Here is a 60,948-nt window from a genome sequence, read left to right as displayed (position 1 = left end):
CTTTTGCAGGTAGGGGCGCACTGCTGGCTGCTTAATTCACCTGCGTTTCGACTTGCACTTTGGGGCGCACCGAGAAACTGCTGATTCTTGCTCTACTGAATAGGAGCGATGGCTAGCATCGGGGTATTCATTCTCAGACGGGGCTCAGACCTAGACAAAGTTCTGCGGAGCAGTGCGCCTATGACCACATCGATCAACAATGAAACATCACTTCTAGGCTTGATCGAGCTTCCTAGACCCTCAGATGCGATGGATATTGTCAATAGTTGATAAGGAGACGGGCAAATAAGATGTGCTATTCATCAATATGGTCCAGGCCCATGCCAACGCAATCCGGACTGTCAATGCAACATAAGTTCAAGTTCTGCCGAGACAGCCTGCTTTTCTATCGCGTCTTAAATGATAACTCAATTGCCTGGTCTCACCTCGCTATACCCTCACCGCTTGTCAAGAAAGACAAATTCTGACTACCAATTGACAACGGCTGCGTTGTCGCGTCGGGGTGCTCGTCGGACAATTGAAGGAATATATTGCGGCCGACACCTGAGACCATTAGCCACCCTCGCTCGTACTTCCACAAATGTATACGAACCAAGCCCAGCAGCTTTCCCACATTTCTGCCTTCCTCGCACACACGTAGAAGCCAAAGCCACGACAGCCTCCCATACTTCGTACCAGGACAGTCCCGTTGGTTGGCCCGTGATATCAATCTTCACCATGCATCTCCGATCCTCTATCCAAAGTAAGCAAGCTCTGTGTAACAAGAGGCGCAAGTTCTTACCAGCTTTATACGTGACTGGCAATCGGACTTGCACCCGTTGATCTGGCAAATGCCCAAAGGTCTGCCTGGTTTTGGCCGCATTCATATTGGAGAAGATGCTGACGCAAGAGTTCCATGATGGAGCAGAGAAAGTGTTGCAGCGCACATTCGGCTTGTAGGATGCAATCATCACGTCCAAGTTGTTGTCACCTCCTGTCGTTACTTTGTCAGCCGTCTCTCGGCTATGATGTCTATTTTGCAAACAACTTCTGATTCCATTACTTGAACCCCAAATGCCCTAATATTTCAACTGGATTTAACTGACCAATGTCTCCGGCTATTCCGCCCATACCACGTTTGACAACACACTCCTGGAAGAGAGTGTAGGCAGCGTTGCCTACTTCTCTCGGAGAAGCTCGGGCGGTCACTGCTCCTTCAGCAAGTATTGGCTGGACATAACACAACCCATCACCTGCGCACCAAGTTTAGCAAGCCAAAATCCATGTTCTGCCTTTCCGCTCTAGAACAGTCATGTGCAGCAAACCTGAGGTAATTGGGGACTCACTGCTAGTAGCCCTAAAAGGAAGATTTAAATCATGCGGCTGAACAGTACTGCGTTCTGCGAAAACGGTCTGTGTGTCATCCTGTGTTATGAAGTTGAAGACCTTCCTGCAACTTCCCACGTTCAGATTCCTCCCATAGCGTACTGGGTCGCATCTAAGCTTCAAGACTTCGTCGAAGGATGTGTCATTAGTTGCAAATGACAGGTTCTCAGGAAAATAGAGAGCAGGGGAGATGACAGGTCCTTGCAAAAGATCATAGGTGTCCGAGGGTTGCGGGACAACTGCACATAGTGCAAAGGCGGGAAGGATGAGGACTTCTAACAGCAGTATCCAGGGCATTTTGAAAACTAATTGAACTGCCTACAAGTGCTGCTAGAGAGGAAAACATTTGATCTTCAACCTCCGGAAGACAAGGGAGGCGGGTGGTCGGCAGTGAAGCCTGCCTTGCAATTTGAAGTGAGGGACTCGGGGAGATCATCAGATCTGGCGCATATATATCCGTGCATGACGGAGATTGCCGAACGCGATTGAGCGATTTGTGATTTGCGGTCTTAGTTGTGAAACTTGGAGCGCATAAAAGGTACCCCCACGGCGCCTTTCAATGCAAGGAGACGAACATCCATGGATAAAGAGGTCCAACAGGTCGGCCGAGGTCAGTCATTGGCGTCATTCCAAACAAGAATTTCGTCCGTCATGACACTAGGGGCAAGGAAAAAGCATCAGCTATCATCGTTGTGACTCCCTCAAGCCATGTGTCCCGACAACCGACATTGAGCCAGAAACCTGGAGCCGAGAGCAGATACTTCGTTTGAAGCAGACTCCACGACGGATATGTTACGATCATTCTCAGCCTAGAGCTCTGTCTATAGGGACAGTGTATCGTAGCGAGAGTGACAAATTTGCCAAGCCCCCAGATACAAGTACTATCTTTAAACCTGTCACGTGACGCCAAGACCTGGTGCCCGCGGAGTCTTGGAAATCTCCCTCCAGCTTTCCATCAACTCTGACCATCACATGTAAAAAGTAGTCTACATTGTTCACTCGCGAGTCGGTCGAGATATCACTAAGTGCCATCATCATCTCTGACAATGATCGCATCCGATGCTACCGTTGTGCGCTGTGCTTAAGCCTCTAAATCTGCTGCATGGTGTTGATGGGGGTATTTAGTTCGTATTAGGTTCGATTCCTAATGGCGCTGGTACGATGGTGTTGCGGTGCTTTTTATTTTCTCATGGCTGTGTAAAGCTGCCATGATCTTCGCAATAGATGACTTTCGCGTGTACATGCAAGTTGTGACCTATTTTCGTATTGGGTCTCAGAGCTGTTGCCCGGTCTAACTACGACAAGTCCTTGTATCAACCAACCTTGAGCGGCGCCAGGCGGGAGCCTGCAGTGACTTGATAGGCATACATAGTGCACACGAGCAGTGCATTCGGGCAGAAAGAATCATAGCTGAAACACATCAATGAGGTCAGCCACTTCATCTGTCGTGCTAGCAGCATTGTTCATTGGTCACTACGATATAGTGTTAATTCCAGGAGCATATTCTCGATCGACAATCCTTCACACCCGAATTCGTGGTTGAACGATAACACCGAATTCTTCGTCTCTAAGTAATTGCCAACGCAGCCTCCCGGCAACCCCATGAGTGAGACGCCCCCAATTCGCGCTGCTCCCCTACAATCCACGCAACCCACAACCCACAACCCGCCTAACCCTCCTCAATTCCCCTCAAAATTCTTAAAAACATACCCCGTCGCCACCCTCCCCACCACGCCCACAACCTCAACATCGAAGCTCAACCACACATTATCCCACCACTGCATGAACGCGCCCAAGCCCAAGACGGCAAAGCGCCACATCTCCCACTTCATCGCCGATTCCGGCAGGAGGACCACATCGACCGTGTTGACGTACTTCCGGCTGTACTGCAACTTTGTGGCCGCGATGTCGAGCTCGGGCGGGTGGGAGGCGGCGTCCTGGAAGGCGGCGTAGAGGACCTCCTGCGTGGCGATGGCGTCGCGGAGGGAGTCGCCGTAGTGGTAGAACTTGACGGAGACGGGGGTGGTGGGGACGCGATAGGTGTAGTCTTCTGGGGGAAGGGAGCTGGGCGGGAGAGATGTGATGATGAGCTGGGGTGTCTTTGTGCGTTGTGTTTTGGGGGAAGACATGAAGTGGGGACGTACTTTGGAGGTCCTGGGAGCCGAAGGGTGATGTTGAAGTGTGGTCTAAGGGTCGAGGGTTGATCGTTAGACAAAGACAGAGATTGCGAAGGTGGAAGCGCGGCGGAGAAGGCAAGGGCGCAAAGTAGCTGGAAAGGCAGAAGATGAGAATTTGCGGCGAAGATTGCCATGTTGGATGCAATTCTCACCTAGAGATGAACGCATGGATTGAAAATGGTTACCCCCACGGTATTTTTTTCGCTTGTGGCACTTTGGCGCATGAATTCGGAACCCCCATCTGTATGCATGCATGTCATTGGTTCCAGCTTATTATGTCCGCTTGCCGCAGTGTATCTCCTGTCGATTGGTATTAAATGGTAAGAGGTCCTCACTCTGAGGTTCGCTTCCATCAAGATCACCGGTCAGCTGAACATATCCGTGAGATCACTAGAGCACCTCTGCGACGACCCGTTCTCCTCTCTTTCCTTCCTCGTCCTTTTCTCCTTTTCATGGTGATCCATCCGAAGTAACTCAGGGCCTATTCAACCATAAGCTTAGCCTGCTGGTCCCTAATCTCTGGTTTCCCCCTCAGATGCAACGCCAGAACCGTCATCGCCATTCCGAACACCGAAGATACAATGCAGACAACGACGAGATAGAAGAACGGCGCTTTAGGGACCTTGGCGACGCGCACAGTCCAGCGAAAGCGTTGCTGAATGTTGTCATCGAAATCGAAGAGACACCCGACGCCAGCGCCATGCCAGTCTGGCTCAACGCCTTGCCCATAGACCTAGCCATGGAGTCGTTGATCGCCATGACTGCTAGTGAAGCGGCTTGATACAAGTAGTACTGGTCGGTGTAGTGGCGCTTGTACGATGGATGCTCTTTGTGGGAAGCTGATGCTGGTGTTGAAGTCCCAGAAAGAACCGTTGATTATGGAGAAAGTAACATCGTAGACTGTCGCTTCGCAGGTTTAAGCGAAGGCTGTGAATCCTTGTCCAGCGTCCACGAGCGAGCCATTGCCCGGGTACGGATCGGCATAGTGCGTTATATCGAATGGCTGTGAAGCAACATGGAGCCGATTGTCTATGATAATAATTAGCGCTGCTCCCGGCCGGAAGAAGTCTCCATTGGTATTCCCAAAAATGACCATGGCTTAATCATCGGGTCAGTTGGTCTAAAGTATAGTTTCATATCGAAGACCCTTACTCACGTTAGTAGCGTCGCTGTTGATAGCCCTACACTAGCGATATCGACAACGCACAGAACCGGCTCATTTCCAAGCGCGCGTTCAAGTCTCTTATAAGACTTCTGCGCAACCCAGTGCCATACTCACACACGAGCGCCACGAGCGCCTCTCATGATCTCGCGCAGCAACAGAGGCCGCGAGTCTGCTTCATGGTCACTCCTCGCGTGTGGAAGAAATTCTAGAGCAACAGCGTATTAGAATAGCACCATGAAAACCGCGACGACCATCTCGGCAATATTGCTTGCCCAGCTCCCAACCAGCAAGAAACACCCAGGGTCCTTGTTGGTGTGAAAGGCGTCGAGTGAAGGGTATTCGGTATACGGAAGCGCGGTGATTTCTGCATACGAGGCTGGCATTTCGCGGTCTGAGAGGGAAATGAAAGCCAACAAGAGTATTGATATGACCAGCAACGGAAGCGAAACGATGACAAATGCGAGCACGAGATCGCGCTTTCTGCTCAACCGGGGAGCCGAAGCCTGCTCTATGTGGTCATTCCGTTTCCCGGACCGCCGCACGAAAGCAAGGTTGGAGTCCATCGTCTCCGAGAGACCGCAGAAGTTGTAGGAACCCATAACCAGAGGAAGGCAGAAAGAGAATGAGACAACGCGAAAGAACTCTTATCTAATTTCAGAAGAAGAAGAAGAAGAAGAAGAAGAAGAGGAAGCAGAGGGAAAAAAACCAATTAGATGAGGCTGTAAATTTAGCCCTCTATTGCTCTGCATGGCAAATTCAAGGCCACCAACCCAATCTTCTTCAGCAGCATTTTAACTCATGTAGTCTCCTAGATCATGTACAATCAGCATACCATTTGCTGCAGCCCCAAATGTAGAAATAAGGCCGTCCACTCGCATCAGCCTCCTGTACAAGCTCACTTGCAGCATCTGCTTTCTAAGGGGAAGCCTCGAAGCCTTCCAATATGCGCGCCTAGGGGGTAAAGAGTCTTGGCAGAACATCAAAATGCCATACTTTCGCAACGCAATGTCTTTTACTTAACAACATTTACAATAACATTTTCAGGCTATAAACACTAAAATTGCTTGAGAAGAGTGATCGGGAAATTAGCAAGACTTTCGTAGATGTTCTCATTGTTGAGTCCCGGTGGATTGCAAGAAGAGGCTTTTTGATGTCCGGTCTGACCAGCCGATGGGATACCCCTGCGTTCCCTCAGGATCTGTTGGTAGCATGATCCCAAGTATGGCCGTTATACTGGAAGCGGTGAACATGTTTGAGAGGGCATTGGAAGGCTTTTTTGAGTCAACAGAGATGGTTGCACGTAGACTTAAGAAAGAGTAGAGGGCAGCATTTGAAGTACGACGAAGTCATTGGACCGATATCACGTGCATCTGCTAAAAATAGCATGTCAGCTGCAGGATCAAAACATCCTTCATCATCTCTCGAAAATCCCACATCAGCTCTTCTTCCAAGTTTGCAAGCAGTGTAACTCTAGGCTATACCATAAGAGTCGAATTTACTTTTTCTCTGTCTAGGCGGCTATGAGAAAGTCAATGATAATTCAATCTGTCAATCTCATATCTGCGTCAATGTGCTATCCGAGATAAACCAGGATTAAGCAACCACCACGCAAATTCCAAAATGCAAATATCCGAATTCTCTCGTTAGTCAGTCTCAAGTCATCCTCGCAAATCCTGTTCTACCATTCATACCTTCTGAGAAGCTACTCCCTGTTTCTCTTCTAGAGCCCTCATCTCCTTCTGCACAACCTCATCATTTGGCAAATACACCGCGGCTGCTTTCATCAAAGTCTTCACATCCGCCACCTTTCCCAAAGCTCTGCTCGCCAGTGCGGTCCGGTAAAAGATCTTCCCCATCGCATCATGACCTGGGAAGCTGACCGGCCAAGTCTGATTCAACCAGGCCTGGCCATCATCGCCAATTTCGTCACTCTCATCGCCGGTAAGGGAATGGCGGAAGAGGACTATGCTGCGCTTGCCCCAGAAATGCGCTTCGCTGTAATCTTCCAGCTTGAGGTACGCAAGAACAACATTGGCAACTAGTTGTACGCGTAAGATCATGCGTGCGTAGTCGGCACGTTGACCTTTGTAAGTGCCAGAGTTGAGGTCGCGGATGTAGAAGCCGTCGCAATGCACAGTGCGAACACGACCCGAGACGTAGATATGGATCGCGCCGAACGAATCGATGTATTTCTGGAGTGCTTGACGGTATAACCCGAGTTTAAGAAGCGCGTTACCGGCGTCTTTGAGCGCGAAGCCTTTCTCGAGACACTGCTCCGGCGTTGGGTCGGGAATAGCTCGTTCCTTCTTTAGAGCTTCGTCCACGGAGGGCAAGAGCTTCGAGCCGTGAACTGTGAAGGTGTCGAGGTCCTTGATCATGCCAAATGGCAGCAAGAGACGGGTCTGTAGCGCTTTGGGAAGTTTGCGGTCTCGGACATGGGGATCCTGGAGGGTGAGCTTGAGGCGCAGTTGCTGGTTTAGACCGTGGTGATTGAGGTTGGAGAAGTGCCAGAATCTATTGAAGGACTCGAGATCTTCGAGGGAGATAAGCATGCTGAATCTCCCATGGCGACTGGGATAAGGACTTCCGGGAGTATCGATGAAAACCCAGAGGTGGAAATCCCGGAAGAGCTCGGCTTTCTCTCCAGTCGTCACGCTTGGAACTTTACCCTCGCTCCTGATATGTTCAATAGACTCAGGCCATGGCGTAGTGATCTTAATGAAAACATTGTCTTGGAAGACTTTCTTGGCCTCACGATGAATTTGGTGGCAAGTCAGGAGAATGTCCAGCTGGAACTCATAGCGGGCAGGCTCGTCGGGCTTGTCAGATTCGACTTTGGAGACAGCAGTGGATAAAATGTCACTGTATATCTGCTCACGAATCTCGGGTGGATAATCGAGGAAGCTCGGAGCCATTGAGATGGTGTTGGAGAATGGTACGAGTTGATGAGTTGGAAGCTGACTTCGGGTGGAAGGCTGAATGCGGGGCAGTGCAACAGCTTAGTCATGAGTTGACAGCCAATCAGATGAAGATCGAGCTTGGCTAGAATTGCACCGAAAGAACACGAAGCTGATGGACACCCATGAATGAATTAATATCCGTTAGATAGAATCAATAGGAGAAACCGTGTATGATCTGATTTGATGCCACGGTAAGAGGCAACGAATGGACATTGTAACAAGTGAGCGCCCACTTCAGACCAAGATCTACGGGCAGCAGGGCTCTTCACTCACATGCCTTCCTTCGGGCAAAAATCTGTGCAAACAAGTAAGAATCACGGTATCTGCCTTGTGGTAGTGGACAATGATAATCCGCAAAGCAGCTTGGATCTACCACAGAATCGGCAACTCTAAAGTAGAAAATCTTTACTCTGCTTTTAACAGGCACTCACCCTTATCTGACGAGACGTTCTAGCCAGGACAATAACCCTGCTCCTATGGTTTTTGCAGGCCAAAACAAGGAAGGGGGTTCTAATGTCACAATAGGAGGCATTAGCTGCTACTTGAGGTTTCCCAAACGACCCATTCAAGATCTCAATTGGCCTGGGTGGTAAATCTCTCGTTCACAAAAGACCCTTGAGTCTTGGTCTTCGGGAAGAACATGGTATGTTAGTCAGGATCTCGCACAGTTTGTAGAGTGAATACGCGACAATCATCGATTGCATGATCGCTGAGTCCTAGTACATTCTGCCTGTCGTTATGGCCCTCATTTGAACAGATCATCGCAAAAGCATGCTCCTTCTCTGTAAAGACAACGTCTTTTTCCTAACCTCGCTGGACTTCTCGCACACACTGTCTACCTCGATCCTTACACGACAGACTCCTCATCACACGGCACACAGCCATCCTCATTGCAGATGTCAGGACATGGGTGGACGACTCTCTCTTCAAGTACGCTGCGCTTCTTGCTCTCCTCATCACAGGGCACACAGCCATGTTCATTGCAGATATCGGGACATGGTAGGATCGGCTCTGGCTGAGTACATGGCACACATCCTTCTCCCTCGCAGACACGAGGGCATACGATGTCCCCCTCCGCGCTCCGTTCAGAGAATAGGGGAGTGGCGAGGACAGCTGAGTCAGGTTAGTCAAGACGATCGATGCAACTAGAAGAAACCTGAGAACGTTAGATCACTGACCCGATGCTGTAGAGAGTAGCAAGGCATATCTGAAGATGTCGAAACGCATGGTGCTGATTTATTTGAGAGGCTTGGTAAGTCGAAGAGGTGCGTGTGTGTTGCAAGGCTTTCGGAAACTCTGGTCTGGAGAGGGAAAAAGTCAGACACTGGAGCCCCAAAGGTGGGCTTTATACGCCATGACCCCTTTTACATGTGACTAAAAAAGATTGTGTTGAATGATACATTACACATTACTTCATCGTATTGGCTTGCTGCCCTTACACTGGGGGTTGCAGTTGAGACCAGTCGGATGCCGTTGATTTCCAACTTAGGAAAGAAGTCCGAAGCACGGTGCCCTGTGGCAATTTGACAGAGAGTGCTTTCCGCGTCTCTCAGCCTGTGGCAAAGGCCTTTCGGTAATCTATAAGCACATGAAACCACCTTCACCCCTACGAGATACTTCCATCATGCATACAAGACTGGTCACCTGAGCCGGAAAGCTTCTGGAATGGCCTTGGTTCTGAGAATCGCCGGCTTATCATTGGCAGCAACCCCTCTTTCCAGCGCCTGGGGTGTAAGGTACACGCTCGGCTGCCTGCAGCACGTGGACCTCTTTAATCTCCGTGAAGATTCTCCACTGGGCGCGGAGACATGACCTTTTTCTTAGCTTAGCTAATGGATGACCTTACACGGACTTTGAGAATCTAGACCTTGTGGCCAAATTTTGCCTAGAAAGAGTATGTGTTCATGACGCTGGGATCCCTCTGCCCAGCGAAGCCAGGGTTGTGTTCTTACGTCAGCTTACAGCCCCGTAGTATTCCTCAGACAGTGTCTTACTCCTCGTCCAGGTCGCTCAAGATGGATTAAACCAATCCTGACGAGCCTGAAGGTCCTCAAGGATGACAAGGTGTGGACGGACGGACGAACGGACAAACAATAAGCACTCAAAAAACTTGAGCCATTTACTAATGGTCAGATCTCCGTCTTACCGTTACATAACTCGCAGCTGAGATCCTTCTTTCAAAAGACTATCCAAGAGTCTGTGCAATAGTCGAATTCTATTTCGAAATTGTAGGTTCTTTGGGTGATGCTGTGGCTGTCGACGTACTTCTTGATTCGCGACCTTTTTGCCACTGCCGGTTCAAAACTTCTTACGTTCTAAGCAACAGTGCCGGGAATGCCGTTGATGATAGCATCCATTTACGCCGCCGATTTATTGCGCAGTAACATGGGCTATGTCAGCGCTGGAGATGGTGTGGCTGATTCCCACAGGGAAAAAACCTTGCGTGAAAAGACTAGCTCCTCAGGAGCCTGGCTAATGATTCGATTTTCTCAGGAAGCCTAGATCCGAGATGGTCTTAATCCAGTGTGCGCTTTGGCCTTGTGACCACAGCTGGAATACAGAGTCTTTCGCCCTTGAGCTATCACGACGGACAGTGCCTCGATCATCGCTGATATCGGGCAAACGCTAGAGGTAATTGAGGCTCCGTTGGACATGGGCTAGCGTTCTCGATAGGCTAGGTTGGTGTCTACCTGCGGCCGTATGCGTCCTTCACTAGATGTTTCAGCCCGAGCGTATGACTTCCCCCAGCTTCCAGATTCATCAGCCAACCTTTAAGTGATATGTATGGAAGAGTCAGAACTTGGATCTTGGACATGATTTAGAGTATGCCAGCAGATGATCCAGCTAATATGATCTTAAGCTACTGGAACGGATGCCAGAGGAGTTCCGGGAGCTTCAACAATATCTAACAATGGCACGGTTTCTGCTCCACCAGGAGCCGCTTTCAATATGTGGGCTTTCGAATTTTGATCAACAGGTATCCCATCTCCTGGCAGGGCCGGTGTTTCGTCGTTTTACTATGCGCGGAGCGTCTGAACACGCACATCAAACTATTCCCATAGAAAGCGCAACAGCTTTTTGTTATCAGTACCAAATATAGCGAACAGTAACCCAGACATTCTCGTCCGGCCTGATATTCCAAACTTCATCGATGAAATGTTTCTCTTCCTTCCTTGCAAGACATGCTCATCATCGACACTTTTATGGTATCTCAGGCCAGCGCAATCAGCGACCCTTCCCACTGCGAATTTCTTCCCTCGCATCTTAGTATCTACTCCCACGGCAGCGGCCTCTATACAAGCGTAGACGGTGTGCACATCGTCTACCGTTGCGCGACTCAGGCCTTACTAGACAGAATGCTGAGCGCGCGGGAATTGGGCCATTTGAGAGGAGCGACGCGTTCATGATGAGCAGTACGCACAAACTTTTATCAAATCCGTGGGGCATTTGGAACGTTGTAATCCATCTTATCAGACAATCTATATTGTGGGGTTTGGAAAGGGAGACGAGCTTTATCGTGCTGATGGATAGGGCTGAGGGAGGCGATGCAGGGAGCGGGATGGTGAGATACTTAGAGGTAGTGGACAGCGGGACTGTGAAGCGGGGACCTCTCCAAATGTGTTGAGACAAACCTTTTCCAAAGAGACACCTCTTTGTGCAAAGCCTTTCTGAAAGAGGCACGAACACGAGAAAAACAATCTTTTTCAACACGCCGACAACACTTCTTGTCGTGACTCTTTACGACTCTCAAATCCTCAAGTTCAAACCTGGTGACCGTCATACTTATTCGCACGCGGATGTCTTCAAATCCCCGTAATTCGTTCCAGAATCTCTTGAGTCGGTGTCTCGGAGACCATCAGCCATCGAAAACCCCCACCATGTCGCAGCAGTTCCTCAGCCAGGTTCTCAAAGTCGAGAACGAGACCGCAGACTCTCTAGTCGCTTCACTCCTACAAGTAGAGTCGGACTCGAGCGAAGCTTGCTGCATCTGCTTGCAAGGTATCGGAACACTAGTAAGTCTATTTCTATACACGATTAGCTCCCCGTCAGCCCGGAATCAAAGCTACGAGACTTGTCCCAGAAGAATTCTATTTCCAACTCTTTTCGGATGATTGAGCGGAAACCGTACTACAAGAGACGCTAACACGTCGACCTTCAAGTCTTCCGAAACAGGAGTCATCGAATGTGAAATTCGCCTCCCTTGCTCTCACAGAGTAGGATCCGCGTGCATCGCAATTTGGCTGCGCACGAACAACACATGCCCCGTGTGCCGCCGTGTCTTCTTTGCCGCCCAACCACCGCCCTACCTTGACTCGATTCCATTCGAGGACGAAGACTCAGAGATAGAGGACGAGCCGGTCTCACTGGAGGACGGACCCTTGGAGTTGATGTACGAGCCCGTTCCAGCAACAGTGCGTTGGGCCTACGTGACCACAGATATCGATTACCTCTGCGATGCATTCTGCGAAGAGCTCGCTGTATCCCATAACACGTTCAATGTCGCGCGGGAAATGGCTCAACGTCTGGCGCTCAGTATGGGCGAGCATCACACGCCAGGTTACATCGTGTCCGTCACTTTCTACATGGTAACGCACATCATGAATGAACGCAGATCGCTCGAGGAGATATGGGGAATCGCAAACGTCCAGACCGAAGAGATCCACCAGGCCTACAGACGTATTCATCCCACTCGAGAGCAGCTGATCCTACCGCATATGTTTGCGGCGCTCGGCGGTGATAGTGTACAGAATTTTCTCGAATCATTACCTTCTCCCAGTACTGAGAACGGATTTACAGATCAGGAAGATGGTGGCACAGACCTTGAGCACTATCTAGTTCCAGCTCAGCCGAAGCGACTGGAGGAGCTCTGCAATCAATATAGCGACGAGCTGGCCTATTTCGGAGGTATTCGTGACATCTGTCTACAGATCGCTGGGAAAATACGAGCTGGGCTGTATCTGGCGGGTCTCTCTCCTCTGCCGGTCATCGCAGTCAGTCTCTACATGGCGTCTCATCTCGCGAGTTTCGGCACACCGATTAGGCAGATATCTGAGGTCGTCGGCATCAGCGAGGGCACGATTCGAAACGCTTATCGAAGAGTCCATCCATGGCGAGGTGAGCTCATCGACTCCGATATGCTCGACACGCACGAGGACGTTCGCAGACATAGAGTTCTCCGGGCTATAGCCTGGCCTGCTTTATAGTTGCACCGTTTCGATGGAAGGGGAGGGCGGGATGGGTCGAGAAGCAGAGTCAGCAAGACTGAAAGAGGCTGAGATGGATATTCTTGCAAGCATGAGAGCACTAGAAGCAAAGGAACCTCTGACCTAGGGACAAGACTGAACTTGTTGGCTGTTCAACAACCCTACGACTTCTGGTCCTCTCTAGCGAAGCCTGTGTCTCTTTGCCGCAGAGCAACACATTCGATCAAATATTTGATAATGCCCGTATCATTGCGAGGAAGACTGTCTGACTCATTCCCTTTTGCAATTGTTTCGCTTACTCGTCTCAAACGCCTTGTTGTTCTGTCCCACCCAATATTGCAAGCAACATTTCTTTTACTACGGAAGTGGATCGTTATGCACGGTCTGAAACCAAATAAATCCGATTCTCTTATAATTCATCCTTCCACAACAGTCTTTATAAACTTTTAGAAAAATACATGATAAAGCGTTTAGAATAAATTTTTTGGAACCTCAATAATTCTTAGAATCGGATTTGTATTGATAAAGTCATATAAATAGTAGTCCGACTATTCGCTATCGTAGTTCGACTATTCGCTTCGCTCATAGTAGTCCTTAACTCAAAGACGCACTAGTCTCAAAGACGCGAAAATCTATTATTCCTTTCTAATTCTATATAGATCTTATTCTATAACTCGAATTCTAATAAATATATCTTAATATATATATATTAGCTTCTATAGACTATAATTCAACTTTCGAATATAAGCCTTAATAGTCTTATTGACCTTTTTTTACTAAATTTCCTTAGCTCGAGTAACTCGCTTTAAAGCCTTCTCCGCCTTTTCTATAGCTGTTTCTTCTATTATAATTAGAGATTTACATATTTAATCTATTAATATCTATTCTCTCTTCTAAATAATCGTCTTAGAAAGTATTTTATATACTCGCTTAACTATAACCTCTTTATAAATAACCTTAATATTTTACTTAATAATTTATCTCGAGTAGTTATTAGTAATAGATTCTTTTATAAATCGAGCTAATAATTATTATATATTTTTTAAAATAATAAAAGTCTAAGTAGTAAATAATTCTTTAAATTATTAATTATATTTAATAATATCTTCGACTTTATAAGGAGTTTTAATAAATATAAAAGATATATTTATCTAAAGTTATAGCGCGAGATATTAGATTTCTAATTTTTTTAAGTACTACTTTAGAGTTATAGAGTATAAAATTAATCTTTTAAAAGATCGAATATATAGTACTAAATATAAAGATTTAGATTTTTATTTAATTAAATATTATAAGAAAGTTAAATTTATTAAAGTCGCTACTTTTAAGATATATAATTAAATCTATAGTCTTTATATAATAATATTTAAATAATTAAAAGTATTCTATATCTAATAGCTATATAATTAGTATATATAAAAGAATAAGATAGGGCTGAACTAGAAAACCTTGAATTTGTATATGCAGCTAATTATTAATTCGTTAGGTCTACGCTTTTTGATTAGACACCGCGGGTAAACAAATTAGCATCCGCAACCATCAAAAAAATAGGTGTACGTTATTGACACATAGAATAACTTTTTTGTTTTCTATTAAGTTTTTGAGATTTTTTTTTAAATTGTAGACCGGAATATGGGCTTTCAGATAAAAAAAGAATTTCTAAATTTAGTCTTATAATTATCAAAGCGCAAGGAATTCAAATATCGCTCACCAAAGTTCGCTCACCAAAGTCCGCTCCACAGCCCTGATCAAAAAACAGGTGTACATTATTTAATTTTAAAATAACATTTTTGTTTTCTATTAAAATTTTGAGATTTTTCTTTTAAATTATAGAACGTAATGTGGGCTTTCAGATAAAAAAAAGAATTACTAAATTTAGTCTTATAGATATTTAAAGGCAAGGAATTCAAATATCGCTCACCAAAGATCGCTCATCAAAGACCGCTCACTAAATTTACTCGACAGCCCTGATTAAAAAAAACGGTTATGAATTTAATTCATAGGCCTTTACTCGTATATATAGAATATAGAGGAAGTATAAATAAGTCGATCTTTAATTGTTAAATAAATGTATAAAATTCGTAGATATAGTAAAATTCGAAGCCGTCTAGAATTAAGACCCTTTATTCTCTTACTTAATAATAATAAAAAAATATATTAAAATATAATAGTTAATCGTATACTAGTCGATTATTTAAATATTTAATAAATAAAATAACTAATATAGTATTTGAAGATAAGTCGTTTTTATCTTATTTATATAGAATATAAATATTTTTTAGAATTATAAATAGAGGTATACTTTAGTCTTCGATGTTAATATATTTTATAAATATAATATAATTATAATTATCTAAATCTACGAATTATAGAGGCTTACTTTTATTTAAAGTAATAATATAATAAATAATTCTATAACTAATTCGAAAGTTAGTCTCATTTATATTTTAAATATTCTAATATTATATACTCTTCTCTTTATAGCCCCGTCGAAATTTCTTATATACTACGCGTATACTCTTAATATTATATATATTCTTATACTCGATATTAAGAGATTTTTACTTTTATTTATAATATTTAAAATATTATTTTATAAATTATATAATCTAATCTTTATCGAGTAATTTAGAAAAATAATATAAATTTAAAATAATTTTTAGAATATACTTAGTAATACTCTAAATATAATTTAATTAAAGTAAATACTCGATATTATTTAGACGATTAATATAGTTATATAGCGACTATTTTTAAATTATAATAAGATATATATAAGTAAATATTTAAATACTTCTAGAAGCTTATCCTCGAAGTTATCTTTATATCTATCGCGATTTAAGATTATAATACTCTACAACCACTATAGCGCTATAAAAATAATTATTTTTATACTTATTAATAGTCTTTTAGACGAGTTTCTTTTATTTAGAATAAGATATAGATATAGTGTAATAGAATAATAGTGGATTATAATATAGGGTGTCAAATCGCGAAAAAACGCGTCTTTAAGACTAGTGCGTCTTTGAGTTGCGGACTACTATGAGCGAAGCGAATAGTCGGACTACGATTAAATAGTGTAATAAAGTCTAGGGTGGGCTCGGGGTGAGTTCGTGGATAGCAGGCATTTCCGGGTGGATACGAATAAGCTAAAGGATCTCGGGAAAGGTTTGCGTGTCTTTTGTGTTGCCAAAGTCATTCTCGATAGGAATAGAGGGAATATAGATATAGCTGTTCGTGAAACCTCAGACACGTATAGGTATGCTGAGCACTTGGATTATTGCAGGTCTTGGCAAGAGATCAAGCTTTCGGGCGAAGGTGTGGCGCTAGCCGCTAAGCTAGACCGTCGGCGTAACCCCGGGGTTGGAAAACATTGTCCCGAGGGTTCGTTCGACCAAGTCTCACATCTTCAGCATCAGGGGGCATTGCTTGTTATCTGCATTTGCAATTGCATCAACATCAACATCCATTCTACTTCTCTTCATGCTTGCATAGCTTCTTGTCCAAGCCAGTGCATCCCTCATTGCTCCTGCCTGCTCCCCATGCAGCAAGCTATGGCCGCGCGCCGGCGACCACTCTTCTTCATAGCTGTTCCCGCCCTCGTCTTCATCTACTTCTTCAGCTTCACAGGGAAACATTCCGGACCGTTCACGTATCCTCCTCCCATACCTCCATCTGAATCGTTAGGCACCCATGCGGGCCTCGAGAATTGTACGGATGACTTCGACGCCAGCTACGAGGGTCTGCGGGTCCGCCAGGCAACCATGCTGTATGAGGGGGACAAGGACAAACTCAGAGGCATCTACGAGCGCTGTGTCGAGACACATCGGAAGCATGGTGATAGATGGGGAGTTCCGACGCATGTGCTTAGCCATGCTCTGTATGAGGACAACTCATACTTCAACAAGCCCGCGTACCTACAGTCGCTCATCATGGTCGAGTTGGCTAAGCCTGCTGCCAAACGGGCGGACTGGATAGTGTAAGGCATTGCTCCGACCCAATCTCGGTGCATGTCTCTGACAATCCTTGCTAGGTGGTTTGACGGAGATAGTGTCATCATGAACCCCGAAATCCCCTGGACCATCTTCCTCCCACCCTCCGACCTTCACGACTACCACATACTCGGCACACAAGACAACAATGGTTTCAACGCTGGAATGCTCATACTACGGATTGATCAATGGACCGTCCGAGTACTCAGTCAGGTCCTAGCCCTTCCTGTTCTGCAACCGAGCGTCGGTCTTCCCTTTTACGACCAGAGCGCCCTTGACTGGGTCTTTCAACTACCGGCCAACCAAGAACACTTCATCTTTCAGCCTCGCCACTGGTGGAACCGATACTTCTTCACGGGCGACGGCGACCAACCTGGCGAGATGCTGCTACATTTTGCTGGAATCGGTGCCCAGTCTGGAGGAGGTAGTCAAGAGAAAAGTGCCGTGATGCGCAAATATCTAGAGAGGGCAGAGACTGACCCGCAGAGCTGGACAAAGGATCTCTCAAAGACGCCGTATGAGAAAGAGACCAAGGCTTTCTGGGATGATGTGAGGGATGCAAAAGAGACGCTGCAAAAGACTGGGAAGTGGTTCAGGGACCATCCGGCAAACAAGCATGTCCGCGAGGTGCAAGAGGCCGAGAAAGTTCTACGTGAGACACTTCTGAGGGAAGCGGACAAGGTGGATTGGCTGTCTGGGAATACGACTCAGCTGCAGAAACTCCTACGGGACTGACAGTAATCAAGAGCTGGAGGAAGAAATCTCAGGGCACAGAGAGGCATGAAATATGAAGAAGGCTACACCAAGGCGCGCGGCAAGCCCGCTCGTGCTCGAAATTTAGAATGGGCCTCCTTCGGTCAGCCATTGCGCCCTCGCGCCCAATGCCCGTCAGCACTAGCCCAACAACCACAGAACCACCCATGTTCATCACCACATTTCTTGGGACATAGGCCCTCTTTGTTATTTCGAGCATGCCGGTTTGGACTGCGGTCAGCGAGAACGCATGCCGCACTATCGTGAGTTCGAAGTAACGAGTCACCACAAGCATCCCATTTTGTCGCAGGACCCTGTCAGTATCGCTTTCTGGACCCTCAAATCAGCATGAGGGGAGGCGTTGACACAATCGCCGAGCGTCATCTTTTCTGTCAACACGAATCTTAAATTTGCATAATCATTGAGCGTCTTTGATACTGATCATTCTTTGTGTTAGCGTGGCGTTGGAGATGGGGGACTGACTGTTCTATTGTTAAAGACGAGCCCAGCTGAAATAAAACCAATGATCTGGAGCTCAGCTTGTTGACTGCAGTGCAGTGATGGTGACCAAGTTTCTAGCAGTTGTTGAATTTGAGCTCAATCGTCTTCCGCATGACGACAATCAGTATCCCCAGTCTGGGGCAAATACATGCCTGGAAAAACTACGATTCGTCCCATTCATGCAGGCTATCGCAAGCAATGCCTTGATCGATTCGAGCCCCTCCTTTCTTGTTGGTCATTATTTCGAGATCGCCTTCGCGGCTAGTACAGCTGCAGAAGCGCGTGCATAGTGGAGCATCTAACCATGTATGTCTACAGTAGGAGCTTCTCAGCAGTACAGAACTCCTGTTCTCAAGTAAAACCACATCTGACCGTCTTCCACCAGTTCTGCGTCCTCAAGACTCCGCGGTAGTTGACCCAACTCCGAGATCTGACAATGGCGCTGCTGTTCCCACCTCCCGCCTCCGTTCCGCTGTTTGGCTTTACCCCCTTCCTCGTCTACATCCTTAAAGGTATATCATCTCGTATCGCAAGCTGCGTCAATTCAAAGGTCCATTTCTGGCGTCCTTACCACATTGTTTGCTATTCAAGGCCACACTCCATGGTCGAATTGCTCCAGCCGTCGCAGGCCCGTTAAGGAAGTATGGTGAGGCTTCGCGATGCTATAAAAATTTCGTAAGGAAAAATCAATATCTACAAAAGCTCTCCGGCCTGGGTTAGTCCGAAGCTACTTCATACCAATGACCTGGTTGTGATGCAAGCGACGATCAAATTTCACACTAGGCACACAATGCGATGGTACGCGACTGCACCAGACGCAGGCTTTGCATTTTTTACAAAGAAGCGAAGAAACCCACCAAAGTTTCCGGGCGTCCATGAAATGAGGCACATTTGTATAATCTCAAGCTACTGCTGATACTCGGCAAAGAACTCCCCACCCTCGAATGCACCGTCAACGCCCGAATCCTTGACCTCATCCGACGCATCTTCACCACTAACCAACCCTTCGATATGCCACTTTCGTTCAATAAATCACTATGAGTATCCTCACATGGCCATATTTCCTGACATGATCTCTCGAATAAGCGCACACTCCACAGCGTCACCACCAGCGCGCGCTTAAGATTTTCCCATCTCCCGCCCTCTAAACATCATCTCCTGCTCCCAAAACATTCCAACCGCCCACCTCTTATGCACAAATCTCCTCTCCGGATCCTTCGTCTTTACTTCAAACCGCCTCAGAATCTCCAAACACAATTTCTGCATCTGCATCTGCGCCAGATATTTCCCCGTACACTGCCTCGTCCCGTAACCCCACCACATCCCATACCGTTCCATCCGCGCACTGCGCTCTTGATCCTCCAACCATCGCTCGGGCCGGAACGTATCGGCGTCCTCGCCAAAGACGGCGCGGCTGCGATGGATGATGTACGGCGAAGCGGCCATCTCCGTCCCCGCCGGGATGACCTCGCCGTCATACACCAGTCCGCCCGCCGAGACATAGCGAGGCAAGATGGTCTGCGCGGGGGACTCGAAGCGCAAGCATTCGCTGATGCAGGCCATGAAGTACGGGAGGGCGGTCGTTTCGGCGTGGGAGACGACGGGGCCGGAGAGGGCGCCGCGGCGCTCGAAGTCGGTGATTTCGGCCATGAGCGTGCGGTAAATGGAGGGATTTTGGGTGACGTGGTCGATGAAGGGGGAGATGAAGGCGGCGAGGCCGTCGAGGGCGGCGGAGGTGAAGAGGATATGCTCGGCGGCGATTTCGGAAGGGCTTAGGGATTCGCGGCTTGGGTTAGGGATCAAGAGGCTAGGGAAGATGTCAGTGGAAGTGGTGGATGGGAAGTTTTGCGGGTAAAGGGGGGGGGGGAACCTGTCGAAGAGGCAAGGCCGGAATTTGAGATGGGGTTCCGTTGATCGTTTGACCATCATGTTCTCGTAGTTCTGCAGGAGAAGATTAGTGATTGGGAAGCGTGTTGAACAAAGGAAGATTCGGGATTGCCTGTACGTCTGTGAGTTTCTTGATGCCTTTTGAAGCCTTCAGGTACGGCACGACCAGTTTCTTCAAGAGAGCGTTTTTGATGAGAGGGATGAAGAGCCAGGGTAGAACTGCTACGGTACCGACCATAGAGTATGCGCTTTGTATAGCATCGATCAGTCCGTTGACGTCGTGTCCCTGTGCGACGCATCCCAGCGGCTCGCCGTAGGCGATGTGACTGTAGACATCGGCAAGCCACCAACTGAGGCATAGGCGTTAGAAACTCTCTAAAATCAAGTAAAAGCCAGTTCACAAGACGAGTAGTCGCAATCACGAATCTAGCAGAGCCTTGCGGGCAAGAGCCCAGACAGCGCAAACAACATACCTCAGGCGGTGGGAAGAGGATGCTCAAGTATTACGAAGGTACATGTAGCGTAGAATTCGGAAATAAGACCTACCGAACGTACTCTGAAAAGTCGACAGCTTCGTGTGCCGCAGATCTCTGTTTGATCCTATCGCACAATTCTGCAATCCGTTCATCGATTGTCTTTTCGAACTTCTTCAGGGTCTTCATCGAGCACTGTGCACTCAGGCAGTGGATGTCTGGAGTACAATAGCTGGGAACAGAGGACTTTGACTTACGCATGGAGCCACGATCTTCGACTTCCTAGCATGCTCCCTATTATCCAACGTTTGAAACATTCCAACCGCGTTGCCAAACAGCCAGGAGCTATAGAAAGGTGTTTTGTCAGCCCGCGCATGATAAATGTCCGGTAACAGGCGTGGGTCACAGAACGACAAAAGGTTGGGAGCGAGACGGATGAGAGGCCCTTGCATCGACGATTATGCATTAGCCCATTTTCTCTAGATCAACGCGATTGGAGTAGAAACCGTGTTCTTGGTGCAGTTTTAGACCCTCTGTTGGGATCGAATTGATGGCGTAGAATTTGTATAAGTCTGTTACACTACCCCAAAATGGTCCAGGATACCTCGACAAAGGATGGAAATAGCGATTGTAGACTGCTTTGTAGACGAGAAACGCGGCAAGAGCTAGGAAGGTTATGAATAGGAACCCGGGCAGAATGACACCTGGCAACCTCCAAGCATCTGTTATAAAATTGGTTGTGAAATGCATGACTGTAGATAGTGTTGGAAGATTGTATTCCTGGTGTAGTCTATAAAATAGAAGGATGAGAATGGTTGAAAGAGCAACATCGAGCGGTCCTGTATCGGTTAACTCCGGCATTCCACACACTCTGTCTCTCCCCCTCCCCCCACACCACCACACGCACACACGCACACACACACACGTCCTCGATCCAGGCAGAAGCAATCCAACAGACCACAACGATACATCAACAGCAACTAAATGGGGCGATGGACGTTCGACCGAGATAATTTCGAAGAGCTGGAGCTCCTTTCGGTAGAATCTTTTATGCGGCTGTGTTATACGGATATGCTCGAGGCTTTTTCGTGCAGAATTGCATGGTAGACATGACTGGAGCCAATAGATTTGATGCGATCAAATGCATGCCACGGGAAGTTTGTGTAGATATCACAGAGGGTCCTATCGGCGATTTTTTCAGAGAATGTGACATTAGCATACGGCTAGGCCTCAACCGGGTCCAAGCACGACGTAGGTCATCTCCAACGCTGTGTCCCAGACGAATGTGGGTTGCTCTTAGAGCTGTCATGCTGTAGGAGCAATTACGAGATGCACTCGGGTCGGGCTCAATGTTTGGTCATCGCTTACCTAGCGGACAAGACCGGAGATTTATCTCTCGACTCGGCAGCCTATTGGATCCGTTCTCTGCAGGATCCCGCTAGAATACGACATGAAAATCTCTCACATGTCCTTGACCATCAAAGTAGCCGAAGACGTTTTCTGCAGCATTGCCTCAGAGCGGAGCAACCATGACCTGTGTACATGCCTTGAAAGAAGGGCGTACGCGTTTTATTGAGACTTTCAGGAGGTTGGGATTCAAGCTTAGCTCGGTCTTAAGCGTCCCAAGGCATCCTTTCGATCCTCCAATCCCTGATTCACCCAGAAGTGTAAAATATAATAGTAGTCTATTTAATTAAGAAGTAGTAGTAGCTATCCCTTCCTTGTGTTCGGGAGGTCCACGCTAGCAGGGGCCAAATGTAGGGATTTTCATTTGTCCAATGATCGCGGTTCACTGCGGCTTAAGACTTTGCTTACTCATGAGCGCGGCAACGTCGATCTGACCAATTCATACCCCTACATTTGACCCCTACTAGCGTGGACCTCCCGAACACAAGGAAGGGGATAGTAGTAGTAACTATCTATATCGGATTTATCGGGTTTAAGAGCGTGCAAATGGGGGTAACGTGCAAATAGGGCTGGAAACGAGTAATCTTAATAGCTGCTGAACTTAATGCGCTGATCGTCTTCGACCACCGAATGATTAATTCGGACCCTCCGCGAAGCTCTGCAGCAAAATCAGTGCCAGCCCTACTCCTACTTTATTCTCCGGGGATCGACTGGAGCGCATTAGCTGAACCTTGGAGCTCCAAGCGCAAGATCCAGGCAACCGTTCTCGCCCTTCAAGCTAAAGAAAATCCCGGCATCTTGGTGCAGGAGTCTTGGCGTCGAGGACTTTTGGTGTAGACCTCCGTCAATTGGTCTGAGAGATAATACAAATAGAGGACGGACGGGGAAAGTGATAAACAGAGTTAAATTTGCCTTGAAACGAACGGTCCGGAGGATCAGGCGCTTTCCGTGTTCAATGACCGAATCACCACCGGATGAGGCCATCTGCAGCTTCGGATTTATTCTTTTGCTCTACTTTTGCTCTCCGATTGAGACAAGTGTGGGTAGAGTACCTCGCCAATGCTCGGTGTCCGTTGAGTAGTATATCGCTTAGACATACATGCACAAACCGGGTTAATACCCTCTGATGCAATTACGCACATTGCCGGTCATGAGCTCGACCAGTGTGGAATGTCGTCAGATCTGCGCGGAGACGGCAGTAGAAGGATCGCGGAATTACTTAGTGGTCGCTGCGGAATACGTTTTCATCGGCACATGAATCCTTCTCGCCTTCTCCTACAAGTCTTGGGACTCTTTGCAAAGACTCTTGAGATCACCAGACGGTGTGAGGCTTATGTTTGGCCTGCGTGTAATACAAACATAAAGCATCTTTATTCAATTTCGTTCAATCAGAATAGCCCAACATGGATTCCTTGGAACCCCCGGCCGGAGGTGATCAGAACAGAGGCCCCGAGTTGGTTGCCGTTATTTGGGTCTTCACCGCGCTGGCCTCCTTCGTTGTTAGCCTCAGGCTGTTCACAAGGGTCAAAATCTTGAAAGAGACTGCTCTTGATGATGTATTTACAATTCTTTCTCTGGTAAGCTCGCGCTCTTGGTTGTATCTTTCTTCTTCAGTTGGCCGGATATCTACTCAAATGGTCCGGTACAGGTTCTCGTTCTGGTATGCACTTCTGTCATTACTGCCAGTGTGAGCGCCGGCATGGGACGGCATGGATACTATCTCTCACCCCACCAGAGAATACAAGCGACGAAGCTCAACTATATATCCAACCCTTTTGGTATTATGGCGTACTCACTTCCCAACGTGTCAGTTGCAATCTTTCTCAATAGGATTTTACGCCTTCCAAGATTGCAAAAATGGCTTCTGTACAGCGTGCCAATCGCCCAGTGTGTGATTGCAGGGATATCCTGCGTTTTATTGTTCGCTCAGTGCACACCCTCCCGGTTTCTTTGGGATCCTGCAATTCCCGCGAGGTGTCTTTCCGCGACAGTACTCACTGGATACTCCTACTTCGTCGGAGGTGAGCATTCGGATATCACCATAACGATCATCTGTTGCTGACCTACTCGCTACAGCGTATTCTGCATTCACAGATGTCTTCCTCGCGATCATACCTGCATTTGCGTTCTGGAAACTTCAAATGAAGCCCAAAACCAAGCTTGGATTGTGTTTTCTGATGAGCACCACGGCCCTGTACGTATTGGAGTGCCATGTAGCGTACCGGAAAATCTGACATTTCCAGTGCCGCGATATGTGCGATTGTCAAAACATCTAAACTCAATGAGCTGGCTGATCTGGCTGATTTTACATGTGCGTACCTCATATCCAGTGCGGCTCTGAGGTCTTTCGATCATCGCTGACAGCTGCATCAGATGCCAGTGTGGACCTTTTGATTTGGGCCGTGTGAGTATTTTATGTCACTCTTGAGGCTTCACCAACTCTGATACCTGTTTATTTACGCAGTGTTGAGGCGGATGTGATCATCATCGCCGCCTGCATTCCAAGCCTCCGTCCATTCGCTTTATCTGTCGGCCAGTCCCTCCGGGATAGTAATGGCAAGTCTCGCCCCAAACGAGCTTGGTATCAACAGCATAGCAGTGATGTACCTCTTGCATTGAAGCCAATGGTACCGGGTGAGAATGGCAATGGATCCAACAATAGCACCGAGGGTGGGTTGAGTCGCGCTAGCTCGACTCCACCGAAGGTGGTTCAAGAAAACCATTGAAATCGTACTCGAGGGGCATTTCAAATCATGTCCAACAAAGCTAGAATAGTTGTAGCGAGAAGAAGACAGGAATGAAGTAATTAGAACTCTATTTTACAGATTTTGGGCTTCGACAGTGTAGATCAGACGGACACACTTCTTGCAATTCTAGCGAGACCTTAGGCGTTGGAAATGGTTGAGGGAAGAGTTGCCTGTCGCCCACATGAGCACCAAGAAGTAGTGACCTAAAAGGAGCTTCTCCCACGGATAAGAGTGTAGGGTTCCAAGACAGAAGATGATTAGCGCAAGATAGATACATCCGAGTAAGTAAGATTAGAAGGCAAGTCTAGGGTCTCTACAAACTCACCGTTGCCGAAAACGATCTGATAGAGGATGGCGTTGCTCTCCGTGAAATTTTGGTCGGCGAGTTACAAATTGCCGATCCACGAACACTACATGCAGGTGAAGTCTGCCTGGCTGGACCCCCACCGTGCATATGCATGTCAGATGCTTGATCCGTTGGCAATGATGATTCCCTGGATTTCCCGAGGTGGATGATATTCGTACCATAAAGCGGCTGAAGCGTGATGACGAGTTCTGCGCTCTCCCATCCACATCCTATCTTTTTCGGAGTTCCAGGGGGCTGTTCGGGACTAGCGCCTTGGCAACGATTTACATGTCACTGTACCTTCCTTACCTTACCTACTTACTTCTAATTAGCTTTAGAATCTTCGTCACTCACCCACCATAGAATTGCGCTGACACCTTCCTCAACTTTGTATTGTAAGACGCCTTCTTCTATCAACATTTGCCCTTTAGACTCTTCCCTCTCTCGAAAGGCCCTCCGTTTCCAGCAACAGCCGTCCAATTTGTGACTGCATGATCATGGCTTTATCCACAGATCACTCCACGCGAAGCGTAGCGGACATCCTAGGAGCTATTGCCGCATCTACTGAAGCTGTTGCCCAACAAAAGCCAGGAGCACGGGAGAAAGTACTGGCCTTGTCCCATCAATTAGTATCTGCTCTCGAGACGCCAAGTGAAACAATACAAAGGATGGGATGGGCAGAGGTATTTGATTCGTCTCCAAAAGCGTACAATCTCATGGGGTCTTACGCTGAGTCTCGTCAGCCTGCCCGATTTGCTGCAACTCAACTCGCTGTCGACCTCAATATCTTCGAGAAGCTCGAAGAAACTCATGATGCTCCCGTAAGCCTGTCTAATCTGACAGAATCCACAGGTGCGGATGCTGCGTTGCTCGGTGGGTTGTCTTCCATTGTGCCCTTGACGTTCAAGGCTCCCAAAAGCGAGAACGCTCACTACTTGCATAGCCAGGACAATGAAGCATCTTTCGGCCATGAACGTGGTTGGTGAAACAGGGGCAGACGAATATATTTCTACACCAATCTCGACCGCCTTGACCGTTCCCAAGTTTCGCGATGGGATAAGCTATCTGTATGCATGCCCCTCCGCAGGATTGTCACTCTTCGTACTGATCCATTTCCTGAAGCTTCAATGTTGCCGGACCTTCGTTTCACTCCATCCCTGCTTACCTGAAGGCAACCGAGTACGGAAACCCGGGAAACATCGCTGACGGTCCCTTCCAATTCGCACACAAAACGCAGAACCCTTTCTTCATCTGGCTCGCCGAGCACCCAGGATACGGAGAACAGTTCAATAACTACATGAGCGGATATCGCCAGGGAAAGCGCAGCTGGTGTGACGAAGGCTTCTACCCCGTGATGGATCGAATTGGCCAGGGGCTGAATCCCGAAACGCCGCTTCTTGTCGATGTGGGTGGTGGCCTCGGTCATGATCTGCTCGAGCTCAGGACCAATCACCCCGAGCTCTCCGGCCGTCTGATCCTTCAGGATCAGCCGGACGTCATCAAGCAGGTTGGGAATGCCGCGGAAGGCATTGAGCTGGCTGTTCACGACTTCTTTACTCCCCAACCTGTCAAAGGTATGTCCCAACCCGTACATACCCGTGTCCGTTACACCAGACCTGGCAGGACTAAAATTACTACAACATGCAGGCGCCAAAGCGTACTATCTCCACTCCGTACTTCACGACTGGGACGATGCATCGTGCCTTCGGATACTTAACAACATTGTTCCAGCCATGACACCTGGACACTCCAAGCTCCTGATCAACGAGAATGTAGTACCAGATTTTGGAGCAGCGTGGCCGATCACTTCGATGGACTGGCTGATGATGGCGTTGGGCGCGGTGAAGGAGCGGACGGAGAGGCAATGGCGAGGGTTATTACAGCAGGCGGGGTTGGAGGTCAAAGGAATCTGGACCTATGAGCAAGGAACCGAAAGCTTGATTGAGGCTGAGGTGGCAGTATGAGGGAGGAGTGGCCGTGCGCTCATTGCGCGGAGGAGCGAAGTGGGTGTGCTTTTCAAACCAGCAGCAGCAGCTCAACAACCAACCACACACAATTCCCAACCCTTCCTTCTACGCGAGATGAAAGACCAAGCCAAGCCTTGAACAAAGTCTCGACTCGTCACCAGGAAAATAACTATGCCAAAACAGGACCCGCATACCGCACTCCCACCACGCCTAAATCCCACAACCACCCCGCCCTCCCCCTCCCCCCACTCCCATTAAACCAGCATCGACCGACAACCGGATCACCTCAGCGATCTCCGGCGCTCGAGAAAGCCACGACTTTTTCCCCCGCGTGGTTGGCGCCCCGTCCTTCAATTTGGCCCGTTCACAAAATGTACACGTGTATGACGGGGTGAAAGGACGCAAGGTCAGGCTCGTAGATGGAGTTCGACGGTATCGTGACGGTACGATACGATACGATACGAAACAATTGATTGATTGACTGGTTGAACATGTGTATGTCATACGTGGATATGCCCAAACTTTTCAACCGTCTCACGCTACTCTACTCATAGTACGCGCCAACAGAGCTCGCTTCGATTCCTTCTTTCGTAATATACTTTGCTTTTGCCAATGAACACCTTCCGCGATCGAAGTCTCCGGTCTGACAGGCACCGTCTTATTCCATCATGTCACGCCTCGTGGGGACACCCACCGAGGTACCATAGCTCGCTGCATCCCATCTTAACGAACGCAGAGGAATCAAGCCTCAATCGCATCTGCAGTACCATCCGTTGCTCTGTAGTGGAGTCTGCTCTGTATGATGGAATCAGCATGGATTGGTTTCCTTATAGAAACACGGCCCTACCGGTTCCCCACTTGCCCAGAACGATGCTCGCCCATCACAGGCTTGCGGACGATGTCCAATGTGTCCGACTCTGAGGGGACAAGACTATCCGCTGGGTTAGCGCAGGAACACCAGGGTTTGGTGACGGTGAGTTGCAGGAGCATCGTCGACCATCGTACGGAAATCCGCAACGTACCGCACACGTAGAGACGATACCGCCAAACGCACACTCGGTGACGAAGAACCTGGCTACGAGATATCAGGGCAGGTAGGGTAGACCTATACCAAGCGCTGTTCATCTCTCCTTTTCCCAAGATCAAGCGTCGAGATAGGGACAGACCCGTAACATGGTTTTCGAGTACATTAGCGCCACACTCCACTCTACTCCACGCTCCACGGATCCTCACCTCGGGTCCTCAACCTACCGTCAATTCCAGAGGGTGGCGGCCTTGTGCACTGACGGCTTCAATCGTTCCGCACCTGATATCTTACCCTTCTTCCATCTTCCCTGCCTCCAAGAACTTCGTGGCGTAACAGTGCCTGATGTTCTCCCATTCTCCTAGCCTGCTACACCCCCTCGTGCGGACACCTGGAAAATACTGCGCCTACAAAGAAGCCACTTGAAAGAAGCCGCCTTGGGGCGCAGTTGCCAGCTGCGACACCAAGCCCCGTGGTGCTCGAGTACGACTTTTGCTGTGTAATATCATATCACGTCGAAGATTGACCGGTTCGAATCCTCGCTTGGGATCGGCTGGATCACGCTTACTCTAGCGCACGTGGAGACCACCCTTGAGATTTTGAGAATCTCGGTCCATTTCTTCTATAGGCGTGGTTACGGCTTGACATGGAGGATGATGCCAAGGATACTTTCAGCTGTGAAGTTGTAGATGTAATTGAAAAAGATATTGTGTACCAAAACTAAATTAAATGAAGGCCTTGGATTGAGAAGGTACATGATTGAGGATACATGTAAGAAAAGGAGACGATGTATCTTATCTAATCAATTCAGCGTCCAGATGTTGAGCCGCGTCCGGAGTACAACTCGACAATTTCGAAAAATTCTCGCTTTGACGAGCTGCTGGATTACATATTCCCGACGACAAGTCAAGGGGGCGAGTTCCTCAGCCGAATGAAGGTTCGTAAGGGCCCTGCCTGCTTGATATCCAACTCCCCCGCGACAATGAGTCAGGCCGAGCGCAGGCTAGTAGAGGTGATTGAGGAGCCGGACGATATCACGGAGGATCAGGATATGGGCATTAGCGATGCCAGCGATTGGGATGAGTTGGCGGGCCTAAACCTACCATTTAGATAGTTTCTTTATTGGAAAGCTTGCTTTCTCAATGCTCAAGACTTGAAATCTTAAATGGCTTCTACGCTAAGAGGCTAGTAACCAATTAGATCTTCGGATTTCATAATTTCTAGTCTAAAATATATCTTATTTCTTTATTTTCGTTTTAAATACGAATATATTTAAAAGAGAAAGTATTATAAGGCTGAATCTCGAATATTAACTTTATTAATTTATTCTATTTAATTTCTTTAATATTATATAATAAATAATAATAAAGTAAATTTATAAAATTATAGAGTTAATTATACGCTTTTAAATAAAGTAGTAAAGATAAAATTTAATAAAGTATTCGTAAAGATATACTAAAAACTAAGATTTTTATTTAAATTATCGAGCTTATAAGAAGAGTTTTTTTTGATAAAAGCTCTCGAAAAGCTCTCGAAGAGCTCTTAAAGAGAAGAGAGGTTTTAGAGAATCTCTCTCTAAATATATTAACTATCTCTCTTAATTTTTAGAATTAGACTTTTTAAAATCTCTTAAACCCTTCGAAGCTCTTTAAGGGCTTTTCGAGGGCTTCTATCGAAGGAGCTATTAAAGTAAATTTAAAATCAATTAAATAGTATTAAAATAATTAAATTTTGAGTTTACTTTGATAGCTCCTTCGATAGAAGCCTTCGAAGAGCCCTTAAAAAGCTCTCGAAGGGTTCGAGGGGTTTTAGGGGGTCTCTCTGAGAATTAAATATGTTAAAAACCAGTACTCGGCAAGCTTTTCACTACTGGGAAGCCCGCGCCCCAGCATATATTTTTGTTCTTTTGTCTTCGATTTATCTGATTTAGTGTTGATTTGATGGAGTTACTCGGTATGGTCTCCCTTCATAAAGGCCTTCGCGTGGTACTCTGTATATACTCGGGCGAGAGTGGTCTATGGGTTTGTAGATTTCCAGATGGGGTACCTCCATCAAGGCGGCTATCTCAGCTAAACAGCCGAATAAAATAAACAACTTTCAAATCAACGACAAGTCAAGGAACGATGCCAAGGAAGCCAAGCTTTCCGCCGCTACCGGCATCTACCGGGAACAGAAGCTTGATTTGGGCGCCAAGAAACCGGTTTTAGCCGCTAAGACGCGTCGTCCAATTTCAAGATTCATTCCTTGCCAGGCTTGCTTGTTTCACCCTTTCCACACCTTCATTAATCCTCTTAACCATCTCATCTCACCTCACCGCCATCATCCCCTCGCACCTCTCTCCCATCCCAACCAGATCAGCCGATACCCACCTTCGTTATCCCAAGCTCACGGCCTCTCGATACCTTCCTTACAGCCAACCACTCCCCGCCCAACCACAGCAAAAATGTCGCAGAATTTCAAAACCATCGATCTCCAACCGCAGCCCGAGAAGCCAATGGGTGCGCATCTGCGCGATGGCGACTCCAAGGATATCATCTCCGAGCAGCCTGTATGTGAACACTGCTTTCCTAAACAACCCTCGGTGTCCGTGCTGACGTGGCGTCTTCAGAGCTCCCGCAAGATGAGCATGCAAGCCGAGCCGCAGGTGTCGATGCGCGGTGGGGGTGTCATTGGCGACTGGTACGTGGCACGGCATTCCCAACTCTCAATATCAGATGTCGGAGAGCGCGCTGCCTCCTCCCCTACTCCTTCCCCAGCCAGTCATGCAGCGGAGTTGCGATTCCAGTCCTCAATTGCCCCGCATCTCCGCCCCGGCTGAACATCGCTGACTTCTCCCGCTCCCGTCTACAGTGTCGACGCCATCGTGTGCTTCGAGTGCTGCAAGGGATGCTGCGAATGCTGCTGCTAGACGTGATACCCACAGGCCAGAGCTGGCGTCCGCGTGGATGGAGCATGTGAAGAGCCGGGACATAACTGGCACGCTGGGTTTGGGAGGGCGGATGGCAAGCCGTAGCTGAAGCGTTCGGGGCAGTCTAGGCTCGATCGGAGATATCCACTACATTCCAGAGTTCATCGGCCCGAGTGTCTGGTGCAGCTCTGTCTGTAGCACAGTTCGTCTCTTCAAGCCAACCTCTCGCTTGCTGTATGAGGATTCCGCGAACCGTTTGTGCCGGTGTACCGTTGCCGCTATTTCCAGGCGGTGAAGACCGCCCGGCCAACAACATCCGTTGGCCTCTCCTAAGTCCGTCGCCTGGACCCTTTCCGTTTCTAATGCGGTATCGTGTTCTCACTCGGACAGTTTCTCGCCTCCCCAGCTCTGCGCTTTTCCACTCTTCAACAACCCATGAAATTTCAATATGTTCATGCTCTGCAATCCATCTCCCCTTCACAAGATGTGCCGCCGGACTCCCCGTCGCATCGACACCGTGTGCCCCTATATGCCCCTCTAAAGCTGCAAGCCATCCATCACGGATGCCTTTCAATAATACCTATCATCATTCCAGCCTGCATGCAAAACCTTGCCCCGTTCCCGATCCCCCCCTTCCGCCGACGTAGCTCCGTGGCAAGCAAGATACCTACTAATGCTCCGTATCCCATCCGATCCCATCCCATCAACACACAAGACACCAAAAAGTGGGGACCTTCGTATCCGCACGCACAAAGCATCTAACCGTGGTTGGGAGTATTTAGTTCGTATTAGGTTCGATTCCTAATGGCGCTGGTACAATGGTGTTGCGATGCTTCTTATTTTCTCTAACCCCTCCGTACCCCATTCCCCATCATCCATTTCCCGCGCGCACGACGGAACCGTGGCCCGGACGCGGAGACAGGCGTCGCGATCTGAGACGTGTCGATTCTCTTACCTAAGATACGTACCTTTCCGATCACCTTACCTACGAGTACCCAGCTTATGTAAAAGTACCTAGGCGGAAAGAGCCGTGAGGGATCGTTAGTGCGCTACGGACGGAGATGTTTTTTTGCGCGTGGGCTGCGGGGGTGGGTCTGACTAATGGTAGGTAGGTAGGTAGGTGCGGAGAGGGGCTCCGGTCTGCATGGTAGATCCTGCGACGTAATCGATGGGACGGGGATGAAGGATGACTTGATTTGATTTGGTGTTTAGGGGGTGAAGGGGGGGGGTTGATAAGTCATTCCATCGCGACTGCGGGGACGAAAGAATGATATGTGATGAGAACGTTGCATGGACATAGCTGATGCGCGATCGTGTGTATGATATTCCGTCACGTGTTGACTATGTACCTACCTATCTGTGCTCCTTTCTTGACGGTAATAGCGGTGGGGATTCCTCGGACGGAGGAGCCGAAAGCCTGTTCTGTTCCTCAGCCTGACTTTGAGGGGCACGATGGCTTATCCCATGCACTCACTGGCAGGGTTCGATAAGTGATCAGGGGGTTTCCCAAGCGGGGCGTGAATGGGAAAAAAGGTCCCTTGTTTTTTTTGGAATCCCACAGTGATTCAACGACGAGAACGCGCATGAAAGAATATTCGATTTGGCAAATTATTCTTCCTCTTCTTGAAATCGAACAGATCTAAAAATGTGCACCCGAAAGTTTTATCTATCGTAAAGGCCGTTACCGATTCCCAAGCCACTTATCGTGTCATTGCGAAAAGAGCCACCTTTAAACTCAGCCAAGACATATCATCATCGAACCCACGGCGGGCGCCAGGACAGGATCGATGGGCTCCGGTACCGATTGTGCTGGCTCGTAATCGTGTGTGGAAGCGGAGCGAGACAATTAGCCGATCATGCTGGACACTTTTACTTTAATCGTCAAGGATGACGCGGGGCAGCTGGTACCAATGTACATACGTCGTAAGTGTACTGTAAGAGCGAAATCGTCATCATATGAAAAAGCATACATCATCAAGTAATCAATCCATGGATCCATCAATCAATCAGTCAATCGGCAGCAAGCCACGTTTCGTTTTCCCGCAAGCCCCGACCCTGACCCTGTTCCACGCCTCGTGGCGCGGTCATGTGTGCTTCAGCCGCGAATGCCAATCCTCGAAAATCCTCCGATGACGCTCATGCATACCTCAAGGGAGAGAGAGGGGGATCGAGAGCAGGGGGGCCACGGAGTTGACAAATGGACCCTTTTTTAATATTTTGGTGGCTTGGGCTTTCCTTTTTACTGTACTACCTACTTTACACAGGTAGGAAAATGCGGGTGATGATCTAGCTACTGTAGATGGCAGTTGGACTAGGATCTGAGCTCAGGAAGATACCTGTTTATCGTTTGAGCTAACGGTTAGCGCGGAAGGCAATCGGAGATGAGAGATTGGGTGCGGTGAGGCTAAATGCGGTGGCCGAATTCTGGGCAGTCCCGTCTCTTTTTTTTTTTTGCCTGCAGTAGTGTCTGTTTCATGGCTTGCACATCATCTCTCCTCTTTGCTCCTCGATCCTTCTTTTCCTTGAAGTATGTATGTGGGTAAGGTATCCTGCGCGAGGCTTTGCACTCCGAGGCGTGTGATTGATGGATCCCATCTGTCTCGCATCTGCGCTGGGTATTTCTGATAGGTGGCACACTCCTCCGAAGGATTCTCGAAGCCTCACGCCCAAGGTGCATTTGAAATTCCTCACGATGGGTGTTCCTACTACTATCAAGCCAACATACCGACGGTCCGTCATAGACCAGGAACGGCCGGCCGTGTTGGACTCGTTAGCTAGCCGAGGCTCCCGAGTTGATCGAGATGTATGGTAGCATTGGTAAAGTATGGTCTCCTTTTTTGTCACTAAAGCTTGTCTCACTCTTAACGAATCACATTTCAAATGCCGTCTAACAGCGCTCCCTTTCCCACCGCCTCCCAAGTATTACCATGGCTCGAATTATTTGCCTGGGAGAAAAGAGGGTGTGAGACTCCGGAGCTAGGCGAAAGTGCCTCCACGCTACCATAGCGCCCCCAGGGAAGTTAAGGTGAAGGCGTGTGCACGATGCTAGCCGGATGCGAGTAAGATCACGCCATGCCATGTGTTTTGGGGTACCTTGCATATAGCGTCCAAAGTCTCGTATCGGATAGGTCCCCTCCAAACGATTCGTTGCAACTGGCACTACCATACACCCTTTTTTTTTGTCCTTTTTACCCTTTGACTTTGACCAATAGGATCTTGGGAAGCGGGGTGAGCCTCCTCTTCGGCTGACTTTGACTTCGATCATCTTTCCCACTCTTCCACTTCTTTGCGTCCTTAGTGCATTTCCCCACTCTAAATATCCCCGTCTTACTTTACTTCTAATCGCATACTTTACCTTTCATCCTTCCCTAATGGACATACCTCCGATCATCATACATTACCCATTATTATTATTATTATTATTATTATCATCATCTCGCGCCCGGCTGTCTCGTCACAATTGTGACTTCTTTCTCGTCGTTTGAGGTGGAATCTTGAATGTCATGGACGTGAGAGTATGCGACTGAGGCTGTATCTCGAGTGCTGTTCACCTGCCATTCCATAACAATCACTTCTTCCCATCCCACCCATAATCCTTCCTCTCCGAGTCGACCCTCACCTTTCAGAGCTGCTGGTCTTCCGTCACCTCAGTCTTTCGTCTGATTCGTCGGAGTAAAACGGTGAAGATTGGCTTCACACACACACCACGAGCACACGACGATCGATGAGTGTATACAGGAATAATTAGCAGCACCGGAGACCGGTCTCCTCGTTCGGCAGCATTAATCGCGCAAGTCACATCGTCACAATGGTGTACCTCAACCCAGGCGGATTCGACTTCGGATCGGAGAATCTGGACGGCTATGGCATTTCCAACATCGTCTTCATCGTCATATACTCGCTCTTCTTCTACTCCGCATGCTTCTTCACCTGGATCTACCGCAAGCATCCCGTTCTCCGAATGCGCAACGTTCCCCTCATGCTCTTGTCCCTGCTCACCATGCATGTCTTCACCTTTGCCGTCATGATCGTCTACACAATGAACGGTGCCTTCCCGTGCCAGGTCGAGTACTGGTGCATGTGCTTGTACTTGCCCATCGGCATCGGCTTGTACCAGGCCTACAACCAGCAATTGCTCATCGTTAGTCGTGGCCAGGCGGCGTTGATCACAAAGGATGAACTGTTCAAGCCGATATTTCCAAAGGGAAAGGGATTTGGCGGTCCCAAGTATTGGGCTTTTCGCTTCAAGGTTTGGTGGCAGAGTGTCAGCTCAAAGGGGAAATACGAGGGGTTCGTGTTGATTGGCATCGTCATCCAGGTAGGCGCTGCTAACGTTTGACCATCACCATCGCTAACACATGGTCCTCCAGTTCACCGTGTCTTTCATCATCTATAACGTCTCTCGCAAATTCAACCACTACGGCATTGTCGACCATCATACATCTCCGGGCTTATGTCGGCGAGGGTGGGAATGGTAAGTTGGATCAGAGTGTGCTGGTTGCGAATCCACTAACAATGCGGAAGGGTTCCAACCGTAGTATGGCAATTTGCGTGGAATTATATTTTCGGTCCGTATCTGCTCTGGAATATTCGCATGATCAAAGACATCTACCATTGGCGGCTACAAACCACGCTTGCCATAATCGCTGGGTATGCTGGTCTGGTCCTCAACGAAGAAAGGAGGCTGACCGCAATAGGCTTCCTGGAGCTCCCATCTGGCTGGCAGCTGTATACAGCGACAAATTCGCGCCAGTCAACAAATACTGGCTCCCTGCAATGTGGTCCGTGACCCTGCAACCGCATGAGAAGCAGCCAAGATCGCTGACCAACGTTTTTCAAGGCTCATTCCCGGCCTCATGACCATCGAAATCGTCACCCTCGGGTTCCCCATCTACGCCATCTACAAGAACAAAAAGGCCGCCCGCGAAGTCAACAACGCCCTCGCAGACTTTGACCAGAAGCGCCTCCAATCCTTCGACGAGGGCACCACGCTCGGCGGCTCCGAACACTCCCTGAAAACCAAGGCTTCCTCAAGAGGCTCCAGCAAGAAAGGGAAAATGTACCCCATGGAATCCCTCGACGCCTGCCTGGCCGGCAACCACGACGGGCTCCAGGTCTACGCCTCCTGCATGGAGCTCAACGGCGAGAACATCATCTTCCTCACCAAAGTCATCGCCTTCACCCAGCAGTGCCAGCGCGCCTTCGCTGACGCCTGCCGCTCCACCGCCGAGTTCCGCCGAGCCCGCACCGCCATGTTCCGCGCCGGCCTCAGCATCTTCGTCTCCCTCGTCCACACCGGCACCGCCTCCTACCCCATCAACATCGAATCCCACATCTACGCCCGCCTCGACGCCGTCTTCGGCCCCGCCACCGCCCTCGTCGCCTCGGCCAAACAGTCCCGGTCGCCCAGCATCGCGTCCCCCAACTCCAAGGTCACCCCCTGGGACGACCCCGCCGACACCTCCTCCGCCGCCAGCACCACCGCCGACCACGACGACGGCCCCACCAACAAGAACAACAACAACAACAACAACAACAACAGCAACAACAACAACGACAGCAACAGCAACAGCGCCGCCACCGGTGGCTACTTCGACACCGTCGCCGATAACGACGCCATCGCCGAAAACTCCTACCCCATGCGCCCCATGGGCAAAGGCTCGCGCAACGAGAGCAGGGAGCACATCGTGCACGTGCGCGAAAACGAAGTCGGCGGCAATCCACGCGGCGGCGACGGCGACCCGCTCGAGGGCGTCGCCGTGCCGGGCGAGTTCGACGAGCGCGTCTTCGACGCCGCCTTCAAGAGCGTGCGGTTCATGGTCTGGACGGAGACGTGGCAGCGCTACATGCACTGGAAGCGGAGGGAGGGCAGCGTGGTGGGGGATTAGAGGCGGGGAGGTGGGGAGGGGGGTGTTGGATTCTGGTACATATATTTTTGGGGGATGGATTTTTGTGTGGTTGGGGTTGTGGGGCGCAAGCGTGCGTTCGTGCTGGACTTGGCTCTACTCTACCGGTAGAGAAGGGGGAATTCTCGCGATTGCGATTGCATCATCTCCCGATGTGCGGTGAGGTGTTATGGGCGGAGAGAGGGGAAGGAAAAAAGTATAATAGATCAGATCAGATCAGATTCAATTCAATATATAAATAAATAAATCAATAAGTAAATAACATCCGGATTCAGAACTCGCCCACCCGCCCGTCGGCAATGTATGCAGAGGTGGTGGGTGTGTACAACATAACCCCCAGTCCCAAGCCGGCTTTTGACCTGTCCAGTCACTCGGCTTGAATCATCAGTCAAAGAAAACCGATTTAAAAACAAAACACAAAAATCACCAAAAAGCTCCCGACTCCAATCTCATCTCTAGATGGCAAAAGTATCAACCTCACTCCCTCCCTCCCTCCATGCCTTTCGACGAAATCCCCCCGTCCATCGTAGAGCCAACCTCCATCGCCACCTTCCACACCAAACTCATCCATCCATCCATCCATCCATAAAACACCAAACTCACCACCCACTACATCCATCCATCCATAGAACACCAGGTACCGAACAGTACCCTAACCACCATCACAACCCGTACCCACACCCCAACAACCGTCGCCACGCCACGAAACGACACGATAGCAACGATGCCGACACGATGGCAACGACGCCAGCACGCCCGCCACCGTGGATATGACACGATGGTATACGGATGGCATCCATCACTTACTCACTCACTCACGCCCTCGGTAGCGATTGACGAGAGAGAGGGTGTGTGTGTGTGTGTGTGTGGGTTGTGGATGTGGATGTGGATTGCGCTACTGATTTCCTTACTTCCTGATTGAGATTAAAATTATACATGGATGGATGGGATGGGAAGAAATCGGAACAGGATCGAACGGAACAAAAGCCAGTACTCATACACCTCTTCTAGACCACCGTGTCCCCACGCATGATCCATCCCCCTCGCAAGCAGGGACCGGACCGGACCGGACCGGGCGACGGGGAAGAAGGAAGGAGGGAAGAGGGAAGAGGGAAGGGAAGGAAGATGAGGGAAGAGAGGGCAAATGCAAATCTAGCACGCGCGTGGAATTCGATAAGATGAACATTCGCTCCTTCTCCCCCTTTCCATCCGTCGTATGCAAATGCGTCGTATGCGTCGTATGCGTCCCAGCGTCCCAGCGTCCCAGCGTCCCAGCGTCCCAGCGTCCCAGCGTCCCAGCGTCCCAGCGTCCCAGCGTCCCAGCGTCCCAGCGTCCCAGCGTCCCAGCGTCCAATCCACCCAATCACCCTCGTCAGTACTCTTTCTTTCTTTCTTATCGGAATAAACAAACGAACGAACGAAAGAGTGTGTGAACGAATAAACGAGCGAGCGAGCGAGTTATGAAACCCCCCCCCAACCCCCGGCAGAACGGATCGTTCGTTTTTGGAATGCGCGCTGGGAGAAGAAAGAAACGAGGCAGTGCGTTTGCGAGTACGTACGTAGGTAGTCCATAGGGTGAGGTTGATGGTTTAGTTACTTTTTGCCCGTGGGTGTATGGATAAGGTGGGTGAATGAATAAGGTGGGGAAGATGGAGGTGGAGGAGGAGGGAGGGAGAGAGGGAGGAGGAGGAGGGAGGGAGGGAGGGAGAGAGGAGAGGGAGGGGGAGGGACGGACGGAGGGAGGGAGGGAGGGAGGGAGAGAGGGAGGGAGGGATGGAGAGGGATGACTCGGTGGGTTTGACTGACTTACTTACTTACTTATTTACGTATGCGCTGTCCTGTCCTGTCCTGTCCTATCCTGTTTCCACGGCTGGCTGGCTGGCTGGACATGGATGCGCTCGGGGTGTGAGAAGCCTATGCTGTATACGTCCATCGGTACTGTACTGTACCTACTGCAAGCATGGCACGATTGAGTGAGTGAGTGAGTGAACGAGTGAGTGGGTGAGTTGGAGTCGATGATCTGAAGCCGGCGGTGGAGAAAGGGTGATTGGTGTATCTGCTTTTTGAGACGGAGAGGCGGGATTTATCGGCGGTGATGATGATGGTATGGGACGGGGATGAGGGGTTCGAGGTTGAGAGTTGAGAGGTTTAGGTGTTGAGGGTTGAGAGGTTAAAGTGTTGAGGGTTGAGATGGGGAGGGGAGATTTGGATGGACCGGACTGGACTAAAGTGTAGAGTTGAGTTTTTCGTATATATATATATATATATTTTAAGGAAGATTGTGGAGGATGGGGGATGGAGGTTTGGACACGGTGATTGCGGAGGTGAATCTTCTATTTCCCGTCTCATATGAGAGGGAGGGCTGTCTTAAATCAGTGGTATGGATATTCCTGTGTGGAATGCTAAGTAGCGTGAGCGGTTGTTGCAAAACCTTAAACAACTCGAGCATCGTGAATACAACCAATGCTGAGAACACGTTCTTGCAATGGTATCCCATATTTAGAACGGTGAGTATCACTCAACTGCGAGAAGAGCTCGACAAGAGGGTAAGTGATGACGATGTTTTTGCTTCCGTCCCTAGAATAGATTGTTGAACAGATCGGGCTTTGAGAACGACGGTGCGGAATGGCATGAGACATTCTCCTCCGTCTGGACACCGAGACCTGGATGAGAAGTCACGCAAATCGCACTTGACCAGTCCGGTGACATGAGTGGGCTTTCCTCGCTTCTTTGCTTCTTTGATCGCCAGGCTGGGATATGGAAAAACGGAGCCTGATGTTTTCGATGGCGGTGTGAGAAGATCTAATCTGCGCTTCGGATTTCGGCATTGGAGAACGGGGGCATTTGAGATAGGGAAAGGCGAATACATGACATTGATTCGTAAGAGCTTTTTGAAAAAGGCTGGGCTGTCCTTCCCTATCTCACATTCTCTTATCCCACCAATCCCCAGTCTACCTCCCAAACATCTAAACTCCTCCTACCACCACCATTCCCAAGTACAGTCTTCAGGTACCCACGGCTCACCCAAACATCCGTAACACGTGCCCATGTCACATGTATGACTACTCCTCTTGCTCCCCAAAAAGCGCTCCCTGGCCGACATCATCACCCCTTTGTACTTTGGTCCATGGAGAATCCGCCGCCCTGCTTCGAGCCTCGTGTACCCGCGAAGCGATTTCCGATCGCGGAAAGCCGCGTGGAGCTAGCAGGTCGGTCGCTGAGCGCTTGATATCACCATCTTCGGTGCCGGGGCGGCTTCAAGGGTTGAGACACTCGTGAGAGTTTGAGGCTTGGAGCGGACTAAGGCGTATAGAAAGGGGCCGGCTTGGCTCGAAGTTGTGGATTCGTGAAAAGTCCCCAAGTGGTATGGGTAATCAATGTTGATGGGTAATCTTGCTTGTTCCTCGTTCGAACCACCACCTCTCATGCAATCAATTTTCTTGTTCAAAACAGAACTCGAAATACGGAGCTACCACTTCTGATACCCTTGAAAATGACAGCATCAACGGACCCTCCTGCTCCGGGTTCTTCATTCCCTCGCAGAGATCACCAAAGCATCATCAACAATGATATCGAATCACAACTAGAAGAAATCGAGCAGACACCGCTCCCACCGACCGACCGAGGAAAAGCGGCCTGGCTGGTCCTCGCCGGATGTTCCATCATCCAAGCGCCAGTCTGGGGTACGCAATGGAGATTGAACACGGCGGGCTACCAATCCCGTCATGTACTAATCTCAGCGAGCAAGATATTCTCTCGGTTTCGGCGTCTTCCAGGAATATTACATGACGCTGCCTGATCTCAAAAGGAGACAAGGCCAGTATCGCTAGCATTGGCACCTCGGCATCCGTATGCATCTCCAATGTCACAGAAAGACCTACAGATCAAAAGCAGTCGGTCATGGACGATGGTAACTGACGAGTATATCCGTACCGCAGGGGATCCTCTACCTTTCCGCCCCCTAACCTTCACCCTTTTAACGCGATACCCCCTTCTCCGCCCCTTCTTCGGGCCCCTCGGCCTCTTCGTCTCCACCACCGCTCTCATCCTCTCATCCTTCGCCACCTCCACCTGGCAGCTCATAGCCACCCAAGGCGTCATCTGCGCCCTCGGCAGTGGATTTCTGTAGAGTCCGACAACACTTTATCTCGACGAGTGGTGGATTCGACGAAAAGGGCTGGCGTACGGACTCATGTTGGGGAGTAAGAGCGCCGCGGGTGTGGGATTGCCGTTCGTGATGCGATTCTTGCTGGACAGATATGGGTTTCGAACCACGATAAGAGCGTGGGCTGTCGCTTCCGTGCATCGTCCGGCAATGCTCCCGTTTCACTCACATCCATACATACGTTCACTCATTTTCTAGATCGATCAGAAGCGCTAACGATCCAACCACCCAGCTCGCCCTCACCGCCCCCCTCCTCTACTTCCTCCGCCCTCGCATCCCACCGCCAAGCTCAACCTCCCCACAGCGGCTTTCGTTGTCCTTTCTGAAACTCCAGTCCTTCTGGATGCTGCAAAGGGGCAACATACTCCAATCCCTCGGCTACTCCCTCCCGACCACCTACCTCGCCTCCTACGCCCGCGCCATCGGCCTCGACGCCACGACCGGCACCCTCATGATCGCCCTGCTCAACGCGACCAGCGTGCCCGGCAGCGTCCTGATCGGCATGCTGGGCGACCGCTCGCACGTCACCACCGTCATCTTCGTCTGCACCCTCGGCTCGGCCCCCGCCACGCTCGTCTTCTGGGGCTTGGCCGACCGGGTCGCCCTCCTGGCCGTCTTCGCCATCCTGTACGGCTTCTTCGTGTTGAAATTCGGATCACGTGACTCTTGGCGTCTTGGCGGTCACGTGATATGGTCACGTGACACGCCTTAGCGTGTCCGTATCTAGTCGCTCTTTCCTTTATAGTAACTCTATAGTTAATAACTAAGTATCTTATCTTATATTTTTATAGATTATAAATTCGAGCTTTACCCGATAACTATTATATTATAACTACTATTCGCCTTTATAATTATAACTACTTTTAGACTTTTAATATCTATTTTATAATATTTAAAGTTTATTATATAAAGGTAACAACAGCTATAGAGATATTCTTTCAATCTTCTTAATAAGAGTATTTCCCTCTCTCAAAATAATTATAGATTTAAATGAGTATAATTAGCTAATAATATAAGAGACTAGAAGTCGCTTTCACCTTTACTCTAAGCGAGTTAAGATATATCGCCTTTAGCTAAAATATCGAACTCGTTAAATATATTAAGTATACGATCGTATTATTATATAATCGAGTTATATCGCTAAAGCTCTTTAAATCTTATTAATTTTTATTAAATTAGAATACTTAACTCTATTAAAAGTAAAGTTATTTTAAATTAATATTAATTTTAAAATTATATATTAATTATTAAATTAATAATTATTAATTAAAAGTAATTAAATATTAGTATTAATAGTCTAATCGTAATTTAGAGTATTTTAGAGCTAGTATTACTATCTCTTAATACGCTTATAAGTCTATTAAGATTAAAATAATAAGAATATTTTATTAATATTAGCTTCTAGGTCTTTAGAAGCCTCTTAAAAAAGAGAGTTAAAGCCTTATTATCGAATTCTTTTTTTATAATTATCTATATTCTATTATTATAATTATAAAGTTAGAATAATCTTCGAAGTCTTATAATAGTAGCTAGCGATATAGATATTTTAGATCTAAGTCTTTAAACGAGTAATATAAGAAGAGTATTAATCCCCCTTTAAGAAGAAGGTTTATATATCTATAATAATTGCACTTCGTATAGTTTTATTAGAAACTAGTCTTTATTTATAAGTTATTTTTATTATTAAGTATCTTTTATTCTAATTAGATTATCTATATCTATTATAGCTCTATATATAAATACTTCTTATTTTTTATATAAGAACTTAAAGCTTAAAGATAATAGTTAGCTTATATTAATAAAATCTTTAAAAACTCTAATAACGATTAGAGTATTTATTCTACTTCCGCTACTTTATTAGATAATAATCTTATTAATTTTAAATTCGAAATTAGCGAAAATATCTTTAACTCTATAAGCGATATTAAGCTATTCGATCTTTATACTAAGACGTCTATTATACTCGCTTCGAAGCTATTCTTAAAGTTTTTCTCTAATTTTATAATCTCGCTTAAAATAGTAGCTAAATTACCGTTATTATCGCCGCCATCGCCCTCTCTATCAGTATTTTATATACCATTATCTAGACTATCCTCCAGCGACGATAAATTCGAATAATTAATTACAGCGCGCTATAGCTAAGGCTTAATCTTAGTCTAATAAGAGTAATTTTTCTCTAATCTCTATCGCTATTCTAAAATCTAATATAGAATATATTAGATAAAGATAAGATATTAAGAGCTAATTAATACTTAATAATCTTTTACTCTTTATTAAAATTATTAAGCTTAAGACTTATATAGCTATTTTCTAACGTCTTAAATATAGTAATTATTAGCTTATTAAGATTAATTATAATAATAAAGATTTTTAGATAATATTAGATACTATTATTAAATATTATAAATCTAAAGACTTTAAGCTCTATACGAAGCTAATTCGCTAATTACTCGATATTACTCTTACTTTTAAAAAAGGTATTCGTTAATATAAAAAGAATTTTTATAAGATTATTATCGAAATTGCTAATCTATATAAATTATTCGCTCTACTAAAGTTCTTTCTAATTTAGCTCTTTCTTATAAGACTTAAAAACTCTTTTAATATCTTTATAATAATTTATATCTAGATCTATAAGTTATATAATAATAAGGTTATTAAATTTAATAAGATTATCTATATCGCGGTAAATAAAGAAATTTATCTACTATTATTTAAAGATAGCGATATTATTATATACGCTATCCATAATAATAGCGATAAAGATAAAGATAAGTAGTTCGCTAAATATTATAAAATTGATAGTTCGAAAACTAATCGTAAAATTTACTCTCTATATAAGGTCGTTAAATATAAATTTAGATATCCCCTTATTAAATACTAAATTAAATTCTTTTATCTAAAACTCGAAAAGTTTATATTAAATAAGAAAAAGAAGAAGAAGATTTAAATTATCGTGATTAATTTTAATAATATAGGGAAAAGCCTTAATATTAAGCGTAAGCGTATCGAAGAGACACCTTTTAACGCTTCTACTTTAGAGAAGAATAAGTATCTTAATATTAATTATATCTTTCTAGAAGAATTAGATTTAATTATATATTATATAAATTCTAGTTTTAATAATTTTAATATTCTTAATATAATTAATAATAAGAAAGTTATTAATTTAATAATTATCGATTTTAATTTAAAGTATAACTTAATAATAGCTAACTTTATTAATTTATATTTTTATATAATAATAGACTCTAGCTACTCTTACTATTTCTTTATTAATTATTTAATATTTATTATCTATAAAAAGATCTACTCTCGCCCTATCCGCAATATTAAGAATAGTTAAATTTAATTTCTCGATCGCGATATTATTAGTTTAAATTACTCTATTTAAGATAAGCGTATAAATATTACTCTATTTAATATCTTATATATACTCGATATAAGTATTAATCTTCTTTTCGTTAATAAACTCTTAGATATTAATATTATAGTTAACTTTTATAAGACTAACTACACTCTAATTAAAGATAATTTAAAGCTTATAAATACTCGCAATTAAGATCTATTCTTTCTCGATCTCTAGAATAATTTAAATAATACCTTAGTAATATATAGTATTTCTTTAAATCTAATTTATTAACTCTAATATATTTATATAAATTATTTAAGTTAATAAAATCTAAATAAGCTCTTCGCTATAGTAATAGATATAGATTTTATTAAGAATATCGCGAATAAGTATACTTATAAGTGCTATATTATAGGGCGTTAAAAGACTATTTTCTATATTAGTTTTATTATATTTAATATATAATTAGATAAATTTATTTATAGCGATCTCGTAAGACCTCTATCTTCTATTAGTTTTAATAATTATAAATACTTTATAATATTTAAAGATAATTTTATCTTCTACTCTAAAGTCTACTATATTTATTATAAGAGTGAAATTTTCGCTATATTCTTACGATTTAAGGTTTATCTTAAGTTATATAATTATAAAATCTTTTATATTCGTTTTAATAATAAAGGCGAGTATATATCTAAAGTCTTTTTTAATTATTTCGCTTTATCGAGTATTAAGTAGAAATCTATCGTCTTTAATAACTCTTAGATAAATAATATAATCGAGCGTTTTAAATAAACTCTTTTATATAAGATATATCTTATTCTATTAAGCTTTAATTTTAATAAATCTTTTTAATCTAAAATTATTACTATTGCTAATTATTTAATAATATAATTATCTAATATTAGAATTATCGTAATTTCTTTTAAGACCTTCTATTAACGAAAGTCTATTCTTTTCTACTTATATATAATCGATTTTATTACTTACGCGATAAAACGAATTTAGAAAAAGCTTATAAATTAAAGCGAAAAGTATATACTATTAAGATATAAGAGGGAGTATATCTTTCGATTATATAATCTTATTAAGAAGATAGTTATTTATATTAATAGCGTATACTTTATAGAGAAATAATCTCTAATTATAGACTTAAAAGAAGAAATTGAGGTTTATAAGTTTTCGAATAAGTGGTAATATCTAATAGTATTAATATTCGCTATAGAGAAGGTATTAAATAAGTAATATATTACTAATATTTCGAAAGACGTTAAATCTAAAGAAGTATTAGAAGATATTATATCTATAATTAAAATAGCTATTAAATCTTTAACGGCTTTAAGATCTTTAGTATTTATAAGATTAAGATTAAATTTTCTTTAGTTAATTAATAAGCTAGCGCCTTCGCGGAGACCTATATAAGAGTCTTTAGTATAGCGTACTTAATTAATTACGCGAGAGTCCTTAGCTTAAGCGTTCTCAATATGGGCTTCTCGATCTATTCGATTAAATGTTATATCTATATTACTATCGATAGTTCGACCTATATCACTTATGCGGGAAATTTCCTTAGACTTAGATTTATTATTTTTAGGCTTAGATTTAACTTTTATTATTATTAAAGTTATATAAGCTATTCGCGAAGATCGTAAATTAAGCGCTATTTAAAGAATACTACATAATTATTTAGATCTTATAGTTTCAAATCTACGGGACCTATCCCCTAACTCTCTTTCGGGGGCCTTTACGGTATTCGCTTTACTTGCGAATTATATTAATAAGTTAGATATTTTTAAGCTTATTACTTATAAGTAAGCTATATCTAATTAGCTATTTTGAATAAATTAAGAACTTTTTATAAAGGATAAGTATAAATCTCTTATAAATAATAATATTTAATATCTTATCTAGACGCCTTTTAAGACTTATATTTTAAGAGATAAATAAGTTTATATCTTAAAATGAGATCTTAATAGAGAAATTACTCGCTATAAGATATATTAAGTTATCTAAGAATTTGAATAATAGAAAAGCTATAATTATTATAACACTTTCGTGTCGATAATAAAGTTTATAAATTATAAGGCGATCTTCGCCCTTATAACCGCCTTAGATTAAAATTTAAAATAAATAAATGTTAAAACTATCTTTCTATATGGTAATGTGAAGGAAGAGATTTATATACGCTAATTCGATAGCTTTAATAAAAACGATATTAAGATCTATAAGCTAAATAAGATATTTTATAATCTAAAATAATTTTTTTACGGCTAATATTAATATTTCTCGAAATATATAAAGAAGCTAAGTCTCCTCTCTATCGAATTGAATAATAGCGTATTTATAAACTCTAAGAAGAGTATTATTATAGCGCTCTATATCGATAATATTCTAATTATTAACTCTAGTAAAGTCGGAATTTAGCGGATTAAAAAGAGTCTTAACGCGAAGTTTCATATATCGAATTTAAGATTATATATCTACTACTTAAATATAACTATTAAAAGAGATCGCTATAGCGATATTCTTCGCCTAAGATAAGAGGCTTATATTACTTAATTCTTAAATTATTTTAACTATTAAAATCTTATTCTAATATCGATGTCTCTTAAAACTAGTTATAAACTAGCTTTCGTCGAAGAGAGCTATATCGCTTTAAAAAAATTATAAAAGAATTATTAATTCGCGATAAGATCTCTTATATATACTATACTCGATATTTATTTTAATATTGTCTATACGATATTATTAATAAATTACTACTTAGTTAATTTAACTTTAATATATTAAAATATAATTATTTAAATCTTTCGATATCTAAAAAGTATAGTATACTATAAACTTATATATAAAGGCTTTTTTTAAGAATTTATTAATTATATTAATTCTAATTAGATTAATAATATAACTCGAAGATCTATATTTAGTTATCTCTTTAATATAAAAAGTAGCGTAATTAGTTAATTATCTAAGCGTTAAATTATTATAGTATTATTTATTTATAAAATAGAGTATATCGATTAGACGTAGGCTATTAAAGAAGTAATCTAACTAAAAAATCTATTTAATTAACTTCTTTATCTTAACGATATAAATCTTAAAGCTACTATTATTTTCGATAATAATTAAAATATAATTATTCTCGTAAAGAATATTTAATTTTATACTCGCATTAAATATATTAATATTATTTATTATTTCGTATAAGAAAAGATTAATGATAATATTATAAATATATAATATATTTCTATTAATAAATAGATAACTGATGAGCTTACTAAGGCCCTTTGCTTAGATAAATTTATTACTTTTCGAAACGTCTTTAGAGTAGAAGTTATATCTATTTACTCTCTCGATAGCCGCTAATCTTACTATTATTTTAGTATAGTCTCAGTTTATAAAGAAGCTATTTTACTATACTTGCATCTGGATCTAGAAGAGTTATTTTATTAGTTCTCGCATTACGAGTAATCTACTTAAGCCGCCCGCCGAGCCGCTATATTAGACTTGACATTCTACGAACTCGCTATTCTATATCGAAACAGCTATTTCTTTAGCGCTTTTGCCGCTAACGTTATTAAAACTTCTAGAGCTCTTTTAAGAGATCTATATCTATTCGTTACTAATGTCTTAAGTATTATACTTTCAAATTATCGTAGCCGTAGCTACTATTATTAAGAACTAGTTATCTAGAACGACCTCTATAGAGGCTTTACAGTCGGCGATATATAGCTAGAAGGATTTCTTTTAATTATTTCAGTCACCCCTATAAATATCCTCCGATCTCGAATCGATCGATTTTTGGTATGCATCAGACGGCGTGAAAATAAAATTTCTAAAAAATCGCTTTTTGATAAAAAGTGAAATTTGGGTTATATTTGGGTGGGGGCCATAGTTTGATATAGTTATTTTCAGATTTCGACTTTTCACTTTACCTACCCTGTTTTGGACGTCGCGAACTTTGAATCTCGTGTTTTTTAATTTTATTCGTATGAGGGGGTAGGGGTATAGGGGGTGTGGGGAGTGTGTTTTTACGCTAGCTACCCGGTACTAACTCACCGTGGCTACTCGGTATTGATTTTACTTCTACTACTCGGCGCTAACTCACTTTGGCTACCCGGCTCGGATTTCACTTCAACTACCCGGCGCTAACTCACTTTGATAACCCGGCGAAAAACGACCAAGTCATTTCACCTGACCTACCCGGTTTTGACACCGTCAACATTGAACTTCGGGTCCACTGGGTTTCGCTTATGAAAGGATACGTGCGAAGGGGAGTGTTGGAATTCGGATCACGTGACTCTTGGCGTCTTGGCGGTCACGTGACATGGTCACGTGACACGCCTTAGCGTGTCACGTATCTAGTCGCTCTTTCCTTCATAGTAACTCCATAGTTAACAACTAAGTGTCTTACCTCATATTTCCACACTGCGCCGGCGGCAACCGCGCCACGTGGTCGGGGGTGCTCATGTGCGTCAAGGAGGAGACGTCGGCGCTCGAAACGGCGCTCGTGTTTGGACTGCTGGCTGGGGGGAGGTCGGGAGTGTGGTCAGTGGGCCGTTGAGTACCGCGCGCGGGCGGAGCGGGAGGTAGGCAGATTGCCTATGAGACGCAGTATGGATGGTTGATTGTCTTTACCGGCGTCATTGCGCTGTTAGGTGGGTGGGGGTGGGGGTGGAGAATGGTGAAGAGGTTTGTCTGAGAGGGATGGGCATCGTGCGGTAGAAGAGGTGTTGTTGGGTGTTCTTGTTGCGCATTTTCGTTTTACGACGTTGATTTTGCAAAGCTCGATGGTGAGTGCTGGGCCGAAAGTCAGTTGAAGAAAAACTATAGAATTCGTGGCATTGCAAGTGCTGGTTAAAGATAAGAATATGTATCACGTGATCAAAGTTTAAGCGCAGCAATCGGAATTTATGAATTGCAAATTAAATAAGAATGCTTGGCAAAGCTGATTCAGCTCCGCCTCCGACTTTTTGTTAGCGTCATTCATAGAAAATTGTAGAGAACGTACTTGTTACTCTTATATCAGCCCATAAGTATACAATAAGTAAGAATCTATCTTATAGTTTTCTTCGAGACTTAAAAAGAGATATATTCGTCTTTAAGGTCTTATGAAGAGAGACTTATTAGTATACTTATACTCTAAAACGATTAGATTAAAAAGAAGATTATAGAGAAGATAAAGAATTTTAATTAATATTACGTAGTATTTTATTATAACTACTCTATTATCTTTATAGTTAAATGCTTTAAATCTCGTTTAAATATCTTAATTTATATATAACTTTAGTTTATTTTAAAGCTCTATAGACGATAGACTTATAGACCTCGATATTCTATTTCTCTTTTAAGAATCGCGCTAATTCGTCTTAATATAGCTACGGCTTTTCATCTGCAAATCTGAAAAGTTCCTTTCCGTATGATTTCCGCCGGGTCCGCATCATAAGTATGATTTAATATGATTTAGTCTATTAAGCAGACTTTATCTATATCTAACTCTTTCCGCTAGTTTAGCAACTAAATATAGTAAACTTCGCATTTAATAAGTTAAGATAATATTTATCTAGATTAACTAGATTTTAAAGCGATTATAAGCTATTAATTTAATAATATATATTTAAAAATTCGAGGGACTATACGTAAGATAGATTTTCTAAATTATTCGAGTTAGATAATATTATTAATAATAATAATATCTATTAAAAATTTAATTCGACTAATTAAATATATATTAGAGAGATTTTCGAAATTATTCGAGTTAAATAATATTATTAATTATAATAATATTTATAAAAATTCTAGATTAGCTAGTTTTACTAGTAATATTAATATTTATAGTATATTTAAATTAGATAATATCGTCGATTATAACGATATTTCTAGAGTATTTAATTTAAATTAGATTTAATATCTCTAAGTATCTAATAGAAGTTATTAATTTAAGATTTATCGCGATATCTTATTATAATATTAATAATATTTATAATCTCTAAAATATAGATTTTTAAATAATTAAAATTTTAAGCGTTATAGCGGTGCTTAATTCTTTATTAATTCTTATTTAATTCATCTAATAAATAAAGAGACTAATTCTCTCTATTCTATTTACTACGCTATATATTCTTTATATTTTTCCTTCTTATTTAATATAACTTTATTAATCTATAAATACTTATTCTCTTTATAGATTATCTCTTTTCTTATTCGCTATAATAAAGCTATAGACGATATATTAAAGTTTAATCTTTTTTATTTATTCTCTCTACTTATTAAGACGCGGAGTATTTATACTTTAGACTTAAAGAGATTCGAGTTCTAATTATTATTTATTAAATCGATTTCTTTCTATTTAATTATTTTATATATTAATTATTTCTTAATAGTTCGCGAGATTTTCTTATTATCTTCAATTAAACTTAAATCTAATCTCTTAAATAATTTAGTATTAGCGAACCTTAATATAACTTCTCTTAAGACGCTTACGAAGCTTAATTTCTCGATAATATTATTTAGCGAATTTTTATATAAGTTATTTAATTTAGAGAGTCTCTATATCTTTTTTATTAATTTAGAGTATATCTCTAGAATATATTATCGTAATATATAATATATAATAAGCCTTTTCTATTATTTTATATCTCTTTAGAACTTTTTAATATACTTATATATTTCTAAGAAGTATTATAATTATATGAGTAGTAAAATAATAGTAAAGAGCTTACCTTCGACTTTCTTATTATCTTATCTTTTAATATAAAAATATCTAGAATTATAATTCTTTAGATTATAATAAAGAGCGGTTATTATAAGAATTATAGTATTATCGAGTAAGAATAATTAAAGATACTTACTTCTTTACTTAAATTTAAAAGATACTCTCTTATTATAAAAGAAAATTTTATATAATAATATAACTATTAATTAAAATAAGAAGTATTCTTTATTTTAGAGATTATTAGCTAAAGAAGCTAATTAATCTAAATTTTATAAAATATATTATATTCTATCTATTTTATAGATCTCGATATATAAATTAAAGGTCGATTAATAAATCGCTAACTATTACCTTTATATCTTTAAATAATAATATTATATAAATCTTAAAATAAAATTAAATAATATTTCAGATTTTCTTTATTAAGATTAAACGAAAATCGTCTATATAGTTGAAAAGCTATATTCTTATTAGAAAAAGCTTAAAGTATTAATAATAATAATTAGTTAAATATATTAATATCTTTCTTATCTCGAAACTTATAGATTAATTATTAATACTTTATATAAATCGAGTATTCTTATAAAGTTATTATCTTTAATCTTTTTATATTTTAATTATTATTTAATTAAGCGCGTTAATATAATACTCTAGCTATAGACTTAGCTCTTAAAAATTTAGATATTTAAGATCTTTATTAATTATAATTATTATAAATAAGATAACTCTTATTATCTTAAATATATTAAGATACTCTTTCTTAATATTATAATCGCGCTCTTTTTATTATATTAAATTATTTTAAAGTATAATCTAATAATTATCTTTATTCGAGTTATCTTATAAAATATAATTTATATATCTTTCTTTATTCTAATCTATTAATAATATATAATCTAATATTATTAGAGACGCTAATAAAGCTCTAAATTTCTTTATCTTATTTAATAAGCGTATTAATGAAAGACTTAAACGAGCTATATATTAATAACGCGGCTTTAATATAATAGCGTCTAACGACTCTATTTAACGTAATACTTTTTAATATTAAATTATCTATAATAATTTAATTATTATTCTACTATACTTAAAATATATACTTATTCTTATATCGAAGTTTTATATAAAGTATTTTAACTTTATTATTATAAAGGCGGCTTCTCTTAATAAGTTATTTTCTATCTCGACTTAGTATATATTTATCGATCTAAATATTTAGTTATATAATATATTCTTACTTCGTCTTATTAATTCTAATTCTTTATCGCTAATAAGAATTACTTTAAATTCTATAATTTATATTAGCTAGTTTATATCGATATTATTTAATTCTAAAACTAACTAATTAATAATTAATATTATTACTCTTTATCTTAGATTTAATAATTTTAATACTCAATTAGAGTTTAAATAGAAGTCTTTCTATCGCTTTCTATTAAGATATTAACTCGATAGAAGATATAAATTAAATAAGAATATATCGAGTTTACAATCTTCGCCTTTATCTTTAACTTTAAAAAGAAAATCTTTTCTAATCTCTATAATAGTATATAAAACTAAGAGAGTATTATTAATATTAAGAGAAGCTTTATTATATATAATAATTATAATTATTAATAACTTCTTTATCTTCTATAAATTAATAAAATTATTTAAGAATTTATTATTATTATAATTAGATATTATATATATACTTTTTTTAGATTTATATATTCTATAGTGTTTAGACGATCTAGAATTTATCTATCTATATTCTTTAACGCGTCTTTTTCTCTTATTAATCTTTTTTATTTTACTCGCTTTCTATTAATATATAGTTAATAATATCTTCGCGAATAAATAGATTATAATTTATATTTTCTATTTTCTTAACTTTCTTCTCTCTTCTAGCGTTTTTAACCTTCTTTATTACTATTCTCTTTTTTATATTCTATTTTAAAGTTTTTATAATCTCTATAATTTAGATATAGTAGACTTACTTAATAGAATATAAAATATTATAAATCTTCTATTATTATTAAAAATTAGAATAAAATTAATATTAAACGCTAAAAATAATAATAAATAAAATATAAAAGTAAATATATTTAAATAGATAAAAAAATAAAAGGGTAAAGAGAAGTTATTAATTTAAAAAGAGGGGCTATTAATTAGCGCGTTTTTAACTTATTTAAATTAAAACGCGTTAAATCTCTATTTAAATTCGACTACTTATTTAACTTAGATACTCTATTTAAACTAAATAATATTTCTATTAATAATTTCTATTTAAATTAGATAAATTTTCTACTAATAATTAACGTTAAATTAATTATTACTTATTATTAAATATTATTATCCTAATTATACTTCTCTATTTACTTCTTTATTCTCGAGTATTTTTCTATAAATAATATCTATTTTAGTATATATAATTATAGATCTTTTAATATAAATACTTATCGATAATAATTACTTCGATATATCGATAATATATTTTATCTTCTAGATGGCGTTATATATAAAGTTATAATTTACGTAATTATTAATAACGATACTATTATAGACTTTATAACTATTAAAAATAACGTATAGTTCTTTTTAATGACTTAAAGCTATTTTATATATAATAGTATATTCTTATTATAGTTAATACTATCTTTTTATAATCTCTATTAATAAGATATAGAGGTTAAATATTAGCTTTAGCGTCTTTTATATTACCTCTCTCTATTTAATAAAGACTATATATTTTTCTTAATCGAAGCTTACTAAGATATAGTCTATAAAGAAAACTTATATTAGCGAATTTTCTAGAAGTTATTTAAGTTTAATATTATTAAATAATACGAGGCGCTAACTATATTAAAGACGAAGGTCTTATATTATATAAAGCGTAAAAAGATATTTAGAGAAAATAAAGATTATAGATTATTTTAATAAGATAAATTTTTTATATTATAGAATTTCTCGAAATTAATTAAGCTTTAGAGAATATAATAATTATAATATAAATATCTAATTATTTCTTATATATATATATATTACGATTTTAAATTCTTTCGTTAATAATAAGAATAATTAACTTAGACTATTATATTACTTTATATATTTCTCTTAATATCTTCGCTATCTTTTTCTTTTCTTAAAATAAATAATCTCTTCGCGTATTAATAATAGTAGATATATATAGAAAATAAATATTTACTCGTCTGATATTCTTTAATTATAAAGAATATAGAATTCTAGCCTCGCTTATATATCGATAGTGCGATTATCTTAAACTTTCGAAAATAATTAATCTTAATATCTTTATTATCGATATAATATATAATTCGATCTATTATAGCGTTATATACTTTATCTTCTTTTAATATATTTATAAATATATCGAAATTAATATTATTTATTATAACGCGAATTAATATTTAAATCTTAATAATATTAAGGGGTAATATTAGCGTATTGATTATAGTTCTTTTTAAATATATATAGAAACTAGTTTAATTAAAGATATATAATTATAATATAAAGTCGATGTTATTAGTAGAGATAGGCTATTCGTTTAGCCGCTTATATTTATAAGTCTATATATATATATAGTTAATTTTTATAGCTATATTTAATTTATAATTATTTAATTATTCCCTTAAAATATTAGGCGTAAAGACTCTTAAAAAGATATTCTTTAGTTATTTAAAGGCCTCGCCGAGTTTTATTTAATTATAGAGAACGTTAAGCGCGCTTCTAATTAGATATCTCTTTTTTATCTTTTACTTTAAAAAGAAGCGAATCTTTTTATAATTAGACTCTTCTATTATTAAGTTATATAAGATAATTAATATTATCTAGATTCTTAAATTAATATTAATATAGAATAATTTAGATAAAATAGATAAAGATAACGCGACGCTAACTTATAAAGATTTATATTCTATATCTAAGATTAATTAAATTATAGAATTTTAAAAGAAGTAGAATAATTCTAGAGAAGAATATATTAGAAAGAATATTATAGAATTAATAGAGATTCTAATTTAGAAATAAGTTTTATAGATCAACCTTTATCTAATAAATCCTATTATATTATTTATTCTATCTATTTAGAAAATTAATTAATAATCGAGTTAAATAGTCGAAGTTAAATAATATAATACGAAGTCGAACTATATTATATATTATTTAGATATTTAAAATATCTATTTAAGAATAATATATATCTCTCTTAACTCCTCTATCTATTATATATCTAAACTATCTTATCTTTTACTTCTTTATCTATATCGTTATTCTTATATCTATTATAAATATTAATCTTCGAGTTAAATATCTTCTATTCGATCTTTTTATTTAGAATCTTCTTATTTAGATCTTATAAGTTATTTAATATTAAATTATAATTATATATTAAAATAGTATAGAAGCTTTAGAATAATTAAATATACTTATAAATAGCGTATCTAAAAAGACGATATAGTATTATTATATATTTAAAAATAAACTATCTCTCTTTATATATTTCTATTTAAAATCTTATTATTAAGACTCTTTAAATTATCTAATATTAAGTAATAATTATATATCTTTTTATTTTCCTATAATAATTATACTACTCTTTTATCTATTTAAATATTTTATTACTTTTTTTAATTAATATCTAGATTAATAAAGCGAAAGACTCTTATTAGCGTTATATTTATATTTATAAAACGCTTAATTAAAATAAGAAAGCGAGATTTATTATTATTTTTAAAAGATTATATTATTAAATTATTGTAATTCTTAAATTAAATAATTAAAGAGTATTAGAGAATTCTATTATCTAAATACTCTTACTTAAATTACTATAAGTCTATTAATATTATTTAAGATTAATAAAATAGAGAAGAAGACTATATTAAAGCGATAATTAGATTAATTATAAAGGAATTTATAAATATTACTAGCTTTTTAAAACGTTTATAGATATCTTTATCGAGAGTATTAATTAGCTATTTTAATGCGATAAACTTAAAAATATCTTTTATTAAGTTATATAAATAGTAATTATATATACTATCTTATGAATACTATAGTTATTTCTTCTTTATATTATCTAATTTAAAAGACTAATCGCTATTATTTAGATCTATAATAATTCTTATTATTACGATATTTAATATCGATTAGCTTTAATTAATATACCTTAAAAAATTCGAGAATATTAAGAATAATAGTTACGGCGTATAGTTTATAGGCCTTATTAAAGTATAACTTATATATAAATTTAAATAGATTATATTTTTAACTCTAAGTCTTATTATATTATATAAAATACTCGACTTTAATCTAATCTTAAATAGTCTAATTAGTATCTTAAAGAATTTTCCTCTAATTATTACTTAATAAGTAGATAATCTTTCTTATTTTATAAGATAGAAGCTTTATAAGTAAAGCGTCGCTATCGATAATTCTTAATTTTATTATTTATTTAATTATTAGCTTATCTAGAATTATCTATATTTTATTAATATTTCTTTTTAATTTCTTATTCGATAAAGCGCGTAAGCGAGACTTTATATTCTCTATACGCTTTTTAATATCACGATATTTCTTCTCTATTATCTTAGATAAAATGGTATTTATCTCTTATCACGATTATTTAATTAATAGAATTATTATCGCTATATTAATAAAGAATATAATTTATAATATAATTAAATATCTATAAACGAATAATAGATAATACTTAAACTCCTTCGCTATTCTATTATAATATACTTACTTTTTCTTATTTAGATTTTATATATAAGCGAGGTCTTTAATAATAATTCTAGATTACTCTATTTTATAAATAATAATTAATATAGATATTAAAAAGATATTTAACTTCGTTTTATAATACTCGTTAATATAAATTTACTTAATAGCGAAGTTATATATAAATAAGCCCTTTATCTTAGCTTAAATATAATTCTTATAGAATTTAAATGTTATTAAGATTAAAAACCTCTTTTATTTAGATTAAACTTTATCGTTAACTATATATCTAAATAATTTAATATTTATAAAAGTTAAAGACTTCGAGCTAATACTATAATATTAAATTAATTTATATATATAAAAAACGCGAAATTATATTATATTATAGTCTTCGAGATCTATTAACTTAATAATTTTAATAAGTTAATTTACAAAAATTTTAACTAAAACGATTATTAAAAAGAATCTTAATTTAAGTATTATTCGGGTTATGTAGTTAACTTCGTTTTTATATAAATATATAATATTAAATATCTTAATCGAAGGGTATTAAGACTATTAGTTCTTTCAAATAAATTATAATATAAGATATTTATTCGCGAAGAAAGATTTTTTAAAGACTTTAATAATAGTAATATTTTAATATTTTTTAAGGATATTAAATTGTAGAGTAAGTTATTACTTAAATATTTAACTTATTAATAGTATTAAAGTCTAAAGAAATATTTATATTAGCGAGTTAAATAAAAAAATTAAATATATTTATCTTATTAAAGTTAAGTTTATTTATATTAATAGCTTCTTTATAGATATTTACTTAAAAGTATCGCTATATTAAATTATAGAGTTAATAGATTTTTAATATAATAGAGATTAGTATTTTTTATAGATCTAAGATATAACCTAAACCTCTAAAGATATAAATATTTTCGATATTTCTATTATTACGATTAAGCTATAAAACTTACTTTATAATTTTCTAAATCTAATTTAATTACTATAATCTCTCTTTTTTATTAAATTTAATTTTTCTATTATATTAATTAGTATAAAGAATAGATAACTAATAGTACTCGAATATATACTCTAATATTAGATCTCTATTACCGGCCTTTATATTATTCTATATCTTTCTTTAATTTATAATCTTATTAATTTTAATATTATAAGAGTTAGCTAATCGAAGAGCGTAATCTTATTTAATTAAGAGCTTTATTAATATAATATCTTTTATTATTAAATATCTTCTCTCTTATAATAAAAGCGCGTTATTACTCTTATAAGTTTTAAGTATAATAACGTTATCTATTAAATTATTAACGAACTTCTTTTATAAGAAATAATAACGAACTTATAATTAAGAATTATTCTTATTTAAGCTAATACTAATAAGTCGAAAATCTATCTTATTTTCTTTATAGATATTAAATAAATTAAATAATAAGATTAAAGGTTAAGCGATAGTAAAATAAAGAGAAAGCGAAATTTCGATAGAATTAAATTAAGATAGAGTATTATAAAAATTAAAAGAGATTAAAAATTTTAAGATTTACTTTAGCTTAATAGAAGAAAAGACTAAATACTTAAATATCGTAAAAAATCGTTAAGATTAGAGATATAGATATATTAATAAATCTCGCATAATTTTAAAGATATTAGCTTCGATATTTAACGTCTTAATCGAAACTAAAATTAATATTAATACTTATTATTAATATAAAAAAGCGAAATAAATAAATCTTTAATTACGCGCTATAAAAATATCTACTACTTAAATACTTATAATCGTTTTTAATACTTATATATCTTTTAAAGATTATTATTATTATTAATAATTAAACTTATATTATTAATTTTATAAATTAAACGAGATAATATCTTAAAAATTTTATCGATATTATTCTAGAAATATTTCGAGTGAAGATAAGTAAGAAAAGCTTTATAATTAATTTGCTCTTATAATTAAGAGATTATTATTAGATCTTCTATTAATTTTTAAATAAAGATAAATTTATACTCGCTTAAATTATTAGTAATAATAAATTATAGAGATTAAATATTAGGGAACTCTTCGATAAATAGTTTACTAGATTAATAAAAGTTTATTATTTTCTTAGTTATTAAGAACTTCTAAATCTTTATATATTCTATATCTAGCGTTTTCATAAATTTCCTTTTAAGCGCTCGCTTCTCTTATTTAATAGATATCTCGTTAATTAATAAAAATAATTTATTTAAATTTTTAAAAAAGAAATTTAAATCTTAAATAATTATATAATTAGAAATAGATAATAATTAAATAATCTCGCTAATAATAATATTAATCTTTCTCTTCTACTATTTTATAGACTTTTCTTAAAAATTATTTTATTATAACTAGCGCGAGAACTTTTTTTTTATAACTTTAAATATAAGCGATAAAAAGCGAAGTCTCTTATAAATATTTTTACGATTCGCTAAAACGCCTAACTTCGCGATATCGAATTTAATATAAAAATTAAATTCGATAGATATAGCTCTTATCTACTCTAGATATAATTAATAAGATAATTATAAAGAGTATAATACGATAATAAATAAATAAATAATTATAAGAAAACGCGTAGTAGAGTAAATAGTATATAAGAGTATAATTAAAATCTATAGTAAGATATAAGTAGATAAAAAAATAGAAGAAAGATATAATATTTAACTCGAATCTTTAATAGCACTTATAAGTAAATAAGTAACTGCTCTTTAGATAATATTAATTAATTATTATATACTCGCTAATAATAATTAATACTAGAGTATAATATAGATAATAATATAAGTAAATAAATATTAAATAATAAATTATAAAGGAAAAATAGTAGAATATAATATTATAAGCGCTAATAACTAGCGCGATAATTAATTATTTAACTTCAATTTAATAGTCTATTAACTATTCAAATCGTCTATTTAATTCGAATATTCGATTATAATTTATATTATTTAGAAGCTAAATTAGAGGTTATATTAATAATTAAGAATTATAATTAAAAAAATTATAGATATTTAGTAAAAGTTAAATATTAAATCTATTATTACTATTAATTAATTTAAATATATTACTTATTTAATTTGAATATTAAATATAATAGTAGTATTAAAATCGAATAAGCGATATCTAAGCTATCTATATATTCGCGTTATCTATATTTTTAGTATTATTATTTTTATTCTTAATATTATTATATATTTAAAATCGAACTATCTCTCTTCATATATTTCGATTTAATATCTTATTATTTAAGCTATTTAGATTATTTAATATTAAGTAATAATTATAGATCTTTTTATTTTTCTATAATAGTCGTACTATTCTACTATCTACTTAGATATCTTATTATTTCTTTTAATTAATATCTAGATTTATAGAGTAAAAGAATCTTATTAAGATTATATCTATATTTATAAAACGTTTAATAGAGATTAAAAAGCGAGATTCGTTATTATTCTCGAAAGGTCGTATTATTATATTATTATAATTCTTAAAAAAAATCGTTAAAAAGTATTAGAGAGTTTCGTAATTCGAATACTCTTATTTAAACTATTATAAGCTTATTAGTATTATCTAAAATTAATTAAATAAAGAAGAAAAATATATTAGACTAATAATAAGATTAATAATAGAGGAATTTATAAAAATAACTAATTTTTTAATATATTTATATATATCTTCCTCGAGAGTATTAATTAGCTACTTTAAGACGATAAGTTTAAAAATATCTTATATTAGCTTATCTAGATAGTAATTATAAATACTATATTCTAAGTATTAAAGTTAGTTATCTTTCTTATTATCTAGCTCTATAAAGTTTAATTATTATTACTTTATTCTATAATAATTCTTATTATTTTAATACTTAGAATTAATTAGCTTTAATTAATATTATTTAAAGAAATCGAGAATATTTGAAATTACTATTACTATTCGAAGTTTATAGACTCTATTAAAGTATAAATTATAGATAAAATTAAAGATATTATAATTTTAAGCTATAATCTTCTTATATTATATAAGATACTTCGCTTTAATCTAGTTCTAGATAATTTAATTAATATTCTATAATATCTTTCTCTAATCCTTACTTAATATATAAATAATCTTTTTTATCTTATATAATAAAAGTTTAATAAATAAAATATCGTTATTAATAATTCTTATTTTCGCTATTTATTTAATTAT

The 60,948-nt window shown here is 40.3% G+C and overlaps 10 protein-coding genes across 10 annotated transcripts; 6 read left to right on the top strand and 4 right to left on the bottom strand.

The window, feature by feature from the left end:
* Positions 1-1,038: 1,038 nt before the first annotated feature.
* On the bottom strand, positions 1,039-1,662 carry HO133_009904 (uncharacterized protein; the record flags this gene model as incomplete). The annotated part of the gene is made up of 2 exons (XM_037300762.1): positions 1,039-1,232; positions 1,326-1,662. The coding sequence occupies 2 exons, from the start codon at positions 1,660-1,662 to the stop codon at positions 1,039-1,041; spliced, it is 531 nt and encodes a 176-aa protein (XP_037154610.1).
* Positions 1,663-3,044: 1,382 nt separating this feature from the next.
* HO133_009903 (uncharacterized protein) lies at positions 3,045-3,676 on the bottom strand (the record flags this gene model as incomplete). The annotated part of the gene is made up of 2 exons (XM_037300761.1): positions 3,045-3,429; positions 3,510-3,676. 2 exons carry the CDS (start codon positions 3,674-3,676, stop codon positions 3,045-3,047), a joined length of 552 nt encoding a protein of 183 aa, XP_037154609.1.
* A 2,716-nt stretch (positions 3,677-6,392) lies between these two features.
* Positions 6,393-7,622, bottom strand: HO133_009902 (uncharacterized protein; the record flags this gene model as incomplete). The annotated part of the gene is made up of 1 exon (XM_037300760.1): positions 6,393-7,622. One exon carries the CDS (start codon positions 7,620-7,622, stop codon positions 6,393-6,395), a length of 1,230 nt encoding a protein of 409 aa, XP_037154608.1.
* Positions 7,623-11,545: 3,923 nt separating this feature from the next.
* Positions 11,546-12,871, top strand: HO133_009901 (uncharacterized protein; the record flags this gene model as incomplete). Its single annotated transcript, XM_037300759.1, has 2 exons — positions 11,546-11,628; positions 11,881-12,871. The coding sequence occupies 2 exons, from the start codon at positions 11,546-11,548 to the stop codon at positions 12,869-12,871; spliced, it is 1,074 nt and encodes a 357-aa protein (XP_037154607.1).
* A 3,554-nt stretch (positions 12,872-16,425) lies between these two features.
* On the top strand, positions 16,426-17,598 carry HO133_009900 (uncharacterized protein; the record flags this gene model as incomplete). The annotated part of the gene is made up of 2 exons (XM_037300758.1): positions 16,426-16,850; positions 16,905-17,598. The coding sequence occupies 2 exons, from the start codon at positions 16,426-16,428 to the stop codon at positions 17,596-17,598; spliced, it is 1,119 nt and encodes a 372-aa protein (XP_037154606.1).
* A 1,425-nt stretch (positions 17,599-19,023) lies between these two features.
* HO133_009899 (uncharacterized protein) lies at positions 19,024-20,666 on the bottom strand (the record flags this gene model as incomplete). Its single annotated transcript, XM_037300757.1, has 5 exons — positions 19,024-19,111; positions 19,268-19,924; positions 19,988-20,058; positions 20,123-20,354; positions 20,560-20,666. 5 exons carry the CDS (start codon positions 20,664-20,666, stop codon positions 19,024-19,026), a joined length of 1,155 nt encoding a protein of 384 aa, XP_037154605.1.
* Positions 20,667-23,287: 2,621 nt separating this feature from the next.
* HO133_009898 (uncharacterized protein) lies at positions 23,288-24,610 on the top strand (the record flags this gene model as incomplete). Its single annotated transcript, XM_037300756.1, has 2 exons — positions 23,288-23,461; positions 24,314-24,610. The coding sequence occupies 2 exons, from the start codon at positions 23,288-23,290 to the stop codon at positions 24,608-24,610; spliced, it is 471 nt and encodes a 156-aa protein (XP_037154604.1).
* Positions 24,611-25,474: 864 nt separating this feature from the next.
* On the top strand, positions 25,475-26,941 carry HO133_009897 (uncharacterized protein; the record flags this gene model as incomplete). Its single annotated transcript, XM_037300755.1, has 3 exons — positions 25,475-25,798; positions 26,149-26,551; positions 26,625-26,941. The coding sequence occupies 3 exons, from the start codon at positions 25,475-25,477 to the stop codon at positions 26,939-26,941; spliced, it is 1,044 nt and encodes a 347-aa protein (XP_037154603.1).
* A 3,470-nt stretch (positions 26,942-30,411) lies between these two features.
* On the top strand, positions 30,412-30,786 carry HO133_009896 (uncharacterized protein; the record flags this gene model as incomplete). The annotated part of the gene is made up of 2 exons (XM_037300754.1): positions 30,412-30,516; positions 30,577-30,786. 2 exons carry the CDS (start codon positions 30,412-30,414, stop codon positions 30,784-30,786), a joined length of 315 nt encoding a protein of 104 aa, XP_037154602.1.
* A 3,898-nt stretch (positions 30,787-34,684) lies between these two features.
* Positions 34,685-36,764, top strand: HO133_009895 (uncharacterized protein; the record flags this gene model as incomplete). Its single annotated transcript, XM_037300753.1, has 4 exons — positions 34,685-35,194; positions 35,247-35,350; positions 35,401-35,604; positions 35,717-36,764. 4 exons carry the CDS (start codon positions 34,685-34,687, stop codon positions 36,762-36,764), a joined length of 1,866 nt encoding a protein of 621 aa, XP_037154601.1.
* Between the last annotated feature and the right edge of the window lie 24,184 nt (positions 36,765-60,948).

The sequence above is a fragment of the Letharia lupina genome (genome assembly GCF_014066315.1).
Source record: "Letharia lupina isolate WasteWater1 chromosome Unknown contig_7, whole genome shotgun sequence".
In the NCBI taxonomy this organism is placed as follows: domain Eukaryota; kingdom Fungi; phylum Ascomycota; class Lecanoromycetes; order Lecanorales; family Parmeliaceae; genus Letharia; species Letharia lupina.
Note: the sequence above shows the minus strand (reverse complement) of the source record. Positions and strands in the feature narration are given on the sequence as shown.